The sequence below is a fragment of the Nannobrachium achirus genome, assembly GCF_963921795.1.
Source record: "Nannobrachium achirus genome assembly, chromosome: 10".
Lineage (NCBI taxonomy): Eukaryota > Metazoa > Chordata > Actinopteri > Myctophiformes > Myctophidae > Nannobrachium > Nannobrachium achirus.
Window position 1 is genome coordinate 63,150,165 of NC_137819.1, and position 60,718 is coordinate 63,210,882.

The 60,718-nt window shown below is 41.7% G+C and overlaps 1 protein-coding gene across 1 annotated transcript; it reads left to right on the forward strand.

Moving 5' to 3' along the window:
- Positions 1-14,026: 14,026 nt before the first annotated feature.
- Positions 14,027-42,685, forward strand: LOC308293214 (protein NLRC3-like; the record flags this gene model as incomplete). The annotated part of the gene is made up of 7 exons (XM_080735650.1): positions 14,027-15,699; positions 19,320-19,493; positions 21,382-21,463; positions 37,023-37,150; positions 38,301-38,453; positions 39,522-39,571; positions 42,135-42,685. Coding segments are annotated over 7 exons (2,811 nt in total), but the record flags the coding sequence as incomplete, so codon positions are not given.
- Positions 42,686-60,718: the final 18,033 nt, after the last annotated feature.

Below are 60,718 nucleotides of genomic sequence, written 5' to 3' on the forward strand. Positions count from 1 at the left end.
TAAAGTATAAATACTTTAGTTAGAGTATAAAAGTATCAATACTTTAGTTAGAGTATAACGTATAAATACTTTAGTTAGAATATAAAGTATAAATACTTTAGTTAGAGTATAAAAGTAAATACTTTAGTATTGATTCATGATAAAGATCACATTAAGCTCAGATCTATACTTCATGGTCTCACAGTGTCACAGCTTGTAGATCTGCTATTTTGGGTCCATGAAACCGTTATGCAACAGAGTGACCTGGAACGACCCTCCAGTCTCTTTCTCTCTCTCTCTCTCTACAGTTATGGGAAGTCACATGACTTCAGAAAAGTGGTGTTCTTAAAGGGACCCCCCCCCCCCCTTCTCTCTCTCTCTCTCTCTCTCTCTCTCTCTCTCTCTCTCTCTCTCTCTCTCTGCACAAACATCCCTCTCTGAGGAAAGAAGCAGGAAGATTTGAACCCACAATCTTTGGATCACGTTAGGGTCGTTTTTCAGGCAGCAGGGACCCCTTAGCTGAGAGAGAGATGAAGCAGGGACCCCTTAGCTGAGACAGAGATGAAGCAGGGACCCCTTAGCTGAGAGAGAGATGAGGCAGGGACCCCTTAGCTGAGAGAGAGATGAAGCAGGGACCCCTTAGCTGAGACAGAGATGAGGCAGGGACCCTTAGCTGAGAGAGAGATGAAGCAGGGACCCCTTAGCTGAGAGAGAGATGAAGCAGGGACCCCTTAGCTGAGAGAGAGAGAGAGAGAGAGAGAGAGAGAGAGAGAGAGAGAGAGAGAGAGAGAGAGAGATGAAGCAGGGACCCTCCCACTACATTATTGTATAACATTGTGTTTCAGATTTTCATAGATTTCATAGATTTGTCAAGCACAATCATCAGTGTTGTGTAAATTATTTGTATTTTAGTTTTCAGACATTTAAGGCTGATATAGTAGGCTACAGGGTGGGGTGATGAGCTATCATCGTGGTGTAGTTTTCTAGCTATCACCTAAAAAGGTTAAGAGCTATAACTTCACCTGCAGTGATAGGATCATGCACACTCCAGGTGAAGTGATAGTTCTTCACCTTTTTAGGTGATAAGCTGTCACCTGTTGTGATAGCTAGAAAACTACACAGCGGAGATAACTCATAACTAAAATGATTTTTTTTTCTATTTTTTTCTACTCACACAATGGAAACTTGAGGTCAATAATATCTTTTTGTATTTGTCGCATTCCTAAGACAAACTTTTGATTATAGTAAATGTACCCCCATTGATTCTGGATGGGGACCCAGTAAATTAGTAAGTAAGTAACATTTGTTGTAATCAAATTATTGTCTTAGGAATAAACCTAAAACTAAAAAGAATATCCATGAATTCAAGTCTCCATGGTGTGAGTAATCATTTTGGGGGTGAACTACTCCTTTAATCCTGACTCAGACTGTGGAGGAGGCGGGGCTACAGCATGTACACTTGTACAGTAGTCTATAACAGAAACACAGTAGAAACAGACAGCAACCATTTTGATCCTCACACAATAAGTGAACTGAACATCTGGACAACTTATTGGATTATAAAACAAACCAGAAGAACTTAAAGTTGATGTAAAGTAAGTGTTGTTTTATCACTAGGCTACTGCATCCATCGGTTTTACACAGAAATAGTGTAGGCCTATAGCCTACTTTATGTTTTCTTATAATAATAATAATAATAATAGGCTACCACTCCCTGTCTCTGCCTGTCTTTACTTGTTCTTGTGGTTATTATGTTTCATGACACCAGCAACACATGTCTCGACAGAGCAGAACATTTAAGAGCAGAGCATTGTGAATATGATGAAGTCTATTAGTTAACGCAATGAGTGACATAGATTTGGTGAAATTATGACGGTTTAAAACCCGCGTCAGTTTCCCACTCGGCTGAAACCTGCTTGGTTTCCATTGTGAGTTAACAGTGTGATCCGGTCTAGAGCCCGCCTACTGTATCCTGTCGTTTGCACTCACACATGCATACATGCAGTGTTTCCTTTCCAGACCGGATCTGCAACATGAAAAGAGACTTTATCCCCTCACCAGGCTTTCTAGGGGGAAATCCCCTCCTCACCAGTTTACTGTAAACCACGTGATCTAGAAAAAAACACCACTGTGCTAAAAAAAACAAAAAAAAGGTAAAACTTTGTAACTTTGCTAAAGAGAAAAACGTACTGAGAAAGCCATTCATTTGTCACTATTGTGCTCAAAATAAAAACTCTTACTAATTATCAGTTAAATTGTTATAGTTTGGATATGGCTTTGTGCGTATTATGCTGTGTGTATTATTGTAATGGATCGGTAGGGTGTAGGTACAGTATTGCTTTGCAGTTGAGCAGCAGCACTAAAGTTCATACGCACTTTATTGAGAGGGGCGCTTCCACAAGGCGGGTCTTAACTCAATCCTGGTGGGTTTAGGAAACACGCTGGTTTCCTTTGAGTATTTACTGTTTGTGAATGAAGTATACGCTATTTTACACTGTTTAAAACAATACAATCATGGGAAATATATATCTATTTTAAATATTTGAATAAAGCTGAACCAGTGGACATCTCACAGCTGCAATCCATAACTTAGTTTAGTGAATAAAACATTATTTTAACCATGGTAGAGGATGTTAATTAATAGTATTATTAACATGATATTCCAACGTCTACCTCAGAACAGCTGTTAGTTCTGTTGTTGCAACAGCTGTGTCTCTGTGGTCTAGTAGGACCCCTGCTGGTTGACAAGAGCTACTGCATGCATCTGCATCTACTGTAGTCTCAGCATTGTGTTGGTGATATTGTTGCCTCATAGCAGGTTCACAGTTTATTTTTGAATGTAATCACATATATTACATATACCTATATAGGCAGTGGTGTGATATGGATTTTAGAAGTGTGGGTCCTCTAAATTCATGACGTCATGCGCGCACACTGTTTTTATTGTTAATTAGTGTTTTTATTGTTAATCAATGCAGCAAGGGTTAAGGTTAGGGTTAACAGCAAAATAAGTGTGGCCCACGCGAGCCCATGGCATCTCACCCCTGTATATAGGTAATACAGCTCCTAGCAGCTTCGTGCTGTATGCAGACTGTGGACTGGTGATTCTATGGAGTGGAGGCTGGAGGGAGGAATGTGTTGCCTCGTTAACCAGCTTCCTCCGGAAATATACGTTTCATTTCAAATGAAATGTAGATTTCTGGAGGAGACTGGTTTACAAGGCTAAGCAAGGGGGATCGTTAGCAGTCCTTTTGTTATTCATTCTATTTCAATGTCCTAGTCCTATGCATGCATTTAAGAAAGAAATTGCTGTGAAATGTCTCATTTTTATCCAGACCTTTGTGCCTGGACAAGTGAATGGGAATTGTACTTGTCCAAAGGACAAGTGCCTCAAAAAGTTAATGTCAAGCCCTGTACAGAATGAGATAAAACATATACGGACACTGTTCTGATGTATTTTATTGACTGTAACCTTGACAGGTTTAACAAAGAGCAACATGGAGAGCAAGAAGGAGGAAGCTATGGCAGAACCTCTTAACTTCAGTGAACCTGGACCTCCACACACAAAGTATGTCAATCCTCCTATACAATATATAGATATAGAGCATTGCAGTTTAATCCCTGCCCGCCTCACTCCGGTGTCGGAAGCATTTTCCCCATGCATAGACATAAGTTTTACCCTTAATCGTTTTACTAATTAATCGTTGCATGCTAAAAATAGTGTTTATATTCATGATTCCTCACCAGCTGGGGTGGCTTTGTCAGAGGCTTAAAAGACCTTTAAATAAATACTGTATGAAATGTCTATGGATGAAATGCATGGGTAAAATGCTTCCGACACTGGAGTGAGGGCGGGCGGGGCTTAAACTGTGATGCTCTATAGTCTAATGCTATAGCATCACAAGTGATCTCATGCATGTGTAAACTACTACAAAGCAATACATGAATTACAGTGTGTCCTCCCTGTTCAATCTTTATCTACAGTATATTATCAGTTACTATGTGTGCAGTTTGTGAATGAATATGTACAAATCACAATGTGGTGTTCAGTGGTGAAGCTGCACTATACAGACTGACTGCTTGTGTACATGACCTAATGGATTACACTATGTAATATCTATATAACACTATGTCATATCTATGTAATATCTATCTATGTTATTACTGTTTCTATTGCTATTTTTTGCAGTGTTTCCTGTTGTTTGACATTGAAGAGCCAAAACCCCCCTAAAATCACTTTTCCATTCACATGATAAATGTATAAACATTTGTATGATTCCAGAAGTCACAGAGCAGAGTCTCCAACACCCAGCTGTGTGTCTATGAAGAGTGACCGGTCTAAAGGACGTCCTCCGGTCTTCAGTGAACCTGGACCTCCACAGTATGTCAATCCTCCTATACAATCTATAACATTATAACATGACAGTAATATGCTAAGTAGATGTGCAAATGACTATAAAACATGACATGTTCATATTCAATCATTAGCTAGTGTTTGTCTGTCTGCCTGCCTGCAGTTTCTTTCCAAATTTCTTCCTGATAAATGTCTTGTGCACACTGCCAATAGGCCAAGGAAGCCAATCCCTGCATTATGTTTATATTTTCATGGTGGCGCTATACCAGCCCACTTTACATTTTGGCATCTTGAACCATCAGTCAAAGCCTGAAACTGTAGCCAACCCGGCCTGGTGGAGATATGCTCTCTGTTCTACTTATTCTCATGTCATTTTGGACCCATGTCATTTACATGGGTCTGTTCCCAGTCTGGTTCTGTACAAACATTATGGACACAAGACATTAACTATCAGCATCCTTTATTGTAAACATTTCATCACATTTGCACTGAGCCTTTTCATACAGTACACACAACACCAAAACAATGTCACCACACAAAGGCAGATCTACAAGCTTCTTTTGGAACCTCTCCCTCCTCTGCTGAGATGAGGTTCCTCCCTGTCTTCAACCAGAATCTTCCCACTGGGTGGATGATCCGCCGTTAGCGATCACTTAGTACCTTTGGTGAACATTCTATCCAAAAAGTGAAGGTTTTCTGCTGATCTATAATCGTTTTACTTCTTTAACGTGGAAGAAAATCGAAGCAACAGGTTGAAATAAAGAGTTTATATCGCTGATTTTGTCAGCCGGTTCTGTGTTTTTCCCATTGACTAACTTCCGAGGCTCCAGTACTGCAGTCTATGGGGAAAACACAGAACCGGCTGACAAAATGAGCGATATAAACTCTTTATTTCAACACGTTGCTTCGATTTTCTTCCACGTTAAATAAGTGAAACCTTCACTTTTTGGATAGAATGTTCACCAAAGTGATCGCTAACGGTGGATCGTCCACCCAGCAGGGAGATTCTGGCATACGACGGGGAGGATCCTCATCTCGGAGCTGCAGAGCAGCGAAGTGAGAGGTTCAGAAAGGAGCTAATATATTGCTACGATCCACACATCCATCCTAAAAAATAAAATAAAATAAAATAAAATACAAAAATAAAAAGTGAATAATGGTCAGCCTCTCTCTGCAACAGTGTTGGAGTAACACTGTTACTGTAATCACTTTACCTTTTATAGTAACAGAGTAACATAACACGCAGTGTTGGGAAAGTTCACTTTCAAAATTAACTAGTTCAAGTTCAAAACTTCTAAAATGAACTAGTTCATTTCATAGTTCATAATTCTACATTTAGAACTAAAGTTCATGGTTCCCCAAAATGGACTAACATTGTTATTTTTAGTTATTTTTTTTAACCATACTATTTTAATACTGTTGGCTATTCAAATGTTTTTTTCTTTTTTTCTTCTTTTTTTTTACGTTGCTGCAAGCTATTATTTGTCAAAATTATTGACACAGCCCAAGCCCATATAGAACCACAGACAGCAATTATTTCATCCAACTTAAGATTGATGTGCCCACAATATTTAGGTGCTCACTAGTGCCCAGTCTTCCTGCAGCCTTATTGTGAAGGCAGAGGTTTCTAAACGTCGCGTACATCTAAGCATTGTTTAAAATAGCTGATCTACAAGCTCATGTTTTCTCATGATGCGACGTGTTGTGAGCTTGCAGATCAGCTATTTTTTAACACACGTCATACGGCGGAATATAGTCAGGCTTTACTTGCGAGACATAAGGCGGAGACTCACACAGAGCTTCATATGAAGAGATTAAGAGAAGCACCCAGGCCAGGAGGCAGGCAGGCACAGAGACAGCACCGCTCACATATCAACTTTCGCGAGGTCTGCAAGTCTGCAGCCGGCTGCTGCTCTTGGAGCATGTGAATGCAAAGAAAGATGCGAGGACAGACGACCACGGACCGCCGCACGAACGAGCCGACGAGCACCGTTCAAAATATGAACGCGTTTGTGAATGATCGTTCATTGAACGCGTTCGGGTACAACACTGATAACTCGTTAGTTTTGCTATAGAGTAATTGGTTACTTATTTTTCCTAAAACAAGGCCATTACTTAGTTACATTTAAGACCTATATTTCCATGTTGCTTCTGTTACCACAAGGGAAAAGGAAAACAGAAACAATTGGCTTTTCATTCTCATGATAATTGTAGAAACCTTTCTTTTATTTTTATCTTTCTATTTATTTTTTAATGAATCCAGAAGTCTTCGCCACAGAGCAGAGTCTCCAACACCCAGCTGTATGTCTGTGAAGAGTGACGCGTCTAAAGGAATGGTTCCTGACTTCAGTGAACCTGGACCTCCACACACACAGTATGTCAACCCTTCTAATATACAATATACACTACACTACTAGAATAACATAGTTATGCAATCATTTGGCCAATGTCATTATTTGGTTCACTAACCCATTTAGACCTGCTGCTACTGACATGTTGTTTTACATTTGAAGCCGGGTGCTACCTCTGTCTCACATTAGTATTTGCTATACATATACAGTAGCAACATCATTTATTTTAACATTTTTGAATAAGAATTTGAAGGTTTTCAGAAACCTTAGGTTAGGATTTAGAAGGTGTTTTTATAATCGTGTCTTAGGTCTAAATTAGTATAGTTATGGTTATTAAAATTGCCTGGTGTGCTCACTTATTTCTGGCCTGCCAAAGAAAACAACTGACAGATTAAAACTTGTTCAAAATGAAAACAACTGACAGATTACAACTTGTTCAAAATGAAAACAACTGACAGATTATAAACTTGTTCAAAATGAAAACAACTGACAGATTACAATTTGTTCAAAATGTGGTAGGTAGCAAGAATTTGGACTAAAACTAAGATGAGAGAACAGTATTACTCTCTCATAATACATACAAATACATGACTTTTTCATTCACATGATAAATGTATAAACATATATGATTCCAGAAGTCACAGAGCAGAGTCTCCAACACACACAGACATCTAGCGCGACCCCTTCAAATGATGTGTTCCCCCATGTTGAGAAATCTGTCAATCAACTATTCATTATTTACATTTATGTTTTTATTTGTGTATTGCTATTTTGTTGTGTTTTCTTGTTGCTGCTATGTTGCGAGGTGAAACACACAGATTTTACCCTTTTAGAAAACAGAAATCTGGGCCATATTTTAAAATGAGGCCATATAGTCCCAAATATGGAGATCTCACATCATACAGATGTAGATGTTTGATGTCATAAGACCAGTGGTTCTCAACCTGTGGGTCGGGACCCCCAGGGGGTCCACAAATTATTTGGGGGTCCCCAGATGATTAACTTAATGTGCAAAATTATTTTCTCACTCAACAGTAAACAAACCAACATAACGTTTAGAGGGATATGCCCATTTCTAAAATATGACAATTTAAGGACTTTTAATACCTCTAAAATGACAAATTAAACATTGGCCAAATTGTCAAATATTAGAGGCAGAAATTTTGAAAATAGGAGATCTAGATGATCACAACGCCTCGCGTTGTGAGCGTGGGGGGTCCCCAGTTAAAATATCATTATTTTGGGGGTCACTGTCTGGAAAGGTTGAGAACCACTGTCATAGACCACATAAGACTGATGTCCATATTTGGGCATTATGAGCTTAATAGTTATGCAATCATTTGACCAACGTCATGTGGTTCATTAATGGTTATTAAAGCTGATATACTGTAGGTATTGCTACGACCCACACATCCATCCTAAAATGGAAAATAAAATAAAATAAATTAAAATATTGTCCATCAGTGTTGGAGGTAACATGTTACAAGTAACACTGTTACTGTAATCACTTTACCTTTTTAGTAACAGAGTAACCTAAAACCTTAGTTTTACATTAGAGTAATTGGATAGTAAATTCTTCTATTTTTTTACATACTACAGTATATTTCCATGTTCCTTCTGTTGCCACAAGGGAAAAGGAAAACAGAACAATTGGCTTGTTCATTCTCATAAGTCATGATAATTGTAGAAAGCTTTTTTGTATGATTCCAGAAGTCTTCACCACAGAGCAGAGTCTCCAACAACCAGCTGTGTGTCTATGAAGAGTGATGCGTCTAAATATGAACCTCCTCTCTTCAGTGATCAACCTGGACCTCCACACACACAGTATGTAAATCCTCCTATGCAATATAAAACATTATACAATGTACACACTGTTAAAATAACATAGTTAATAACATGGGATGGTGTTTTCTGTAGGTGTTTCAGTCCGAGTGTATCAAAGGGTGCATTCGGAAATGCGCACTGGGTGTGTGCTCAGTGTAGTGAGTGCCTAAACCTAACCTTAACCTCAGTAAAACAATGCCTAAACCTAACCATAACCCCTAACCCTAACCACACCCGGTGCGCATTTCTGAACGCACCCTTGGATACACTCGGACTGAATCACCAGCAGTAAACACTCTCCCGGGTGTAATAACATAGGTAGCCAATCATTTGGCCACGGTAGTTATGTGGTTAATTAAAGGTTATTAAAGCTGAGATATAGTTACGTCCATCCCTAAATGGAAAATAAAATAATATGAATAATTGTCAGTCTCAGTCTGCAGCAGTGTTGGAGGTAACACATTACAAGTAACACTGTTACTGTAATAACTGTTAAGGTCCGTACATACCGCCGGCGAATTGGCGAATGGCGAATTAGCGTATAATTCGCCTTTTGTTTAAAACCTTATAAAGTCAATGGAAGCATCCACACCAAACGCGAATTAAAAAAAGCAAAAAGGCGTCTGTTTTTTATTCGCCCTTGTGTCGAATTTAGCGAACATTCGCTGGTGAACTCCTCTCTCTCTCTGTATTAAATCAAGCTCACTCCATCCTACTTAAAGAGAGAGAGAGAGCAAGGTCAAGGGACCTTCCCTTTGCATTGCTTTTCCGTGTCTCTCGTCTGTGTGGCTGCTTGGAAAAAGTACTCGAATGTCTACTGGTAAAAGCATGGTTTATGTATGTTTTATTGTTAATTTATATCTGCAAAAAGACTAATGTTTTAAAATAAATCGCTGGGTATTAAATACAATAGGATCCGAAATGTAGTGGAGTAGAAGGAAAGTACTGGGAATGGGACTCAAGTACAAATACCTAGAAGTACTGGCTACTCAAGTAAATGTACTTTTAATTACTTTACACCGCTGCTGCTGCTGCGAGCTGCCTGTGGGGGAACGGAGAGGAGGGGGAACGGTGAAAGCGTGTTGTCTCTTCTGTGATGTGATGGGTTGTGTGCGCCGGTGAAGAATTCTATTCTTTTTCTTTTTTATTATTTAATAGGCTAACAACCACGGCCAGGTCATCATCACTTGAGGATGTAGTTTCCATTGTTTTATTTGTTTCCCTGTCCGTTCTCCTCTCTCCTCTCTCTCCTTTCTTCTCCTTTCTCCTGTGGCTATACAGGCAGATATCACCCCCTCGTATTTAGGCGAATTAAGCAAATATTATACGCATATTCGTGTCGCTTTTTGGTGTGTATGGAAAAAGGCGAATCGCAAATTCTTCGCCTTTTTGGTTCGCGCCGGTCTGGACAGAGCTTTACTGTAATCACTGTTACTGTAATCACTTTAACTTTTTTAGCAACGGAGTAACATAATGTGTTAGTTTTGCAACAGAGTAATTGTTTAAATAGTTACTTTTTTTCCCCAAATCAATGGTGTTACTTAGTTACATCTATTCCATGTTCCTTATGTTGCCACAAGGGAAAAAGAAAACGGAAACAATTAGCTTTTTTCATTCTCATGATCATTTTAGAAACATTTTTTTGTATGATTCCAGAAGTCACAGAGCAGAGTCTCCAACACCCAGCTGTGTGTCTATGAAGAGTGACAGGTCTAAAGGATATCCTCCTAACTTCAGTGAACCTGGACCTCCACACACACAGTATGTTAATCCTTCTGTACAATACAACACCCTGGGCATGACCTGCGCTGTGCGTTGTCTCAGAAGTTGTGGCGGAAGTTACATCATGCGGTGCGGGTCTGTTTACGTCCCACAGCGGAAACAAAAATATATATATTGTAGCTCTTAACTCGCTCTTAAATAGGTGTAAAGTTGTCCAAATCCATGTTTTTGTTTGCATATTGTTTATTGCGAGTGCAACCGAGACGTAGAACAGACTTTTTTCCAGCAGGGAATACGTTTGCAGGAACACTGCACTGTGAAGAGAAAAATATATAATAATAATTCAGCTCCACCTCCTAGAACTCTCTCTGTCTCATATCACACCCAGACTTTTCTCTTCACAGATGAGTAAGCCTGGCTACGCGAGGTTATATACAATATATAACACTATAACATGACAAAGTGATCTCATGCATGTGCACTGGAAACTATTACCAAACAATACATTTTGCAGTTTATCCTCATGTTGCTTCGACACTGAAGAGCCAAAACAACAACAAAAAAAACGTTTTCATTCACATGATATATGTATAAACATTTGTATGATTCCAGAAGTCACAGAGCAGAGTCTCCAACACCCAGCTGTGTGTCTATGAAGAGTGACTGGTCTAAACAACATCCTCCCAACTTCAATGAACCTGGACCTCCACACACACAGTATGTCAATCCTCCTGTACAATATACACAACACTACTAGAATACCATAGTTATGCAATCATTTGTCCAACATCATTATTTGATTAATTAATGGTTATTAAGGCTGATATATTGCTACGACCCACACATCCATCCTATAATGGAAAAGAAAAGAAAAGAAAAGAAAAGAAAAGAAAAGAAAAGAAGAGAAGAAAGTCTGCAGCAGTGTTGGGAGTAACGCTGTTACTGGAATCTCTTTACCTTTTTTAGTAACAGAGTAGTCTCGCGTAGCCAGACAACTATTTCACAATCTCTGAATGCTATATGGAGTCTGGAACGGCAGCTCCCGAACTGCGAGTATCGGAAGTAGCCAGTGCTGCACCGAACTGTTAGTCCCATTGGAAACATAACAGAAACACAATAGCTCAGACAAAGTCATTCGAGCGGCCTATTCTTGTTATGGCTGTATAGTTTAAGAAAACATTTGAAAACATCATGGAGGTAACACCAACACCAGAGAAAGACGAAATAACGCCCCCAGAAATATTGAAAGGAGACATAGCGCTTCCAGTAGGACATGTTATTGCTACTGCACCAAGGGATCAGTTATGTCACATCCGCTTTATCTCCCACTCATCGTTTCTATTTCCGTTTGCCAGACTGTATGCCGGGAGCATTTGCCCAAATCGCGGAGGCAACAGTCTGGCCTCGCGAGACTAGTAACAGAGTAACATAACACTTAAGTTTTGCAATAGAGTAATTGGATATAAAAGTTACCTTTTTCCTAAAGCAATGGCATCCAATGCCATTGCTGTAATTGCATGTAATTAAGTAATACTTAATTACATTGAAGAACTACAGTATATGTCCGTGTTCCTTCTGTTGTCACAAGGGAAAAGGAAAACAGAAACAATTGGCTTTTTCATTCTCATGATAATTGTAGATTTTCTTTTCTCTTTTTCTTTTCTTTTTATGATTCCAGAAGTGTTCACCACAGAGCAGAGTCTCCAACACCCAGCTGTGTGTCTATGAAGAGTGATCAGTCTATGGATTTCACTATGAACTTCAGTAATGAACCTGGACCTTCAAACACAAAGTAAGATCACTGAACTCTGTGAACTCTAACTGGAAAGACAACAAGAATTAACTTGACTCCGCCAAATGGTGGCAGTAGTGCGTATACTGCATATACCGCCCTACTTTTACCATCTGGAATTGCTTGGCAGACCCGATGTAAGGGGTGAGCCATTTTTTCAAATTCTTTAGCAGGTGATTGGATGGGGCCGTCTGTCTATCACAGTCTGGGATTGCCAACTCCAACCACTCATATTGGCCTGTCTGCATGACGTTACACCCAGAATCCGCCTCCTGGGTTTCCACGTGGTCTGCAATCAGACTCTATTGGCTCAGAGCCGCTCAGAGCCCGCCCGTAGCTGCCGCTGATTCGTCCGGGCTGGGACTATACGTGTGTTATCAACTCTCCCCGAGCGGTCTCAGATGGTAAAGTAGGGGGGTACGCACTCAGGTTAAACAAGAATGAATCCACATAGAAATAACAAAATATATAAACTAGCTTTACATTGGTTGTACTAATAAACAGGACAAAAGAAGGAAACACAAACTTTAAAATTGTGGACATGAAATATGCATTAAAATGATAATTGACAGTTGTTGTGTCAAAGATCTTTGAAAGCTGATCAACGACCCTGTCACCTTTGCCCTTTAAAAGAGTTGGGTGACTCATAGTTGTCAGTTATATGGGGTATCTGGTGATTACCTTTGCTGTCTGCAACTTGTGGCGACGTTCTGATGGTTCTGACAGGGAAAAGTGTAATATCCATTATCTCGCGCATTCTTGTGAAATCCAAACTTTGCGTTTCTCTGTCACAGGGGCATTCACAGGAGAACATCAGCGCAGTATGAATGAGTCTGATTAACGGTGGTATTTATTATATTTCATAGGAGCTACGTACAGGTCTGCGCCCTTGGAGACCTGGCGCTCTAGGAAAGGCCTGTTTGGCCTCTCCCAATGGGCGGCAAAAAAGAATACATCCACAAAGAAATAATTAAAAATATAAACTAGTTTTTCTTTGGTTCTAGAAAACAAGAACTATAACATTGTGGAGATAAAATATGCAGTCATTTGACAGATGACAGGGGTTTTGTCAAAATGGCTCACCTGTCAGTAAGGACAACAATGGATATGGCCTAACGCCCTAACCAGTCAAAACAATTGACAAATGCACAAATTATATCTTTGTGATTTCTGAATGAAAGATCAATGAATATACGATAGTTCCATGACAGAGTGCAGATTATTATTATCAATGATGTTATATTTCATATTATATTATACTATATTATATTATATGTACATATTAAATACTATTATACAGTAATATAATGTCTTAATGTCTCCACAGAGAGAGGGAGAGGAGTGGTCGTGTTGTGACAGAGCAGGCGTCCAAGGGATCCAGAACCACACCTGGACTGAAGACACCCAGTCACACCAGCAGTGGACACAGTAAGACTGGACACAATGTACATTAATTAACCCAGTTAATAATTTAAATGTTTGAAATGACAGAAGACATTGTCAGACTAAATGTCCACAATGTGTCATCAGTATCCATGTTTAAATAATGATGCTAAACATGTATCAACTCTGTATGAAAACCAGTGATCCACTGTTGTTTCTTTTGCCTGTTTTTATTAACCACTTAAACCCCTTATGTTGTTTAGTGGAGACCCTCAGGGCTCTATACTAGTGTATTTTCTTTTTGCACTCAACATGAAATATCTTTGATGAAACTAGCAGATCTACAAGCGTACAGATCAGCTTGTAAGCTTGTAGATCTGCTATTTTCTATCAAAGTTTTCCCCATAATACAGAAGCTGGGGTTTAAGTGGTTAAATTAATGGTGTGCATACACAGCTGTAAGGATGTAAAGTTATACATTCAACTGAATGTTTAAAATGTCTTCATTGTCTTCTCATAGCAGGTGTCAGTCCGCAGGAGGTTCTAAAGGTTTATAAGGTCGGTTTGAACCGTCTTGATCGTGTGACATACGTCACTGAAGTGCCCTCCCTCAGCAGCATCTACACAGAGCTCTACATCTCAGCGGGAGAGAGTGAAGGGGTTAATACCCAACATGAGGTCTGGCAGCTTGAGAAATCTTCCAAGAAGACCTTCCATGACCAACCAATCAAATGCTGTGACATCTTTAAGCCCCTCCTCCTTGGCAGAAATACACCAATCAGAAGAGTTCTGACCAAGGGCATCGCTGGCATTGGAAAAACCTTCTCTGTGCGTAAGTTCACTCTGGACTGGGCAAAGGGTTTGGAAAATCAAGATGTCATTCTCCTGGTTCCTTTCTCATTCCGGGAGCTGAACTTGGTCAGAGATGAGCAGCACAGTCTTCTCTCACTGATCCATCGTTTCCATCCAGAATTAAAGAAGGTCACAGCAGAGCAGCTCGCTGTCTGGAAGGTTGGCTTCATCTTTGATGGTCTGGATGAAAGCAGGTTTCCGCTCAAATTCGAGAACATTTGCTTTGGATCTCAGGTCTTCCAAGAGAAGGACATTGTTTCTGATGTCACAGTGACATCTTCAGTGGACTTGCTGTTGACAAACCTCATCGAGGGAAATCTGCTCCCCTCAGCCCTCCTCTGGATAACTACCAGACCTGCAGCAGCCAATCAGATCCCTCCTGATCGTGTTGACATGGAGACAGAAGTACGAGGGTTCACAGACCCCCAGAAGGAGGAGTTCTTCAGGAAGAGATTCAGTGATGAGAAGCTGGCCAGCAAAATCATCTCACACATGAAGACATCAAGGAGCCTCCACATCATGTGTCACATCCCAGTCTTCTGTTCGATCACCGCTACTGTTCTGGAGGACATGTTGAAGACAGACGAGACAGAACAGCTGCCCACGACCCAGACTCAGATGTACAGCCACTTCCTGTCGGTCCAGACAAAGAGGAAGTGGAAGAAGTATGATGACAGTCATGATGTGAATCAACAGCAGCTCATGGAGAAGGACAGGGAGGTTCTTCTGAAGCTGGGCAAGCTGGCGTTTGAACATCTGGAGAAAGGCAGTGTCATGTTCTACCAAGAAGACCTGGAAGAGTGTGGTCTTGATGTGAAAGAAGCCTCGCTGTACTCAGGAGTGTGCACAGAGATCTTCAAAGAAGAGACTGTTCAATCTGAGAGAAAGGTCTACAGCTTTGTTCATCTGAGCATCCAGGAGTTTATGGCTGCAGTCTACGTGTTCCACTGTTTCACACAGAACATGAAGGTACTGGAGACATTCCTGGGAGTTACTCTGGAAGACTTCCTTAAGAGAGTCATGGTAAAATCCCAGGAGAGTAAAAATGGCCACCTGGACCTCTTTGTCCGCTTCCTTCATGGCCTCTTACTGGAGTCCAACCAGAGTATGTTAGGAGGCCTGCTGGGTCAGACAAACAGTCCAGAGACCATCCAGAGAGTCATTAACAACCTGAAGAAGATGACCACTGAAGATCACTCTCCTGAAAGAATGATCAACATCTTCCACTGTTTGATGGAGATGAACGACCACTCAGTACCTCAGGAGATCCAACAGTACCTGAAGTCAGGGAACAGTCTGTCTCCATCGCAGTGTTCAGCTCTGGCCGCCATGCTGCTGATGTCAGTGGAGGTTCTGGATCAGTTTGACCTGGACAAATACAACACATCAGAGGAGGGGCGACAGAGACTGATCCCAGCTGTGAGGAACTGCAGAAAGGCTCGGTTAGTAGTCATGTGAATAGAAACATCCTAGAGTCAATCTGCCATTACAGTTAACACTATAATTAGAAACTATGGTTGTTAAAAACATAATAATAATACTGTCTATGCAATGACATTGGTGGGAAAGTTCACTTTCTACACTAGTTAAAATTCAAGTTCACAACTTCAAAAATTAACTAGTTAATCTTTTTAGACGTTGTTGGGAGCTATTATGTGTGACACAGCCCATATAGAAGAACCACACACAGCAATTATTTCATCCAATTTAACATTGAGCTGCCCACAATGTTTAGGTTCCCACTCTTCCTGCACTCTTATTGTGAAGGTAGAATGTTCTTACTGTCGCATATCCTGCATGTTTCCACTTGTTTCCGAATGGTTAAAATAGCAAGCTGACAACGTCTCATGGATGCGACGCGTTGTGAGCTTGCAGATCAGCTATTTTAGGCAGGCAACACACGTCAAAAGACAAAGTATAAGTCAGGCTTTATAGTCCAGTCGTTATATGAAAAAACCTAAAACAAATTGCAATAGTAGCAAACTCAACTGATTCTGTATCCTCATTATGTCCTTAGTGAGGGAAAAAAAGTCCCAAGGAATCCCACCGGGGCAAAGTTTTGAAAACTACCTACCTACCTTCACTTACTATACACTACACTATAAAGGAAAATATGACTCCCAAAAAATCTCCTTTAAGTGGTATGTGAGGGGTCAAACTAGGGGTTTTTAATTATTCTGAATCCATTGCAAACATTTGTTTTGCATGAAAAACATTCCTTGGGCTAAAAACGGACCCCAAAAGACTGTGAAAATCACTAAACCATCGTTTTGATGGGCCATTTCTTGTCCAAGGAATGTTTTTCATGCTAAACAAATGCTTGCAATGGATTCAGAATAATTAAAAACCCCAAGTTTGACCCCTCACAACCCACTTAAAGCAGTTTTTTTGGGAGTCATTTTTTCCTTTATAGTGTAGTGTATAGTAAGTGAAGGTAGGTAGGTCGTTTTCAAAACTTTCCCCTGATGGGATTCCTTGGGACTTTTTTTCCCTCACTAAGGACATATTGAGGATACAAAATCAGTTGAGTTTGCTACTATTGCAATTTGTTTTAGGTTTAGCCTAATTTTGGCCTAAAATTACTGGACTATTACTTGGGAGACATATGAGGCGATGCACACACAGTGCTTCAACTGTGAATGCAAAGAAAGACCAGATGACGGGTGACTACGGTCGCCCACGCGAACGAGCCGACGAGCGCCGTTCACAGATGTCAGAATGAACGCATTCGACAATAACGTTCATCCAGAGGAAATAAAGAATGTTAATTTCACATTCGCCCAAAATAGGAACGGAAGAGTGCGGTGGCGCATCGGTATTGCTGTCGCCTCACAGCTAGAAGGTCCTGGGTTCGATTCCCGCCGGGGGACGCTCTGGGCGTGTTCCCTCCTTCGTGTCATCATCAGCGCCCACACCCTAGGTGGGGTTGGCGATAGGGCCGTTCTGTGTGGAGTTTGCATGTTCTCCCTGTGTCTCCTAGGGTAGATACCCTCACAAAAACATGCAGTAATCCTGTTCTCTATACTGCCTCCCCCTGGCCAGCCAGGGCGCCTGATGGAGGGGAAAGGAACTGGTTGGAATAACGTGTTCCTTCCATGCAGGTCCAACCGGGGAACCTCCCCCCTGTCAGGTGAAAAGAAGCGGCTTGCTCACTCCTCATGCACTGAAGGAAGCATGAGCTCAGTTCGGGGCCCTCCCCTCCCCAGGCGTGACAGTGGGAGAGCAGAGCCCATTAGGCAATTGGCACTGTGTGAAAAATTGGGCTACAAAATCGTGGGATAAAAATTATAAAAAATAAAATTAAAATTAGGAACGAGGACATAAACGATCGTTCATTGAACACGTTCAGGCACATCACTGATGACTGGTGGTATTTTGTGACCATACCTGAAGAAGACCCACTAGGGTCGAAACGTTGTTCTCTTAAATAAAGTTGTCGCTGGAGCTTACAAACAGTGGTGGTATTTTGTGTCCACAATAAAGCAGGGTAAATAATAGAAAGACGCAATTCAGGGAAATAGCAAATTGCCGTTACGCGAGTCACAAGGAATCCACTGGGAAATTAATTCTGTCTTACCATTTCTATTAGATACTGTGATGTCATTTCTATTAGATACTGTGATGTCATTTATATTAGATACTGTGATGTCATTTATATTAGATACTGTGATGTCATTTCTATTAGATACTGTGATGTCATTTATATTAGATACTGTGATGTCATTTCTATTAGATACTGTGATGTCATTTCTATTAGATACTGTGATGTCATTTATATTAGATACTGTGATGTCATTTCTATTAGATACTGTGATGTCATTTATATTAGATACTGTGATGTCATTTATATTAGATACTGTGATGTCATTTCTATTAGATACTGTGATGTCATTTATATTAGATACTGTGATGTCATTTATATTAGATACTGTGATGTCATTTATATTAGATACTGTGATGTCATTTATATTAGATACTGTGATGTCATTTATATTAGATACTGTGATGTCATTTATATTAGATTCTGTGATGTCACTTATATTAGATACTGTGATGTCATTTATATTAGATACTGTGATGTCATTTATATTAGATACTGTGATGTCATTTATATTAGATACTGTGATGTCAAGTGAAGCATGACCAAAAGCTTCACCTTTCTGTTGTTCAGTCGTCCAACCTGGATAACATTACTCAGAAAGTTTATAAAACACAGCTTCACTTTGCTGGGAAAACATTCTCTGAGTGAATACAATAGTGTGTTGCTATAGCAACCACACTAACTAAACTAAGAGTGTAAAATCCCTGCTGGTTCAACCCACCAGACCAGTGGTTTGAACCCACTGACACTCAGTAGTGGAACCTAAAATAAAAATCACACCCAGTGTGAAGTGAGTGGTGCCCTTTATGAGTTCATTACAATGTCCGGACAGATGGACGGACGGACATACACACAAAGCCAAATGTAGGAGTGGTTAGCACCGCTCAAAAAGGACCAGATCATTATTATTTTCAGTGGGTCTCTTTTACTCAGCTCTTTACATTTCTGCTATATTCTTTACTATAGGTTTGCTTCTAAATAAAGAGCCACGTCTGATTCATGATAGGCTGTGTAAAGCCATGATTTGTGCATCTCAGGTTCATCAGATGATGAATTCCACCAAATCAAATGTGCCTTCATGTGTTCATCATTTGCATTGTTCCCTGTTTAACGCCATAAAGGACAACCGGAATATCCAACGTTAAACCAGCTTCACTGTGGTGAAAGCACTCTGAAGTACAAGTTCAAAGGCATCAGATCTATAAGCTTACAATGCTTTGCATCGCAACACCTTGACATCTTGTAAATCAGCTTTATTTGGAAAGCAAGTCCCTTATGCGATGTCTTGTAAACAACAATAAGCATTGTCAGTACAGTCATTCTGTGATGTCAAGTGGTGTCATCTATTCCACACTCCAATCGGCTAAATACTGTTTATGTCTGGATAACTAGATAGGAAGTCTTTTATTTAACTCCCATGACAGTGAACTATGTATACTTTGTTTTAATCTGCATTTACAGACTTGTTGGCTGTAACCTCGGACAGACAGAGGTTGAAGTTGTGGCTTCAGCTCTCAGCTCTAATCCTTCCCATTTGAGAGAATTGGACCTCAGTGAAAACAACCTGGAAGACTCAGGACTGGAGCTGCTCCGTGAAGGACTGAAGAGTCTGCACTGTAGACTGGAGATTCTACGGTAAGATAAATGTACCCGCTTTAATTTGATCACTTCTGTTTTATTATGTACTGAGTACATAATAGCCTGAGTAGATGTTAAAATAGGCTACTTCGTCATACAACGGGATTGTGCAAGAGAATAGCTGATCTATAAGCTCATAATGCGCCAAGGACGCAACACTTGAGAGCTTGTAGATCGGCTATTTTCGATGTGCAACCCGTTGCAGCTACGACACAGTTATCAAGCTTTACCGAGGTACGCAACAGATCAACATAATGTATAATCCAGGGGTCTTCAACTGGGGGTCCGGGACCCCTAGGGGGTCCTCAGAGTTACTACAGGGGGTCCTCCAAATCTTTGTGTGATAGAAACTTTTTTCCCTCCTCTTTAATATTAACCACTTGAACCCTAGCGTCTATATTCTGAAAGCTTTAGCCAAAAAAAGCAAATCTACAAGCTCACAACGCCTCGCGCTGCGAGGCGTTGTGAGCTTATAGGTCGACTATTTTTGGCAAATAGCTTTGGTGTAGGGGTGGAAAAGAGCTGACTAAGTACAGAGTGAAAGGTAAAGTTTATTAAGTATTGACGGTTCAAGAATCCAAAAATACACTGATGATTGTGCTGTCAAAACATGAAACTATATGGAATCTATGAACAGGTTGTGGGGGTCCCTGCTTCATCTATTTCTCAACTAACGAGTCCTCGGCCTGAAAACGTTGAAGACAACTGGTATAATCAATAGCCTGCATCTACCTACTGTACCAATCAACTATGGTTCTATTAGTCTAGGCATGAGGTTCCCAAACTGAGGGTCGGGACCCTAAGCGGGGTCTAATCCAGATGATTATCTTAATGTGCATTGTTTTCTTACTCAACAGTAAACTAACAAACAGTATACAGGTAAGTTTATAAAGGGCACATTTATAATGGTACATTTTAATAACTTTTAAGACCTTTTTAAAACCAGATTGGAAATTGCCAAATATTACAGAAGGAAGAGGCAAGCATTGTGAAAATAGCCGATCTTCAAGCTCACTGCAAGGCGTTGTGAGCTTGAAGTTTGGCTATTTTCACAAGTCGAGTCAAACTAAAAACCACATGTTTGTCCAGTTGAGCTTCTTTACTCTGTTAAAGGGACATAAAAACAAGAACCATATGTTAACATTTACATACATACATTTACAGAACAATAATATAAGATACTTCTTATATCTGTGCATATCTTACTGCAATTTTTGGAGCGGATGTTTTCCTTTTTCTTGGGTTGAAAAAAAAATAGCACCTCATTGAATATTTGCTACAGTATCTCTGTACCGTTGGAATGATATTACGTAGGCAGACTATATTTAATATTCCCAAAACTTATGGATGAGGAGTGGTTTCATCATTCTTATAACTCAACTCTCCAGCTGGTGGGAGCATCACTTGCATTTCCTGGTTCTGTCTCTTGTCTCTTCACATAACCTCCATAGTGTAGCTTATGAAATGTTATAATATTGGGGGAAATGAAAACTAACGTTGTGTCGGTGCTCCGCCTCGAAGCGAGATCAAAGCCTGCAGCCGTGGCCCAGCTTGAGGAGACAGGGATGAGAAATAGAGAGACTGAATGCTGGTCTCTAGCAGCTTGTTTGGAAAGCTTTTACACAGTTTAGGCAGTAAATATACAATGTAGTTCAGTCTTCATTTCACACCTTTAACTGCTGGTTGAAAGCTTTAATATAAAAGGTTTTATCTTCCTCCGTACAGTCATTCTGTGCTGTCAAGTGGTGTAGTTTATTCCACACTCTGCTCCGCTAAATACTGTTCATGTCTGGATAACTAGATAGGAGATCTTTTATTTAAATCCCATGACAGTGAACAGTGTATAATTTGTTTTGATAATCTCTTATTTAATATGCATTTACAGACTTGTTGGCTGTAACCTCAGACAGACAGAGGTTGAAGTTGTGGCTTCAGCTCTCAGCTCTAATCCTTCCCATTTGAGAGAATTGGACATCAGTGAAAACGACCTGAACGACTCAGGACTAGTGGAGCTGCTCTGTGAAGGACTGAAGAGTATGCACTGTAAGCTGGAGATTCTACGGTAAGATTCATTTACCTGATTTATATTGATCACTTCTGTAATAGGCCTATGTACTGTATTATGTGAATGTAATATGAATGATGTGCAGAGTTGGGTGTAACGCGTTACAAAGTAACGCGTTACTGTAATAATACTACTTTTTTCGGTAACGAGTAGTGTAACGGTACTACTCCTCCGAAATAATAATAACACTACAAATACTGCCTGGTCGCGTTACTCGCTACTCGCTACTTTCGTGCCTGCAGTTTCTGCTTCTGCCTTCAGCAGGAACCGATTGTAAACATCATCACTTGTCTTTTAAAACATTGGAACTGCCATTTATCTAAAATAACTAACCAAAGAAGAGGTAATCAAACACATTTGATAACACATTTGATTGTCAGCGCAGCAGCAGGTCACGGTGACACTGTGGCAATCAAGCCGCAGCCAGCAGCCACCCGACATTTGATAACCATCGCATATAGATTAATACAAGGGACTAAAAACAGCAAACCCCCCAAATACGGATATTTATAATATCAAGCAAAGAAATGAGTTACCTTTTGCCCATGAGAGAAAGGGAGAGAGAGAGAGAAAAGAGAAAAAAAGAGTGGCACGGCAGCGCATCACGAGGTGCGCAAAGCCGACGTTTGAATCACAGCCTAGATTAATATCCTACACGTGACAAGATACATTAAAACCCCCAAATAGTGAGTATTAAATATCCAGCGAGCCACAAGAATGAATTAGCCTACTGGAAATGTACGGTAGGCTGAGAGAGAGAGGGAAAAAGAGCACCTCACCTTTGCTCTGAGACTCTGACATGAGCTGATGATGACGGACAATTAATAATTCCTTATGCAAAACCATCGCTGCATGTTGCTTTTTTAAGCAAATGGGAAGTTTTCCGCTGCTAGAATTAGTTTGACATTGTTTTAGTGCTTCTGCTGCACACGGAGTCATCTCATTGTAGTTCCATCACTTTCGCCTGCTACAGTAGGGTAGAGTGGGGGAATAGGCCCCCCCTGGGGTAATAAGCCCCCCAGCTGTATTTGACTACAGAACTACCTACTTACTAATACAAATTATAATAATTACTATATGACCTGCTGCGCTCTGTGGGGGGAGAATCTCCGCCAGGTCATGTCCACCCCTGGACTGGAAAATTCATAGGAGCCAAATGGAATGAAATCTGCTTAAACTGACTGACATATGGATACAGAACTATAGGCTATAATGTCAGGTGGAAACCATGTATGTCCATAAATAAATGAATAAACTCATATGTGAGCTAAATAAGGCCACAGGGGCTCAGAAATAATTTAATTATTATAATTTTGATTAATTATTATAACTTTGTATTATTAATATTATTATTATTATTAGACTCATTCAAATGACCACCAGTGAGCCCTGCTCACTTCATTGAACAACATAACTGTATTGTATTAGATATTATAATAATATATAATAAATATTTAATACATCTAATATATGTTGGCAATGCATCTCAGGCTTTTTTATGGAGTAGCCTAACGCAAAAGTAGTGTAACGAGTAGTGTAACGAGTTACTTTCTCCAGGAAGTAATGAAGTAGTGTAAGGCACTACTTTTTTCAGAGGTAATATGTAATATGTAGTGCACTACTTTTTGGAGTAACGGATCCCAACTCTGATGATGTGGTGAGAATGTATTAATAAGCTTGATATCATGATAACCCAAGCCTATGTGCCCGAGTAGACGTTAAAATGACCCCAACCATGTTTGAAAGTGTAATATCCCTTCAAGGCAAATGTATACGCTACTTCTTCATACAACAGGATTGCGCATAAAAATAACTGATCTACAAGCTCACAACGTGTCGAGGACACAAAGTGTATATTTGCTATTTTGAACGTGTGACCCCAAGAGGGTCCCAAAACTATCCCACCGAGCATTTATAGGTCTATTAGCCGTCTATTAGCCGTCTATATGTCACCTAGACAACGCGTCTAGAAATGGGTTAAAAAATGGTCTAGAAATGAAAATTTATTAGACGACTATATTTAGACGAGACCACTATTAGACTGCTAAAAGTCGGCTACATTTCGCCGTTAGCGGCCGTCGAAAGTAGTGAAAAGAAGGGCGACGGTAGGATTCGATCCAGTGATCTCTGGCATTCAAGTCGGCGACGCTATCCAATGGGCCATCAATGCTGATATGATGGTCTAGACTTTCTGGCGGTATTAAAAGGTGACATTGCCCACCTGTGTTCATTTTAGGGTAGTGCGCATTGTTGAGGAAACTAAATGTATTGGGCGCCTAATAAGCCTATAGCGATTACAATTATATTGTTTAATCAATACGTATTGAATGATGTGGCGGCGGGGGCGGCGCTGCGGCTGTGTTTGACTGTGTGCGTTGCTGTCAGAAATGTAATTCAGAGTAGACTGCTGTCTGGACGATTCCACTTTACAGTGAGTGACTACACACAATCACGGTAATAATTAACACTCTACCGGCTTACCGCGCCTTAGTACCAAGGATAACTTTATTTAATACATGGTCTAAAGATAGTCGTTGAAATGCTGTATTTAAAACGACTACACCCAGACCGTCCAGACGTATAGTGATGACTGATGAATGGCTATTAAAATAATTTTACACCAATATTTGGCTATCAGTTCTGCAACGTACAGTTGTTTTTTAAATAAATATGTATTAAAACAGGGATTAACTTCAATTGTCTAAATTCGGTGTAAATATAAACGTTCGGCTAAATCTCGGCTAGATCTAAACTATACTTAATAATGATCAACGGATGTTATAATTATGTTAGTCCAATATTAGGAGATCAGTTAAGCACCTTACTGTTGTTTTTTTAATAAATAGTTATCGAATTATGGAATAATTTGCAAAGTATATTTTCGGTGTGAATATAACCGGATTCTAGCTGGTTGAAATGATGGCTAAAAAATAACTAGTCGTCTAATATCCGACTATTGCTCAGTGGGATTTTTGGGCGTCCCCAGCTTAATGTGCAACACACAGTATAAGTGTATACATACATGGTATCTGCACATTTATAAAGGTACAATTTATTGACTTTAAAACCAAATTGACCAAATTGTCAAATATTCTGGAAGGAAGCGGCAAACATTCTGAAATAGCCGATCTACAAGCTCACTGCGAGGCATTGTTCCATGTGCTTGTCAGGGTGGGGGTCCCCAGTTCAAATATGATTATCATTCAATCAATCTGGTGTTTCATTCTTCATTCAGACTGGCTCACTGCAACTTGTCAGAGAGATGCTGTGAACTTCTGGTCTCAGCTGTAAGCTCTCATCCCTCCCTAAGAGAGCTGGACCTGAGCTCCAACATGATGGTGAATGTTCCAGTCCTGGAGAACTGCAAGTGAGTAGACTTGAGCTGTGTCCATGTTAGTGCACTGAATGTGCAGTGTTTCCCTCATGTGTCTCTGAACAGAGTATTCACTCTGACACAAAGTCACAAATAGATGTGTACATATTTGTGTATTTAGTAAGGCTGTCAAAGTTAACTCGATAATAACAAGTTAGCGGCCATTCCTTTTAACGTGTGATTAGCGCACTGTGGTGTATGAAACATGGTCCACTCCAAGCGCCGTGGTCCACTCCAAACGTGTTTGGTTAAACATAACATAAGGTAAACGTGTTGTAATTTGATTAAAAATAACATGCCACGAAAACAAACTCGTAGCTTATTATCTCCAAAGTAAAGCCTGACTAAAGGGCTGTCCATGCTGTCTCCGACCACCAAACTTTTTGCAGCTTTCCCAACTCAGTCGGTGACAGTATGGACAGGCCTTTAGACTTTGTCGTAAGACGTGTTGTATGCCAAAACTAGCTGATCTGCAAGCATGCACGGTGTGATTTTGCAGATTGGATATTTCCACTTGCGGAAACTTGCAGGATGTGAGACGTTCAGAAACAGTTGCCTTCACAATAAAAGCCTAATTGTTAGTAATCATTACTGCAATGTTACAGTTAGTAAATCAATATGTCCATCTGTTGGGCTTGAGCTCTGATCCTTAGTGTTAGAAGGAGTTCTCCTTAACTCACTAAGGAAAGTAGGCTTTCAATCTCAGATCCGACTTTGTTTTTTGTGAGTAGCTAAAGTCTTTTTTTTTAAAGACTACATTATGAGAGGCTGAGCAGGCTGGGCTACCATGGCTGTGAGTGCAAGGGCTCATCGGTGACATAGCGTTAAGGATATCACCTTCTAACACTATGGACCAGAGTTAGAACATGTAGAAATGTGTCCCTGCCATTATTTACACCCTGCAAAGTGTAAATAATAACTTAACTAGACTGCAGAGAGAATAGTTTAGTGCCTCAAAGAAACTAGTAGTGTATTTGTGGTTGAGAAATAACAAGACATATCCTATCCAAGATATATCTGCATAGTAAAGTTGCATCAAGAAGGGATAAAAGGAGAGTTCTCTAGAGGTTAACACCACATCTGGTGCCCACGAAGTGCCAACACGCCAAACTATTTGATGTCTCTGTGTGCCCATGACGTATTCGACGTGTTGTACAGTAAACTGAATTAATCTTTAGCTACTGTACCAGGCTACCACGGTGAAGAAAAACACTCCATTTCCCAAAATGCAGTGTGAGATCATGTGACCGGGAAGTCACATGTCCCTCATCCACAGCACCGTTACGCTGCTGCACAAATGTGCATTTATCTCCAGATCTAACTTTTAAATCATGTTCATGTTTAAAACGCGTCCTTGTCTACCGGCCGTTACAAAAGCAATGAGGTCCCGTGGTTGTCAATATTCTGTCCTGAGTGAAAGAAAATACTATTGTGAAAATAAACAGGACATACTCGGATTACATTTACTCAGATTACTTTTACTCTGAGCCTCCGAATATAGGTAAAATTCATTACATTTTGGGCACTTAGGGATTTTTGTTTCGTCTTTGGCACTCATTATTAAGGTGGAGTCTGAGGAGGAGATGAGATCCAAACTGGGCAGCAGTGAGTACTGTATGTCTGGATGGGCTGCAGGACCAAGATAATGATAGGAGAAACACTGTAGTGTCAGCTAGTGGAGACGTTATGTTAGACACTGAGACATTCATGCATTGTTGTTCTACTTGCTGCAGAGTGAAACATGGAGGAGAAGATTGGCTTAATCCTCAACTCATTACCAGATGTGAGTATCTGTCACACCCACCAGTTCACCAGGTTTTCACCTTAGAACCACCCACCACCCACAAGTGTACCAGGTTTTCACCTTAGCACCACCCAACTGAACCAGTCCCTCCACCTCCTACAACAAGACCTGTCCTAATCCCTCCTCATTCTCATGACAGTACTGCCCATGGCTCTTCCCAGTTGATTACTAAATGCTCTACAGTGATTGTAAACCTGGGGTCTGGGGACCCCCAGGGGTCCTTGAGGGAGTTCCAAACGGTCCTCAGCATAATTTGTTTAGTGTCAAAGTCAGTGTAACCAGTTGAAACCTATATACAGATTGGCTATTTGAAAATAACAGATTGTAGATCTGCTATTTTCAAATGCATAATTGGATTAATCGGGTTACACTGATTTAGCTATTCTCTGTTTTCAATTCATCTTGGGGATTCTTCACCCTTTTCCTTACAACTCTACATTTTAATTTGGTTTTAGTTTACATGAAAAGGTTTAGAGTTTAGAGTTAGAGTTTAGGCATTTAGCAGACACTTTTAATCCAAAGCGACTCCAAAAGCGGTTTAAGAACGGTTTAAGAACAAGGTTTGATATATGGCACTCAATCAACACCTACAACTTGTAGCCTATGGGATATAGGCTTTAAAAACTGTGCTCTCATTTTGTACATTCATTGGAGCCATCTCCACCATTCTATTTCCTCAAAATTATATTTATTTTCACCTACGAGTACTTCATGTCCAGCTGATAAGTGTTGCGTGTATAGGCAATTCAAAAACACTGGCTCTAGCCAGAGAGAGACGAAGCAGGGACCCCCACAACCTTGTCATAGATTCCATATAGTTTCCATAAGTGTATTTTGGATTTGTGTAAATTTGAGTTTTCAGATATTTAATCACTTGAACTGTCAATACTTAATACACTTGACCTTTGACCTACTTGTGTGTGTGTGTGTGTGTGTGTGTGTGTGTGTGTGTGTGTGTGTGTGTGTGTGTGTGTGTGTGTGTGTGTGTGTGTGTGTGTGTGTGTGTGTGTGTGTGTGTGTGTGTGTGTGTGCGCGCGCGTGTCTGTGAATGCATGAGTGTGTTTTGTATTTAATGTTTCTGTGTTGTTTTCTCATCAGATTTCCAGAGTTTAACAGGGAGGAACATGAAGGTCCTGGAGACATTCCTGGGAGATAGGCCTACTATAAATTCCCTCTCTGACTTCCCAAAAGCTGCTATGAAGAAATCCATGGAGAGTAAAAATGTCCACTTGGACCTCTTTGTCCGCTTCCTTCATGGCCTCTCTCTGGAGTCAACCCGGAGTCTGTTGAGAAGCCTATTGGAACAGACAAAGAGCAGTCCATGGGAGATCCAGAAAACCACCAACAACCTGAGGGAGTTGTTAAAAAATGTCTCTCTTGACAGATGTAACAACATCATCGACATCTTCCGCTGTTTGATGGAGATGAATGACCACTCATTACATCAGGAGATCCAACAGTACCTGAAGTCAGAGAACAGAACAGAGAAACTGTCTGAGACCCTGTGTTCAGCTCTGGCCGTCATACTGCAGACATCAGAGGAGGTTCTGGATGAGTTGGACCTGGACAAATACAACACATCAGAGGAGAGGCGAAGGAGACTGATCCCAGCTGTGAGGAACTGCAGGAAGGCTCGGTTAGTAGTCATGTAGTCTCACGTGGCCAGACTGTTGACTCCCACGATTTGCAAATGCTCCGTCATACAGTCTGGGGCAAAGGAGGTCTTTGGATGAGTGGAAGTGAAGCCTCCTCCAAACTTTCGCAAATCACAACCTCCACCCCTCATTTCTCACATGCCCCTCTTCTAGCGCCACCATGAGGTTGCCAACCTGGCGATCGCTTATCTCCCGATTAGAGTCTTTCTGGTTTTATATAGTGTATATGTTACAGTATGTTCAAGAAACCAGGAAAAGTTGTCATGGAGCACTCGTTTTGACGTTCACCACACACTAATCACCACCAGATGGCGACGTCAGCCACTGGATAAGAGAGTTACGTCACGCTTTGAACTCGCCGCAGACCGGAAGTGTTTACTCTTTATTTACTAGCCTAGCCTAGCCTAGCCTAGCCTAGCCTAGCCTAGCCTAGCCTAGCCTAGCCTAGCCTAGCCATTAGCTCCATTGTAGTCACTTGGACAGGGCGTTTAACGTGCGCTTGCCCAGGCCTTACGGCCTGGGCATAAATATAACGATTGCATTCACCACGGCTTCGTAACTCGCGCGGCGCTCCGCCGGCCGCGCGGCCCTGGCCCGCTCTTCGCGGCCACTCGCGCCTGCGGCGCTCGGGGGCGAAGAGCAGGACCAAGGTCCGCTGGCCTTCGCGCCGCTTGGGGCTTCGTGGACCCAGGGGGGCCTCGTAACTCGTTTGGGCTTCGTGGATACAGGGGGGCTTCGGTAGCCGCTCGCAGTGTCGTGGACAATAGAGCGGCGCACCGCCTGGAATACGTTGTTGTGGCGACCGCTTGCTCCGCCCCGTGCCGCATCACGAGTGCTCCGCGTCTCGAATGTGCTGGTTCTCTTATATCCGGTGACATATATATAAAACGATTTGTCAACGACTCGCATACATTTAACAAAATGGTCACTTTAACAAGGTATTATAATTATATTCTCCACACTTGTAGACTATTCTTATCAGCTTGACAGAATGGTATATTCCCAGGTTCTGCAGGTCAGCTGCACAGGAGCAATACATTATTTAATTGTGGCACGTTTACTAACATGCTAAGTTTAGCTGCACTTGAACAACCATTCCAGGCTGCCATATCCAGCCCAAGAATCCGTAGAAACCTGTGTAAAAAACTGACAAAACTCGTTTTTTCTTTCTTTCTTTTTTCTTTTTGCTGCGAGGCGTTGTAAGCATGTAGATCTGCTATTTTCACAATAGAACCGTGTTATACAAAATGTAAGGCCTCTTTTCCATGACGACTCCGATCTTTGCCATACCTTAGCTTTTGCTGAACTGATGCCACTGGTCATAGTTTTAGTCATCATATCTTAGTTTTTATTTAGTTTTGTCAGTGAGAAAAGGTAGTTGTCAGTTTTATTTTTATTTGTTTATTTGTGGTGTTAAAAAAGAAAAAAAGAAAAAACTATTTGCACCTCATTGGATATTTGCTATCTCTGTACCTGTGATGCTCTGTGTGGGAGCGTCACTGGTATTTCGTGGTTCTGTCTCTTGTCTCTTCACATAACCTCCATATTGTAGCTTATGAAATGTTATAATATTGGGGGAAATGAAAACTAACGTTGTGTCGGTGCTCCGCCTCGAAGCCAGATCAAGCCTGCAGCTGTGGCCCAGCTTGAGGAGACAGGGATGAGAAATAGAGAGACTGAATGCTGGTCTCTAGCAGCTTGTTTGTAAAGCTTTTACACAGTTTAGGCAGTAATATATACAATGTAGTTCAGTCTTCATTTCACACCTTTAACTGCTGGTTGAAAGCTTTAATATAAAATGTTTTATCTTCTTCCGTACAGTCATTCTGTGCTGTCAAGTGGTGTTGTCTATTCCACACTCTGCTCCACTAAACACTGTTCATGACTGGATAACTAGATAGGAGATCTTTTATTTAACTCCCATGACAGTAGCAGTGTATAATTTGTTTTGATAATCTCTTATTTAATCTGCATTTACAGACTTGTTGGCTGTAACCTCAGACAGACAGAGGTTGAAGTTGTGGCTTCAGCTCTCAGCTCTAATCCTTCCCATTTGAGAGAATTGGACCTCAGTGAAAACGACCTGAACGACTCAGGACTAGTGGAGCTGCTCTGTCAAGGACTGAAGAGTCTGCACTGTAGGCTGGAGATTCTACGGTAAGATTCATTTACCCGATTTATATTGATCACTTCTGTAATAGGCCTATGTACTGTTTTATGTGAATATAATATGAATGCTGTGGTGAGAATGTATTAATAAGCTTGATATCATGATAACCCAAGCCTATGTGCCTGAGTAGACGTTAAAATGACCCCAACCATGTTTGAAAGTGTAATATCCCTTTAAGGCAAATGTAGACGCTACTTCTTCATACAACAGGATTGCGCATAAAAATAACTGATCTACAAGCTCACAACGTGTCGAGGACACAAAGCTCATGTGAGCTTGTATATTTGCTATTTTGAAAGTGTGACCCAAGGGGGTCCCAAAACTATTGTTGGGCGTCCCCAGCTTAATGTGCAACACACAGTATAAGTGTATACAGGGTATCTGCACATTTATAAAGGTACACTTTATTGACTTTAAAACCAAATTGACCAAATTGTCAAATATTCTGGAAGGAAGCGGCAAACATTCTGAAATAGCCGATCTACAAGCTCAATGCAAGGTATTGTTCCAAGTGCTAGTCAGGGTGGGGTCCTCAGTTCAAATATGATTATCAATCAATCAATCTGGTGTTTCATTCTTCATTCAGACTGGCTCACTGCAACTTGTCAGAGAGATGCTGTGAACTTCTGGTCTCGGCTGTAAGCTCTCATCCCTCCCTAAGAGAGCTGGACCTGAGCTCCAACATGATGGTGAATGTTCCAGTCCTGGAGAACTGCAAGTGAGTAGACTTGAGCTGTGTCCATGTTAGTGCACTGAATGTGCAGTGTTTCCCTCATGTGTCTCTGAACAGAGTATTCACTCTGACACAAAGTCACAAATAGATGTGTACATATTTGTGTATTTAGTAGGGCTGTCAAAGTTAACTCGATAATAACGAGTTAGCGCCCATTCCTTTTAACGTGTGATTAGCGCACTGTGGTGTTTGAAACATGGTCCACTCCAAGCGCCGTGGTCCACTCCAAACCTGTTTGGTTAAACATAACATGAGGTAAACGTGTTGTAATTTGATTAAAAATAACATGCCACGAAAACAAACTCGTAGCGTATTATCTCCAAAGTAAAGCCTGACTAAAGGGCTGTCCATGCTGTCTCCGACCACCAAACTTTTTGCAGCTTTCCCAACTCAGTCGGTGACAGTATGGACAGGCCTTTAGACTTTGTCGTAAGACGTGTTGTATGCCAAAACTAGCTGATCTGCAAGCATGCAAGGTGTGATTTTGCAGATTGGATATTTCCAATTGCGGAAACTTGCAGGATGTGAGACGTTCAGAAACATTTGCCTTCACAATAAAAGCCTAATTGTTAGTAATCATCTATCTATAAATGCGACAAATCTCTGCGTGTATCCCGACGCGCGGTTTTCCCGAACCGGCGCGAAACGTTCGTAATCTCCTTATTTGATTGTTGGTTTATTTGGTTGATTGTTGACATCAGGCTGTTCCGGAGGAAATCGGCGAAAGCTCTGACTCATTGTGACATCACTTCATAAAAGGCTCTGACATCACGTACGCCACATGAGTCAACAAAAAATCTCTGTGAGTGTGTATGTATGTATGTAATCCGCGTATCTCGAGAACCGTTCGTCCCACGGGCACGCGCGTTCTCCATATATGGGCATAAAATGAATGCCCCCATATATGGGCATAAAATGGATTGCAGACAGACAGATACAGATATCTCCATATATGGACATAAATGGACAGAGGCAAACAGATGGTCAAAGATCTCCATATATGGGCATAAAATGGACGCAGACAGACAGATACAGATATCTCCATATATGGGCATAAATGGACACAGGCAAACAGATGTTCAAAACGGGTCCTATGACAACAGGTATAATGAGGTTTGCATTAAAGGGGGAACCGGCACTGTGTCTGCAACACAGTTGGAGGCACAGACAGATACTCCATATATGGGCATAAAATGGACGCAGATAGACAGATATCTCCATATATGGGCATAAAATGGACCCAGAACTATAACTGCAGTGATCTCCATATATGGACATAAAATGGACAGCGACATACAGACAGACAGATACAGATAACTCCATATATGGGCATAAATGGACACAGGCAGACAGATGGTCAAAACGGGTCCTATGAAAACAGGTATAATGGGGTTTGCATTAAAGGGCGGGGCATTCATTCCCTATTTACATTGTTCCGAGTTGGCCAGGTCGCCGACTAGACGCTGGGCCGCCCGAAGGGCGGCCCAGCTTCTAGTTACTGCAATGTTACAGTTAGTAAATCAATATGAACTCTGGTCCTTAGTGTTAGAAGGAGTTCTCCTTAACTCACTAAGGAAAGTAGGCTTTCAACCTCAGATCCGTCTTTGTTTTTTGTTTTGTGAGATTTTTTAAAGACTACATATGAGAGGCTGAGCTGGCTGGGCTACCGTGGCTGTGAGTGCAAGGGCTCATCGGTGACATAGCGTTAAGGATAACACCTTCTAACGCTATGGACCAGAGTTAGAACATGTATAAATGTGTCCCTGCCATTATTTACACCCTGCAAAGTGTAAATAATAACTTAACTAGACTGCAGAGAGAACAGTTTAGTGACTCAAAGAAACTAGTACTTGTGGTTGAGAAATAACAAGACATAGCCTATCCAAGATATATCTGCATAGTAAAGTTGCATCAAGAAGGGATAAAAGGAGAGTGGAGTTCTCTAGAGGTTAAGGTGGAGTCTGAGGAGGAGATGAGATCCAAACTGGGCAGCAGTGAGTACTGTATGTCTGGATGGGCTGCAGGACCAAGATAATGATAGGAGAAACACTGTAGTGTCAGCTAGTGGAGACGTTGTGTTAGACACTGAGACATTGATGCATTGTTGTTCTTCCTGCAGAGTGAAACATGGAGAAGAAGACTGGCTTAATCCTCAACTCATTACCAGATGTGAGTATCTGTCACACCCACCAGTTCACCAGGTTTTCACCTTAGAACCACCCACCACCCACAAGTGTACCAGGTTTTCACCTTAGCACCACCCACCTGAACCAGTCCCTCCTCCTCCTACAACAAGACCACCCACCTGTCCTAATCCCTCCTCATTCTCATGACATTCCTGCCCATGGCTCTTCCCAGTTGTTTACTAAATGCTCTAGAACAGTGATTGTAAACCTGGGGTCTGGGGACCCCCAGGGGTCCTTGAGGGAGTTCCAAAGGGTCCACAGCTAAATTAGTTTAGTGTCAAAGTCAGTGTAACCAGTTGAAACCTATATACAGATTGGCTATTTGAAAATAGCAGATCTACAAGCTCATGTGACATGATTGTAGATCTGCTGTTTTCAAATGCATAATTGGATTAATCTGGTTACACTGATTTAGCTATTCTCTGTTTTCAATTCATCTTGGGGATTCTTACCCCTTTTCCTTACAACTCTACATTTTCATTTGGTTGTAGTTTTCATGAAATGGTTTAAGAACAAGGTTTGATATATGGCACTCAATCAACACCTACAACTTGTAGCCTATGGGATATAGGCTTTAAAAACTGTGCTCTCATTTTGTACATTCATTGGAGCCATCTCCACCATTCTATTTCCTCAAAATTATATTTATTTTCACCTAGGAGTACTTCATGTCCATAGCTGATAAGTGTTGTGTGTATAGGCAATTCAAAAACACGTCAACTGGCTCTAGCCTCTATCTATGCCCAAACAGTGTAACTCGAGTGGGTCCCGTCCGGTCGGCAATGTCCAATTTTCTTATTCTTATGAAAAATGTAGCAAATCCCAAGTTTACTTGTGTTGGGCTAAGATAGTGAAGCAGTGATCATCGAACACACGAAGGGGGAAAGGGCTGAGGGAATCAACCTGTCTTTATAAACACAATTAAACCATTGATCTCATTTGTCAGTGTCAACTGGTAAAGTGTGAAATGTTTGATAGCTGTCAGCAGCATCTGGGCACAGAGCATAGAGCAACCTGGCGTTTCTCTGCCCACAAAGGTTGTACTAATATAATGAAATGATGAAGAGGGGAGGTGCGTGGGTGGGTTTGATTATATTACGTTAGTTAATTGCTCTTTTTGGATTGGCACTTTTTACCCCCAAGGTTTCAACCTCCAGGAGGAAACCCAAATACAAAGGGAATACATAATTGCTCATAGCAACCACACCAGGGGGTCTAATGAAATACTGTCAACCTCCTAGTCACATGAAAACCAGAAAAAGTAGAAAACTATGGCACTGCCTCTTTAACATTTCATAAGCTATTGCAGGGATCTTCAACATTTTCAGGCCAAGGACCCCTTAGTTGAGAGAGAGACGAAGCAGGGACCCCCACAACCTTGCCATAGATTCCATATAGCTTCCATAAGTGTATTTTGGATTTGTGTAAATTTGAGTTTTCAGATATTTAATCACTTGAACTGTCAATACTTAATAAACTTGACCTTTGACCTGCTTTGTGTGTGTGTGTGTGTGTGTGTGTGTGTGTGTGTGTGTGTGTGTTGTTTTCTCATCAGATTTCCAGCGTTTAACAGGGAGGAACATGAAGGTCCTGGAGACATTCCTGGGAGATACTGTATATTCCCTCTCTGACTTCCCAAAAGCTGCTATGAATAAATCCATGGAGAGTAAAAATGTCCACTTGGACCTCTTTGTCCGCTTCCTTCATGGCCTCTCTCTGGAGTCAAACCGGAGTCTGTTGAGAAGCCTATTAGAACAGACAAAGAGCAGTCCATGGGAGATCCAGAAAGCCACCAACAACCTGAGGGAGTTGTTAAAAGATGTCTCTCCTGATGGATGTGTCAACATCTTCCGCTGTTTGATGGAGATGAACGACCACTCATTACATCAGGAGATCCAACAGTACCTGAAGTCAGAGAACAGAACAGACACACTGTCTGAGACCCTGTGTTCAGCACTGGCCGTCATACTGCAGACATCAGAGGAGGTTCTGGATGAGTTGGACCTGGACAAATACAACACATCAAAGGAGGGGCGAAGGAGACTGGTCCCAGCTGTGAGGAACTGCAGGAAGGCTCGGTTAGTAGTCATGTAGTCTCACGTGGCCAGACTGTTGACTCCCACGATTTGCAAATGCTCCCGTCATACAGTTTGGGGCAAAGGAGGTCTTTGGATGAGTGGAAGTGAAGCCTCCTCCACACTTTCACAAATCACAACCTCCACCCCTCATTTCTCACATGCCCCTCTTCTAGCGCCACCATGAGGTTGCCGACCTGGCGATCGCTTATCTCCCGATTAGAGAGTCTTACTGGTTTTATATAGTGTATATATAAAACAATTCGTCAACGACTCGCATTAAACCCATTAGTTCTACTGGATCTCTTAGCCCCTCCCTAACATTTTTGTTGAGGAAATAGTAAGTATATTTAGTCATAGTCAGGGGCGTCAATTGGGTATGGCAGGGGTATGCAGCTGCCATACCCTGGTTCCAGGGGGGAAAATAATTTACTTTTAAATATAAATCCATGAATGTCTCTTTGTCTATCTGCGCAGTAAAATAACTACAAATGCAAAATTTAACAAAATGGTCACTTTAACAAGGTATTATAATTATATTCTCCACACTTGTAGACTATTCTTGTCAGCTTGACAGAAAGGTATATTCCCAGGTTCCGCAGGTCAGCTGCACAGGAGCAATACATTATTTAATTGTGGCACGTTTACTAACATGCTAAGTTTAGCTGCACTTGAACAACCATTCCAGGCTGCCATATCCAGCCCAAGAATCCGTAGAAACCTGTGTAAAAAAACTGACAAAACTATTTTTTTCTTTCTTTTTTTTTTTTTTTTTTTGCTGCGGCGTTGTAAGCGGTGTTGTAAGCATGTAGATCTGCTATTTTCACAATAGAACCGTGTTATACAAAATGTAAGGCCTCTTTTCCATGACGACTCCCATCTTTGCCATACCCTAGGTTTTGCTGAACTGATGCCACTGGTCATAGTTTTAGTCCTCATATCTTAGTTTTTATTTAGTTTTGTCAGTGAGAAAAGGTAGTTGTCAGTTTTATTTTTATTTGTTTATTTATGGTGTTAAAAAAAGAAAAAAAGAAAAAAAAACTATTGGATATTTGCTATCTCTGTACCTTTGATGCTCTGTGTGGGAGCATCACTGGTATTTCCTGGTTCTGTCTCTTGTCTTCATAACCTCCATATTGTTCTGTCTCTTGTCTTCATAACCTCCATATTGTAGCTTATGAAATGTTATAATATTGGGGGAAATGCAAACTAACGTTGTGTCGGTGCTCCGCCTCGAAGCCAGATAGCCTGCAGCTGTGGCCCAGCTTGAGGAGACAGGGATGAGAAATAGAGAGACTGAATGCTCTGCTAAATACTTTTTATGTCTGGATAACTAGATAGGAAATCTTTAACTTCCATGAGAGTGAACTATGTATAATTTGTTTTGATAATCTCTTTTTTAATCCGCATTTACAGACTTGTTGGCTGTAACCTCAGACAGACAGAGGTTGAAGTTGTGGCTTCAGCTCTCAGCTCTAATCCTTCCCATTTGAGAGAATTGGACCTCAGTGAAAACGACCTGAACGACTCAGGACTACTGGAGCTGCTCTGTGAAGGACTGAAGAGTCTGCACTGTAGGCTGGAGATTCTACGGTAAGATACATTACCCAAATTATTTGTATCACTTCTGTTTTATTATGTACTTTATATAACATGAACAATGTTCTGATAATGTATTACTATGCTTGATATCATGGTAACCCAAGCCTATATGCCTGAGTAGTTAAAATGACCCCATACATGTTTGAAAGTGAAATATCCCTTTAAGGCAAAAGTAAAGGCTACTTCGTCACCAAAAATAGCTGATCTACAAGCTCACAACGTGGCGAGGACGTACCGCTTGTGAGCTTGTAGATCGGCTAGTTTAGACCTGCGAACCGTTGTAGCTACGCCACAGTTATCGAGCTTTACCGAGGTATGCAACAGATCAATGGATAATCAATAGCTTGCATCTACCTACTGCACCAATCAATTATTGTTCTATTAGCCTAGGCCTTGTAAATATACCAAGACTCCCTAATCACGTTGCATACACAAACTTTAGAAGGCAATCGTAGCCAATCAGGAGGGAATATGGGAAATGGGACAGATCCATGTTGATGACATGACTTTAGAGATACTTTGTATCACTTTGTGTGATTTTAGGCCAAAATCTGTAGGAGCAGTGTCCAAAAATGTGTTTAGCAAATATCGTGTGTGTGTGTGTGAAGTTTGGCATGGTGTGACGTGACGGACAGAGGGACTGATGGACTGACTAACTGACGTAGGGACAGCCAGTGGAGGTTTTGATAGTAACTGCGACCTGAAGGTCGCAATAATGTAGTTCAGTCTTCATTTCACACCTTCAACTGCTGGGTGAAATCTTTGATATCAGAATTGTTATCTTCCTCCATACAGTCATTCTGTGCTGTCAAGTGTGCATTTCAATGTGTTGAGCTGAGCTTGTCGTAGCAAATACTGTATGTATCCAGGAATAATTACATTCATTGTATCAAATATCCCACCGTTGCCTTTACTGGTATATATTATTAATTTACTTTTGTAATTTGTTTTCCCTAATAACATTGTTTCTCTCTCTCTCTCTCTCTCTCTCTCTCTCTCTCTCTCTCTCTCTCTCTCTCTCTCTCTCTCTCTCTCTGTCTCTCTCTCTCTCTCTCTCTCTCTCTCTCTCTCTCACACGCTGTGCATACTGCGCGCGTGCATGTGTCTAAATAATACATTGTATGTATTCTTATTCATTCAGACTGAAGAACTGCTGGTTGTCAGAGAGATGCTGTGAAGTTCTGGCCTCAGCTCTTAGATCTAATCTCCATCTCAAAGAAGTGGACGTGCGTTTCAACATCCTGAATGAATCAGACCTGAAGACTCTAATCTCTGCTGGACAGCAGCCTGTCAGGTGAGCAGACCTGGATGTGTCCATGTTGGATAGAGCACTGTTTCTACCATACTGTGTTCAAACCTGGATGGTTCGAGCATTGTGATTAAATACAAAGTGAATACAAAAGCGAGACGATGCGCGTCCGGGCGGGGCGCGAATGATCCGAACGGGGCGACGGGAATGGCACGAACGGTCGCCTCTGTATATTCGCCCCAGTTGGAAAAATCCAAGTGAAGCAACCTTCGCTTCACCCATCGTGTCCTGACAGCCAATCAGCGTTGATTTTGTCCGGAGACAAGGAAATGTTTTGGGTGTTTGGTTTTTGGGAGGTGTTTTGTCTTGATTCTGACGCGACATGTTTTTTTTTTTTTTCAACACTGACCTGCGCAACCAAAGTGAAGCCATTGAAGCGACTAGAATAGAATAAATAGCTTCAGGTTTGAAGGCAGCTTCAGACTGTGTTCACACTAGTGTCTTAAATAGTGCAATGTGTTAGCAGTGGGATCAGTGGGGTGATAGACCCATACCCACTGGGTCTATGGGCCTATCACCCCACTGGGTCTATGGGTCTATCACCCCACTGGGATGATGGGCCCTTGTGTAGTTGCGTGGTGCTGCCGTGCGCACCGAAAATATCTGATCTACAAGCTCAGAGCTTGGAGATGGTCTGTGTGTCCGACTTCGGAGACCAACGCGCATGAAGCCAGAACAGGACATTCAGAGAGAGACATTGTCATGCAGTTGATTTCATTAATCAGTTTATTTCAGCTGATAAATATTTTCAATATCCTGTAATGAATCATAGTCTGACATTCTTATATCCAAACAGAGCTCTGAGAGCACATTGATGCCATGAATATGTTATTCTTCATCACAACTCATTCTCAATACTTGTGATTCAGAGTTTCCTGTAATCTGCTAAGAGATTAGATAATGATAGGAGAAACACTGTAGTGTCAGCTTGATAATGATAGGAGAAACCCTTTAGTGTCAGCTTGATAATGATAGGAGAAACACTGTAGTGTCAGCTAGTGGAGACGTGTTAGACACTGAGACATTGATTCATTGTTGTTCTACTTCCTACAGAGTGAAACATGGAGGAGAAGATTGGATTAATCCTGAACTCCTTAAAAGATGTGAGTATGTCTTATCAATATCACACATTAACATATTGTACACTGTTGTATAATCTGTTGGCTCCTCCCATGTTTTATACTCCCTGAATTCTAAACGTAAAACCTTTTTCCTGGGACTATTTTAATAAAAGTATTATACAACATGTTGCCACTAGATTGTGAGGATGTTTTTAAATAGCCGATCTACAAGCTCACAACACCTCCCATTATGATGCGCTGTAAGCTTGTAGATTGGCTATATTTCAAAAACAGCTGATCTACAAGCTAATGGACCTTGATGGTATCATAATGGCTGATTTTACACTTTGCTGCATGCTGAAAATAGCAGATCCACAAACTCACAATGTGCCACAGCGTGACACGTTGTGAGCTTGTAGATCTGCTATTTTCATCAACATTTATTTTATTTCTACTGCATCTCTTCTCCACTAGTCCCTCCCTGACATTTTAGTCTAGTTTTATTTGTTGACAAAAGTGTCAATATATTTAGTTTTAGTCAAAGTTTAGATTTCGTCAGTGAAAAAAACGAGTCGACGAACATTTTTCGTCATAGTTTTAGTCGACAAAATCAACACTAGAAGAAAGGTTACTAATATGTGTGTGCGAGTGCATATGTGGAAAAATAGCAGATCAACAAGCTTGCCGTGCTGCGAGCTTGTAGATCTGCTATTTTTGAAAAATGGTGAACGTTTGTGCAGGTCTTTGAATATTTTTGACCCGATTCCATTCTAAACCGTTCTTCTAAATCAGTGGTCCTCGAACGTTTTCATGTCAAGGACCCCCAAAATTACACGGATTTGGCCGCGGACCCCATCTCAAATGTGTTGTTCCAGGAACCCCGGAAGCAGAGTTGGCTTTCAAAAATATACCATTAAAAGGTTTGCACAAATGTTCATGCTTTTTCAAAAATAGCAGATCTACAAGCTCACAGCCCGTCATTTGGTCACCAGAGTAGTGGACGGCGACATGCACCCGTCCGGGGACCCCATAGGGGTCCTTGGAGGCTTACCAGGGGGTCCCCAGTAAACTAGTTCACGCCACATTTTATGCATTTCAACCATATTGCTCTCTATTGGCTATTCAAAAATACAGATATACAAGCCTATAGGGCGTCATTTGGTCATTTGGTGCCAGAGTAGTTGGCGGGAATCCCCCCCACGTCCATGGACCCCCAGGGGTCACGGATTGTGCACCAGGGGGTCCCCAGTAAACTAGTTCGTGCCACATTTGATACTTTGAGCATTGTTCTCTATTGGCTATTATAAAAATAGCAGATCTACAAGCTCACAGCGTGTCATTTTGCCACTGGGTGCCAGACTAGTGGGCCGTGACTTCCACCCATCCGGAGACCCCACAGGGGTCCTTGGGGGCTTACCAGGGGGTCCCCAGTAAACTAGTTCACGCCACATTTTACACACTAACCATATTGTTCTCTATTGGCTATACAGAAATACAGATCTACAAGCTCATAGGGCTTCATTGGGTGTCAGAGTAGTTGGCAGGAATCCTTCCTGCAGCCGCGGACCCCTAAGGGTCACATACTGTAAGCCAGGGGGTCCCCAGTAAACTAGTTTGTGCCACCTTTTATACTTATAGCATGTATTTGCTATTCTAAAAAATAGCAGATATACAAACTCATAGCGCGTCATTTGGTCACTGTGGTGCCAGACTAGTGGGCGGCAACTGCCACCCGTCCGGGGACCCCACAGGGGTCCTTGGAGGCTAACCAGGGGGGTCCCCAGTAAAATAGTTCACGCCACATTTTATGCACTTTAAATATATTGCTCTCAATTGACTATTCAAAAATACAGATATACAAGCTAATAGGGCATCATTTGGTCATTTGGTGCCAGAGTAGTTGGCGGGAATCCCCCCTGCGTCCCCGGACCCCCAGGGGTCACGGACCGTGCACCAGGTGGTCCCCAGTAAACTTGTTCGTGCCACATTTTATACTTAGAGTGTTGTTCTCTATTGGCTATTCAGAAAATAGCAGATCTACAAGCTCATAGCGCGTGATTTGGTCACTGGGTGCCAGACTAGTGGGCGTCGACCTCCACCCGTCCGGGGACCCCACAGGGGTCCTTGAGGGCTTACCAGGGGGTCCCCAGTAAACTAGTTCACACCACATTTTATGCACTTTAACCATACTGCTCTCTTTTGGCTATGCTAAAATAGCAGATCTACAAGCTCATAGTGCGAAATTTAGTCGTTTGGTGCCAGAGTAGTTGGCGGGAATCCCCCACGCGTCCACGGACCCCCAGGGGTCACAGACTGTTCACCAGGGGGTCCCCAGTAAACTAGTTTGTGCCGCATGTTATACTTTGAGCATTGTTCTCTATTGGCTATTCTAAAAATAGCAGATCTACAAGCTCATAGCGTGTCATTTGGTCACTGGGTGTCAGACTAGGGTGCGCTTCACCCACAGGGGTGTGTGTGTGTGTGTGTGTGTGTGTGTGTGTGTGTGTGTGTGTGTGTGTGTGTGTGTGTGTGTGTGTGTGTGTGTGTGTTGTGTGTCAGTCAGTAAATGATGTATTTAATGTTTACTGTGTTGTTTTCTCATCAGATTTCCAGCGTCTCACTCTGGACACAAACACAGCACACAGAAAACTCTCTCTGTCTGAGAACAACAGGAAGGTGACATGGATACGGGGACAGGATCAATCATATCCTGAACATCCTGACAGGTTTGATGTATGGCAGCAGGTTCTGTGTACAGAGCGTCTAACTGGACGCTGTTACTGGGAGGTAGAGTGCAGTGAAAGGGTTGAGATAGCAGTGACTTATAGAGGAATCAGCAGGAAAGGAAGTGGTGATGACTGTAGGCCTGGATACAATAACATGTCCTGGAGTCTGGGCTGTGATGGTCTTAGTGGTACCAGTTACAGTGTCAGACACAATAATAAGCAGACTGTCCTCCCTGTCAGGGCCTCTAGGGGGGGCTCCAACAGAGTAGCAGTGTTTGTGGACTGTCTTGCTGGGACGCTGTCCTTCTACACAGTGTCTTCTGACTCACTGGCACACCTCTATACCTTTCACAACACATTCACTGAACCTCTCTATGCTGGGTTCAGCTTATGGGTCTCCTCCTCAGTGTGTCTGTGTGAGCAGAGATAGAGTCTCTATGTGAGGGTGACATCAGGTCGCCATGGTTACTCAGCATGTTTGAGTGAGTGCAGGTTGTCATGGTGACTCATGGACTCCATATTCGGCATGAGTGACTCACGGTGACATCATCATGATGATGTAATCAGCAGCACAGTGACATCACACATAGATTCAGTGTTTCTCTGACGTTGTCATGACAACACCCCCATGTGTCTGACCTTTGACCCTGGATCCCCATAAGACAACATTTGTGTCGTTAAAAATGTTACAAATTATATAAAAGAAACACAAATATTTCCCCTAAAATAGCAGATCTACAAGCTTGCAGCGCGGCACCAAGTGCCGTGCTGCCAGCTTGTAGATCTGCTATTTTTGATAAATCGTGAACATTTGTGCAGGTCTTTGAATATTTTTTACCTGCTTCTATTCTAATCCGTTCTTCTAAATCAGAGGTCCTAAAACTTTCTCATGACAAGGACCCCCAAAATTACATGTAATTGGTCACAGACCCCCATCTCAAAATGTGTTGTTCCAGGGACCCCCGGAATCAAAGTTTGCTTTGAAAATTATACATTCAAAGGTTTGCACAAATGTTCATGGTTTTTCAAAAATAGCAGATCTACATTTCATAGTGCGTATTTTGGTCGTTTTGTACCAGAGTGGTGTTTGGTGACCTCCATGTGTCTGGGGACCCCACAAGGGTCATGCACTGTGTCCCAGGGGGTCCCCAGTAAAAACAACTTTTTAACAACTTTAATATTATCGTTCGGGGATGGGTGGGGCCTGGAGGCTGGCTATTAAAAAATACAGATCTACAAGCTCATAGCGTGTCATTTGGTCTTTTCGTGCCAGAGTGGTGTTCGGTGACCTCGGGGACCCCACAATCACAATCATTTGAACCACTTGAAATGTTCAAATGGGGGTCCCTGGTACAAATATGTTCAAATGGGGGTCCCTGGTACAAATATGTTCAAATGGGGGTCCCTGGTACAAATGGGGGTCCCTGGTACAAATATGTTCAAATGGGGGTCCCTGGTAAAAATCCATATTAATGTCAAACTCTATTGTATAAAATGAGTCATCACCACAGGGAGCTTTAGATCTTAGATTAGATCAGATAGAAGTGCACAAACCTCCACTCCACACATTTATAAATATGTATCATAAATACTGTCCATCAATGATGATGATGTAAATATCAGTGTCATACTTGTGTCTCTTATGTAGATACAAACTCATATTTTATGTATATTTAATTTTGATATGTTCACACAATAGTCAGAGATAAAGTGTATATTTGATCATGTAATTGTCACAGTATCAATATTGTTTCTTGTATATAAACCTTTATACTGAACCACTTGAACCCCATATACTTTATTGACTGGGGTTCCCCAGGGTTCTGTGATTGGTCCCCTGCTTTTCCCCCCACCTCTACACCAGATCTCTTGGGTGAAAATAGCAGATCTACAAGCTGTCTAATAGCTAAGTTCTACATCACAAAGTGACACATTGTGAGCAGTGTTCATTTTGACAGCAGATTATGGTCATATTTTAGTCATTCTGTTTTGTTTTTTTTAGTTGACTAAATGTCATAACATTTTAGTTGACTAAATCTACAGTTTATTTAGTCGACTAAAATGTATTCTTGGAGGGCTGTGATGGTGTTTGTAATGCCTGATTTATACTGAGCTCTGTGCCAAAATAAAATAAATGAATAAAAATGCTGATCTACAAGCTCACAGCATGTCTGTGACATGCTGTTAAGTTGTAGATCGGCTGTTTTCAGAGAGAGCTACACCCGAGCTCAACCAAACATAAAATGACTTGTCTTTTAGTTCTACTGGATCTCTTCTCCACCAGTCCCTCCCTGACATTTTAGTCTAGTTTTTATTTGTTGATGAAATTGTAAATATATTTTGTCAGAATGTTGTCAATCACTCTGGATTCAAACATCTACTGAATGTGTTGTTAATGAACTCAAATCAATCATTGTTTATTCATTGATTCATTATCAGATCATTATTTCCTCACTCGTTCCATTATTTTGCTTTCATTGAATATTAATGTGATGCTGTTCTCATTGTTCACATGTTATTGTATGATTATGTGTAGAAGTAATAATTGTTTAATAAATTGATTTTTGACAGTCTGTCGTTGTTCCTGTGTATTAATATTCATAGTGTTGTCATGACAACATGGCCACAGCTCATTGGTCATGTATAATAACTAGGTTGGATCCGTTGGAAAAATGCCTTTTTGTTTGTTTGTTGTTTTGGAAACTTTAGTTACCGCAGTTACATTGGAATTTGAGTATCATTACAAAACCTCTTCACTTTCAACACTTTATAAACATTGGCTATTTGAAAATAGCAGATCTACAAGCTCACCCCACTTGTAGATCTGCTATTTAGTTCACCACTTTTCAACCTGTCTTCATATAATAGGTCCTCACTAATGTTCATGATAAAATATCACAATTTTTTTCTACTCAGTCCAAGTCTCCTAGGAGAGCTGTTTGAAGTTCAGAATCCATAGTCTTGTGACATCATCATTTTCCAAAAAAAAAATGTAATCAAAATTTTTGAAAAAAATATTTAGATTTTTAATATCGCGAGAACAATGGCTTCCACTTTAAAATTGCAACTTTTCAGGAATAGAAAGCCTGCAGTTTCTATAAGCTGGATTGGTAATCGATGATGTCACAAGACTATGGGTTTCTGACCAGCCGACAGCCCTCCTCTGAGAAAAAAAGAAAAAAAAAAAGAAAAGCTATTTTTGAGTGAGGACCAATTATATGAACATAGGTTGAAAAGTGGTGGAGTGCCCCTTTAAGGATAATTATTAGGTATCCGTCATTTCCTATCTTACTCCTGTAACTGAAGATCTCAAGATGGAGGGGGTGGGAGGAGTTCTTCAAGATGGAGTCTAGCTTCTTAGCCGTTCGCAGTCTGGCTACTTCCTCCACCCCCTGCAAAGAGGACCCAGCGACAGAGCCCGCTTTCTTCACCAGTCTGTTTAGGTTAAAGGTGTCACCTGCTCTGTTGTTGTCACCCCAGGTTATTCCAAAAAAGAGGACACTTGACATGACAGACTGGTAGAACATCTGTAGCATCCTATTGCACACGCCAAACAATCTCAGTCTTCTCAGGAAGAACAGCCTGCTTTTCACCTGTGTGTGTGCGTGTGTGTGCGTGCGTGTGTGTGTGTGTGCGTGCGTGCGTGTGTGTAAAAGTAACTCAGTAACAGTAAAAAGACACAACTTGCAACTGTAGATTATTTTTCACATGTTGAATCAAGAGTTGCAACAGCAACCATTGCCAGCCCATGCATGTGTAGCACTGGCCCTTTAAGGGTAGTGCATATGAGGGACAGCCATGTTTGAGGCCTCCTGTTTGGCCAGAAGCCTGATTTGAGTGTTTGTTGGAGCTGGAGGTGAGCAGCCTAGGCAGAGCCGCCGCTCCCTATACGCACACTACGCAGTCTGTAAGGCCCCGCCGCTCCCTATACGCACACTACGCAGTCTGCGTAAGGCCCCACCGCTCCCTATTCGCACACTACGCAGTCTGCGTAAGGCCCTGCCGCTCCCTATACGCACACTACGCAGTCTGCGTAAGGCCTCACCGCTCCCTATACGCACACTACGCAGTCTGCGTAAGGCCCCTCCGCTCCCTATACGCACACTACGCTGTCTGCGTAAGGCCCCACCGCTCCCTATACGCACACTACGCAGTCTGCTTAAGGCCCCACCGCTCCCTATACGCACACTACGCTGTCTGCGTAAGGCCCCACCGCTCCCTATACGCACACTACGCAGTCTGCGTAAGGCCCCTCCGCTCCCTATACGCACACTACGCAGTCTGCTTAAGGCCCCACCGCTCCCTATACGCACACTACGCTGTCTGCGTAAGGCCCCACCGCTCCCTATACGCACACTACGCAGTCTGCGTAAGGCCCCACCGACCAAAGAGGCCCCCACCGCCCCCCTCCTCTCTGCAGAAAAGAACAAACCGACCTGACTTTTCACACCAGCGCTGCTGCCATCTTAGCCTGAATGAGACATCTCTGATTAACGCCGCGTAGCCAGGCTTAATCATGTCCCTGATTGGCTGTCACGGCTCTATGCTATCGTCCCATTGGCCAAAAAAGAAAAAGGAACCAACTTTTCTTGACTCGTGTTGTGCACTCTTTGGGAGTTTAAGCCCCGCCCCCCTTTCAGAGAGTGTTTGTTTACTTTCAGTTTGACAATGGAGCACGTTTATCTTCTGGACATGAGACTGCGGCAACAGCAATCAGGTAAATAAACATTCAACTTGCACTGTCAAGTGTAACTTGTGTTGTGTTGTGCGATGGAGCCACGTTGGTGCGTGCTGCTTTAGCGGCGATATGCAAGGGATGGCCCGGGCTTTGAGTTGTGTGTTAGCCTTACACATTAAGACATCTCCTAGTGAGACTTCTGCATTTGTTACCTTTACCACAATGTGGAGGTCTCTCTAGGAGATGTCTTAATGTAAGGCTAAGCTGCGTGTCACGGCTGGACACTTCTACTGCTGCTGTTTTGTAATCTCTCATCACTCGCTGTCTGTGGCTGTAGTCTTCAGTGCTCTCTTTCTCTGTGACCGTTGTCTGTGATTTGTTTCTGCTGTTGTCTGGTTTCGGTTGGGTTTGTTTGTTGTTGGTGCTGTGGGTTCTTGACTTGTGAGGTGTGTGCAGTGGTATAAAGTAACTAGGTACATTTACTGATACTGATACTGATGCTGACCTTCAAAGCAGCCAAAGGTATGGCTCCTCCATACCTCCAAAACCTGATCAACCCCTACAACCCCACCCGCTCACTTAGATCAGCCAACACAGGGATGCTGACAGAACCCTCGCTAAAAACTCCAGGGCAAAAATCCACTCGTCCGAGACAGTTTGCCCTCCTGGCCCCCAAGTTGTGGAATAAACTCCCTGTCGCACTTAGAACAACGGACTCACTCGCTAGCTTTCGCCGTGGACTGAAGACTCACCTTTTCAGACTCCACCTAAACCCTTAGCACTACAGAAAAGTCAGTGACCATACATGAAGCTAGTTAGCATTAGTTTTTTGTCTTTAGGCTTTTAGAACTTTGATTATACTGTGTTTTTTTCTAGATAGATATCCATTTGCATTTGTTATATTGTTGATGTTCTGACATATTATCTTGTTTATTATTGTGATGTTATCTGCTTATTGTAAGTCGCTTTGGATTAAAAGCGTCTGCTAAATGCCTAAACTGTAAACTGTAAACTGTACTTAAAAGTACTCTACTTTAGTAAAATTGTTGAGTTATTTGTTTTACTGCTACTTTACATCTTGGCTCCAAATATTGTAGGCTACTTTTACTCCACTAGTTATAGTTACTAGTTACTTTGCAGATATTCATTATGATATTGTAAAACATAAACCACTCTTTAGCCCATTTTATGGGAAAATAGTCGATCTACAAGCTCGTAGATCTGCTATTTTACATTTTGATGCAACCATATTGTAGCCTATAGGCTTATGTTTACCTTGTTGTCACTAGACTAACTACAGAGCCATAAGGTGCTTGTATTCTTCTTATTGTGTTTAATAGTTGTGTTAATATTCACATATTTTAAGATTACATTCCATACATTATATTCAATAAATAATGTTTAGTTTACATCTCATTCTGTTCTGTATGTCTATTTATTCTGAAGATGGAGCAAACTGTTTTAAATGCACTGTCAAGATAACATTAGGCTTGGCTTTCATGCAGTGATGCAGTATTAGTCAGTAGGATTTGCATTTTGCTTAAGCCATTTAGGCCTAGAATTATCGAATACTTTAACCATTGAAAAATAGCAGATCAACAAGCTCACAGCGCGGCACCGAGTGCTGCGCTGCGAGCTTGTGGATCTGCTATTTTTGAACATTTGTAACTCAAATGTTTGCTTCTGGGGGGTCCCTGGAACAACATATTTTGAGATGGGGGTCTGCGGTCCAAATACCTGTAATTTTGGGGGTCCTTGACATGAAAAAGTTTGAGAACAGCTGATTTATAGGAAGGTTTTAGAAGTCGGGTCAAAGATCTGGTCAAAGATATTCAAAGACTTGCACACATTCTACTTTAAGTAGCTCAACTCTAGCTTTGAAATGAGCTCAGTGCGGTGCTTCTCAAACTGGGGTCCAGGGACCCCCAGGGTTCCTCCAGTGGGTTCTAAATGGACCCTTACAGGTCCATGTGTTTCCATTTATTCATTCTCCAGAACCAACCGTCTCAGTTCAGTCAGTGTGTTGGTGTTAGCATGACTTTCATCATTGACTGATTATTGTTGTGGTAACTGAAGTGCAGTTACCCAATGTGACCACAGGGTGGCATCTCAGTGCAGCATCATGTGGTAAAAAAACAGACAGTTATTGTAGAAGAGACATATTTATCATCATTAGTAGTCATAACAGAACAGTACATGTATGTGTTTTACTAAAAAATGTATGATCACTTTAGCATTGTTTTAATTGTTATTGATGCTATATTGTTATTATATTTATGACACATTATAATATGTTATTAGATTTAGTGTGTCTGTTTGTTTCAAACGTCTGCTGCGCAATTATGTGAGGACCTAATTGTGAGCAAGGCTGAGCGCATCCTCAGTGACCCTGCTCATCCCTTACATTGCAAATTCGAACGCAGTCGCCGGGGCAATGGAAGGATGCTGCAAAGGAACATTACCACATCTAGGTTTGGTAATTCCTTTGTTCCCTCTGCAATCAGACTTCTAAATAAAAAAGTCAGCAGATAGATAGCGGTTATAGCCTGTAGGAACATGTTTTAAGCACTTTTAAGTACAGCAGATTGTATTGTCAGTATTTAATGTTGGATGTTGTCTGTTTTTATGTTTTTATGTTTTTTGTACTCGCACCCTTGGACCAAATGAATTTCCCTGAACGGGATAATAAAGTTTGCTTGACCTTGACCTTGACCTTGTTTGTGCATGTTTTCTTTTTTTTCAAAATCTTTCAAAAATAGCAGATTTACAAGCTTGTGATGTGCTGTGAGCTTGTACATCTGCTATTTGTGAATAGCCAAAGAAGTATACAATAGGTTAAAATGATTGTGGTGTTGTATATGGCATAACATGATGTTCTAAACCATTGGTTCTCAAAGTGTCCTTGAGGGGGTTCCAGGGGGTCCCCAGGAAAAGTAGTTAACATAGCCTCTCAATCATTTGAACCACTTTATCCATTTGTATGTTGGCTATTACAAAATAGCAGATCTACATGCTCACAGCTTATACATGTTTGAAAGGGTTAGGAAAAATATCGAAAATGTTTAGAATATATAACACAAATTCTATCTTCTGGAGGTCCCTGTTCACAATCATGTTCAGATGGGGGTCCTCGGCCAAGTGTACATTTGGGGGTCCTTGGCATAAAGGTTAGAGAACCAAGGCTTAAAGGACATACCCTCATCTTACAGGATGTCATTTGTATATCGATGTGAGCAGACTTTATTTAACAGACTAAACATTTATTTTATTTTATTATGCCAGTGTGCCAGTGATCAGTGATCAGCCTCCCTGTGCCCAAGTGGGAGAGTGTTTTTTGCAGGTCGTTCAGTCCGAGGGTATCAAAGGGTGCGTTCGGAAATGCGCACCAGGTGTGTGCTCACTGCTCAGTGTAGTGAGTGCAGTAACCTCAGTAAAACTATGCCTAAACCTAACCCCTAAACCTAACCTTAACCCTACCCTCAGTAAAACTATGCCTAAACCTAACCCCTAAACCTAACCTTAACCCTAACCTCAGTAAAACAATGCCTAAACCTAACCTTAACCCTAACCTCAGTAAAACAATGCCTAAATCTAACCTTAACCCTAACCTCAGTAAAACTATGCCTAAACCTAACCTTAACCCTAACCTCAGTAAAACTATGCCTAAACCTAACCCTAACCTCAGTAACCTCCCCCCTCTCTCTCTCTCACGGCTCTTTAGCCTTTGTAAAGTGTCTTGAGATAACTTGTTATGATTTGACACTTTAATAAAATTGAATTGAATTGAAATTGAATTTAATTGTACCCCCTTCCCCTGAATACAGCATTTAGAAGAAAAAAAATCCAGTTTCAACTTAAAACAGCATAATGGCAAATAAACATTGCTTTCTATTCAATAAAAGTTGTACTATTCAAATATTGATGTCATTTGGTTTAACAATTTACAGATGAGCAGGTTCACACAAAGTCCATCAATGTTTTATTATTGACCAATGACCATAACACTAAAATACATATTCCCTTTTCTTTTTTCTCACTTATCCCCTGCAGTACCCTCTCGTACCCCTAGGGTACACGTAACCCCTTTTAGAGAAACACTGCCTACGGGACGTCTCTTGCTCCAGGTAAAGGGAGCAGTGCATATTACATAGTTTGTTTTTGTTTATTTCTATGCATCTGCCGTCTGTTCAGTTGACAGGGCAGGCACAGAGAGTGCGTGCTGGCTGCTGGCATGCATGTGTGTGTGTGTGTGTGTGTGTGTGTGTGTGTGTGTGTGTGTGTGTGTGTGTGTGTGTGTGTGTGTGTGTGTGTGTGTGTGTGTGTGTGTGTGTGTGTGTGTGTGTGTGTGTGTGTGTGTGCGTGTGTGTTTGTTTTTTGCTCGTGGGTGGGGCTGGCGGGCACATTGGTGTGAGTGTTTATGTGCTGGTTGACGTGTGAGAGAGGAGAGAGAGAGGGAAATGCCCTCCTAAAAAAGAAAACACATTATTCTTAAAACAGAGGGAAGAAGCCGCTGCTCAGGTCGTCCGCGTCCAAAAAAACATCTAAAGCCTGTGGAGATGTGTTCAGAGTGAGAATACGAGAGTGTTCTGCAGCTGTGTGTTCAGAGTGAGAATACAGAGTGTTCTATAGCTGTGTGTTCAGAGTCAGAATACAGAGTGTTCTATAGCTGTGTGTTCAGTCAGAATACAGAGTGTTCTATAGCTGTGTGTTCAGTCAGAATACAGAGTGTTCTATAGCTGTGTGTTCAGTCAGAATACAGAGTGTTCTATAGCTGTGTGTTCAGAGTCAGAATACAGAGTGTTCTATAGCTGTGTGTTCAGAGTCAGAATACATAGTGTTCTATAGCTGTGTGTTCAGAGTTAGAATACAGAGTGTTCTATAGCTGTGTGTTCAGAGTCAGAATACAGAGTGTTCTATAGCTGTGTGTTCAGAGTCAGAATACAGAGTGTTCTATAGCTGTGTGTTCAGTCAGAATACAGAGTGTTCTATAGCTGTGTGTTCACAGTCAGAATACAGAGTGTTCTATAGCTGTGTGTTCAGAGTCAGAATACAGAGTGTTCTATAGCTGTGTGTTCAGTCAGAATACAGAGTGTTCTATAGCTGTGTGTTCAGAGTCAGAATACAGAGTGTTCTATAGCTGTGTGTTCAGAGTCAGAATACAGAGTGTTCTATAGCTGTGTGTTCAGTCAGAATACAGAGTGTTCTATAGCTGTGTGTTCAGTCAGAATACAGAGTGTTCTATAGCTGTGTGTTCAGTCAGAATACAGAGTGTTCTATAGCTGTGTGTTCAGAGTCAGAATACAGAGTGTTCTATAGCTGTGTGTTCAGAGTCAGAATACATAGTGTTCTATAGCTGTGTGTTCAGAGTTAGAATACAGAGTGTTCTATAGCTGTGTGTTCAGAGTCAGAATACAGAGTGTTCTATAGCTGTGTGTTCAGAGTCAGAATACAGAGTGTTCTATAGCTGTGTGTTCAGTCAGAATACAGAGTGTTCTATAGCTGTGTGTTCACAGTCAGAATACAGAGTGTTCTATAGCTGTGTGTTCAGAGTCAGAATACAGAGTGTTCTATAGCTGTGTGTTCAGTCAGAATACAGAGTGTTCTATAGCTGTGTGTTCAGAGTCAGAATACAGAGTGTTCTATAGCTGTGTGTTCAGAAACATAATACAGAATATTCTACAGCTTGTGTTGGAGGGTTAGGAGAACCGTGGGGCGGCATAGCTCAGGGGTAGAGAAACCGTTATTAGAGCACGAAGGGTTCCCGAAGGGTTCCCAGTTCGAATCCGGGCTCCCCCTAAGTTAATGTCGAAGGGTCCTTAGGCAAGACTCTGAACCCCACATTGCTCCCGGTGAATAGGTTGGTGCCTTGCATGGTTTCCTCCGCCACCGGTGTATGAATGTGTGCGGGAATGGGTGAATGTAATACACAATCTCTGTAAAGCGCTTTGGATAAAAGCGCTATATAAATGCACCATTTACCATTTTTTTACCATTTAGAAGAACTCCCTCTAATGTCAGAGGGAGTTTTCAATCTCTCATGGAGGAGAAAACAACCTATACAAAATAACACAAAATAAATGTGTCTAACATTTCTCTACAGAAAATAAGTTGCTGCATGTGAGGTTATACGTTTAGTATGATGCAGCATTGACTTAGTGCAGTCAAGCTGAACAGTGATTCAAATACTGCAAAGAAAACCTGAGGCAAAGATGATAAGAGCCAATGAATTAATTATCAAACTATCCAGTGACACCCTGGACTGGCATCAGGGCACCCTGGGGTGCCACAGCACCCACTGTGACAAACCCTGGCCTCGGTCAGTGGTTCTCAACTCTGAGACTGACAGCAAATGGGGAGATGGACTGTGTGCGTGTGTGCGTGCGTGCGTGCGTGCGTGCGTGCGTGCGTGCGTGCGTGCGTGCGCAATGAATGTGCAGTATGTGTGTCTCAACTCACACCCACTGCAGCAGTGCATGACATCACAGTATTGATCCAAGACTTTCTCATCAACATAGAAAAACTATTTTACCCTTTAATGGAAGAGGGAAAATAAAATATAACTTGATATTCTCTCATCCTCAAGGGGCATCGATGGTTTGTTTTAACTGAAAGGTTCCTGGTTCGATTCCCTAGACCGACCGGCAGAAAAGGTCACCACTCACCCCTACCAAACCTGAAGCACCAATAAATAGTTAATGTAAGTGGATTTATATAATGGATTCTAAAACATCCATCAAGTCTGCTCTTTCTTTCTTTCTTTCTTTCTTTCTTTCTTTCTTTCTTTCTTTCTTTCTGATAATGGGGGGTTAAAATGATAATGGCATGTGTCCCTATAGGATGGGGGTTAAAATGATAATGGCATGTGTCCCTATAGGACGGGGGTTAAAATGATAATGGCATGTGTCCCTATAGGACGGGGTTAAAATGATAATGGCATGTGTCCCTATAGGACGGGGTTAAAATGATAATGGCATGTGTCCCTATAGGACGGGGTTAAAATGATAATGGCATGTGTCCCTATAGGACGGGGGTTAAAATGATAATGGCATGTGTCCCTATAGGACGGGGTTTAACATGTGTCCCTATAGGACGGGGGTTAACATGTGTCCCTATAGGACGGGGGTTAACGTGTCCCTATAGGACGGGGTTTAACATGTGTCCCTATAGGACGGGGGTTAACATGTGTCCCTATAGGACGGGGGTTAACGTGTCCCTATAGGACGGGGTTAAAATGATAATGGCATGTGTCCCTATAGGACGGGGGTTAAAATGATAATGGCATGTGTCCCTATAGGGGGGTTAAAATGATAATGGCATGTGTCCCTATAGGACGGGGGTTAACATGTGTCCCTATAGGACGGGGGTTAACATGTGTCCCTATAGGACGGGGGTTAACATGTGTCCCTATAGGACGGGGTTAAAATGATAATGGCATGTGTCCCTATAGGACGGGGGTTAAAATGATAATGGCATGTGTCCCTATAGGGGGGTTAAAATGATAATGGCATGTGTCCCTATAGGACGGGGGTTAAAATGATAATGGCATGTGTCCCTATAGGACGGGGGTTAAAATGATAATGGCATGTGTCCCTATAGGACTATAGGACGGGGGTTAAAATGATAATGGCATGTGTCCCTATAGGACGGGGGTTAAAATGATAATGGCATGTGTCCCTATAGGACGGGGGTTAAAATGATAATGGCATGTGTCCCTATAGGACGGGGGTTAAAATGATAATGGCATGTGTCCCTATAGGACTATAGGACGGGGGTTAAAATGATAATGGCATGTGTCCCTATAGGACTATAGGACGGGGGTTAAAATGATAATGGCATGTGTCCCTATAGGACGGGGGTTAAAATGATAATGGCATGTGTCCCTATAGGGGGGTTAAAATGATAATGGCATGTGTCCCTATAGGGGGGTTAAAATGATAATGACATGTGTCCCTATAGGACAGGGTTAAAATGATAATGGCATGTGTCCCTATAGGACGGGTTAAAATGATAATGGCATGTGTCCCTATAGGACGGGGGTTAAAATGATAATGGCATGTGTCCCTATAGGACGGGGTTAAAATGATAATAACATGTGTCCCTATAGGACGGGGGTTAAAATGATAATGGCATGTGTCCCTATAGGACTATAGGACGGGGGTTAAAATGATAATAGCATGTGTCCCTATAGGACGGGGGTTAAATGATAATGGCATGTGTCCCTATAGGACGGGGGTTAAATGATAATGGCATGTGTTCCTATAGGACGGGGGTTAAAATGATAATAGCATGTGTCCCTATAGGACGGGGTTAAAATGATAATGGCATGTGTCCCTATAGGACGGGGGTTAAAATGATAATGGCATGTGTCCCTATAGGACGGGGGTTAAAATGATAATGGCATGTGTCCCTATAGGACGAGGGTTGGCAACCTTTCTGACTTGAAGTGCCATGTTTTCATTATCTTGATAGACATCACTGATCGCCATGGTAACCATCTGTCTGCATGCTACTCTTACGTCATACTCTGATGTCATAGTACTGACATCACAGACTGGCCTGGACACCAAACACCATGTATGGGCATAAAGATCTGCCCAAAGGGCACTCCAACATGGAACACCACATATGGGCATAAAGATCTGCCCAATGGGCACTCCAACATGGAACACCATATATGGGCATAACGATCTGCCCAAAGGGCACTCCAACATGGAACACAATATATGGGTATAAAGATCTGCCCAAAGGGCACTCCAACATGGAACGCCATATATGGGCATAAAGATCTGCCCAAAGGGCACTCCAACATGGAACACCTATATGGGCATAAAGATCTGCCCAAAGGGCACTCCAACATGGAACACCATGTATGGGTATAAAGATCTGCCCAAAGGGCACTCCAACATGGAACCCCATATACGGGCATAAAGATCTGCCCAAAGGACACTCCAACATGGAACACCATATATGGGCATAAAGATCTGCCCAAAGGGCACTCCAACATTACTCCTGAGACTCCTACATTCAATCTGTTAGATACTGTGCACACGTACACTACACACCCCCGAGCACAGGACTAGTTAGGTTAAATTATGACACCACATCAACATGTCCAACTGATTTTGATTGTCCATAGGCTTTATTATATAAAAACAATTTTTTAGAATTATTTTCTTTCACATGCAGGATAAAATGAGCAATAACCCAACTATCTTAGAATTATGTGCAGGATGTAATTTGTGTATAGATGTGAGAGGACTTCATTTAACTGACTAAACCTTTTTTTTAACATTACATTTTAAGTAAAAACACATCTCTCACACTTATGCCAGTGTGCCAGTGATCACCCTCTCCTGTGCCAATGTTGGCCCTGTGCCTAAGGTTGCCTACCCCTGAACTAAACAATCTTTTCCTTATCAGAACGAATGAAATATCCCTTTAAAGGAGTAGTTCACCTGCAAAATGACTTTTTTTCTATTGATTACTCATGCCATGGAGAGTATAGTTCGATTAGTTTTTTGTCACATTCCTAAGAAAAAAAATGTATGCGAGTCAATTTACCCCCATTGATTCCGGATGGGGACCCGTTTCGAAACGGGTCCCCATCCGGAATCAATGGGGGTAAATTTATTGTTATCACATTTTTGTCTTGGGAATGTGACAAAAAACTAAACATATTATTGAACTCTAGTCTCCATGGCATGAGTAATCAATAGGAAAAAAATCATTTTGGGGGTGAACTACTCCTTTAAGGTGAACTAAGGTGAACAAGTTGATGAGGAAGGCTTTGGACATTGTTGTGATTCCATGTGCAGGTGTGTTGTAAGGTGTGCTAAACCTGACTGTCAAAACAGATACGTGATGATTGAATAATTGAAGTCATTAAGATTACTTGAGGACAAGAAGGGATCGAGTTAAACCAGTTCTAGTTTACTGGCAAGGTATCTTTAATAGTTGTGGTTTCCATGAAAAACAAAGCCTTTAAATGTTGTCGCGTTTCTATAAGTAGCTGTGAAGTAAGGTGTGCATGCTAAGGGAATGATGGAGGAATAGATAAAGAGGACTAGAAACAAATAATAAATAACATACTTTCACTTTATAGTCCATGAGCCATTAAATGATATGATAGCAATGTCAAAATATTAGCTGATTACTTGTTTTCGGCCCTTATATCTGATAAAAGTGAGTATAGTGAATGACCCAGCAACTGATGAGTCGATTTGAATGATTCTGCTATCAAAGTATGTTTTCTGGGCTGCTGAATTAATATATGAGGTGAAGCAATTCAAGTTCTGTGTCATACTTCATGTTCAATGTCACTTTGGATCCAAAATGTTCATATCTTGGCCATTGTTATTGTTATGCTGCTGATAGGGTTGCCAACCTTTCCGTATCAGCCGGCCTGTATTTTGTCCAAAGGGAGGCATCCTGTACGGGACGTCACTTGCTCCAGGTAAAGGGAGCAGTGCATATTACATAGTTAGTTATTGTTTATTTCTATGCATCTGCCAGTCTGTTCAGTTGACAGGGCAGGCACAGAGAGTGTGTGCTGGCTGCTGGCATGTGTGTGTGTGTGTGTGTGTGTGTGTGTGTGTGTGTGTGTGTGTGTGTGTGTGTGTGTGTGTGTGTGTGTGTGTGTGTGTGTGTGTGTGTGTGTGTGTGTGTGTGTGTGTGTGTGTGTGTGTGTGTGTGTGTGTGTGTGTGTGTGATTTGCTCAGGTGGGTGGGGCTGGCGGGCACATTGGTGTGTGTGTAAAACGTGCTGGTTGACGAGAGAGAGAGAGAGAAATGCCTTCCTACAAAAGAAAACTCATTGTTCTTTAAAAAAACAGAGAGAAGAAGCCGCTGCTCGGGTCGTCCGCGTCCGAAATAACGTCTAAAGTCTGTGGAGATGTGTTCAGAGTCAGAATACAGAGTGTTCTATAGCTGTGTGTTCAGTCAGAATACAGAGTGTTCTATAGCTGTGTGTTCAGAGTCAGAATACAGAGTGTTCTATAGCTGTGTGTTCAGAGTCAGAATACAGAGTGTTCTATAGCTGTGTGTTCAGAGTCAGAATACAGAGTGTTCTATAGCTGTGTGTTCAGTCAGAATACAGAGTGTTCTATAGCTGTGTGTTCAGTCAGAATACAGAGTGTTCTATAGCTGTGTGTTCAGTCAGAATACAGAGTGTTCTATAGCTGTGTGTTCAGAGTCAGAATACAGAGTGTTCTATAGCTGTGTGTTCAGAGTCAGAATACAGAGTGTTCTATAGCTGTGTGTTCAGAGTCAGAATACAGAGTGTTCTATAGCTGTGTGTTCAGAGTCAGAATACAGAGTGTTCTATAGCTGTGTGTTCAGTCAGAATACAGAGTGTTCTATAGCTGAGTGTTCAGAGTCAGAATACAGAGTGTTCTATAGCTGTGTGTTCAGAGTTAGAATACAGAGTGTTCTATAGCTGTGTGTTCAGTCAGAATACAGAGTGTTCTATAGCTGTGTGTTCAGAGTCAGAATACAGAGTGTTCTATAGCTGTGTGTTCAGAGTCAGAATACAGAGTGTTCTATAGCTGTGTGTTCAGAGTCAGAATACAGAGTGTTCTATAGCTGTGTGTTCAGAGTTAGAATACAGAGTGTTCTATAGCTGTGTGTTCAGAGTCAGAATACAGAGTGTTCTATAGCTGTGTGTTCAGAGTTAGAATACAGAGTGTTCTATAGCTGTGTGTTCAGAGTTAGAATACAGAGTGTTCTATAGCTGTGTGTTCAGAGTTAGAATACAGAGTGTTCTATAGCTGTGTGTTCAGAGTCAGAATACAGAGTGTTCTATAGCTGTGTGTTCAGAGTCAGAATACAGAGTGTTCTATAGCTGTGTGTTCAGAGTTAGAATACAGAGGGTTCTATAGCTGTGTGTTCAGAGTCAGAATACAGAGTGTTCTATAGCTGTGTGTTCAGTCAGAATACAGAGTGTTCTATAGCTGTGTGTTCAGTCAGAATACAGAGTGTTCTGTAGCTGTGTGTTCAGTCAGAATACAGAGTGTTCTGTAGCTGTGTGTTCAGTCAGAATACAGAGTGTTCTATAGCTGTGTGTTCAGTCAGAATACAGAGTGTTCTATAGCTGTGTGTTCAGTCAGAATACAGAGTGTTCTGTAGCTGTGTGTTCAGTCAGAATACAGAGTGTTCTATAGCTGTGTGTTCAGTCAGAATACAGAGTGTTCTGTAGCTGTGTGTTCAGTCAGAATACAGAGTGTTCTGTAGCTGTGTGTTCAGAGTCAGAATACAGAGTGTTCTGTAGCTGTGTGTTCAGAGTTAGAATACACAGTGTTCTACAGAGTGTTCTACAGCTTGTGTTGGAGGGTTAGCGTTAGAAGAACTCCCTCTAATGTCAGAGGGAGTTTTAAATCGGTCATGGAGGAGAAAAAAACCTAAAACATGCTGGCACAGACATGCTCAAGTGGGCCACACAAAATAAATGTGCGTCTAACATTTCTCTACAGAAAATAATAAAATAAGTTTGCGTGTTCTCCCCGGGTCTCCTTGGGTATATGCCCTCACAAAAACATGCAGTAGTCCTGGTTTCTATACTACCTCCCCCTAGCCAGCCAGGCACTCAACTCCACCCAACTCCACTGGCGCGGCAGGGGGAGAGCGAGGGAACCAGGACTACAGGTTAGGTAGTTGGCACCGGGTGAGAAAAATGGGTTGCAAAAACCGTGGGCTAAAACTACAGTATTTTCTGGACTATAAGGCGCACCTGACAATGAATGGTCTATTTTCAAACTGTTTTCATATATAAGGCGCACCTGACTATAAGGCGCACATAATAGACGCTACCGTTGCGTTATGCATCCAACAGATGGAGCTGTGCTAAAGGGAATGTCAATGTCAATGAATGATCCATATATAAGGCGCACTGGACTATAAGGCGCACTGTAGTTTTTTGAGAAAATTAAAGGCTTTTAAGTGCGCCTTATAGTCCGGAAAATACGGTATATATAAAAATAAAAATAAAGTTGCTGCATGTGAGGTTATACGTTTAGTATGATGCAGCATTGACTTAGTGGAGTCAAACTGAACAGTGAAATGTTTAATGATTCGAACCTGAGGCAGAGATCATAACAGCCAATGAATTCATTATCAAACTATCCAGTGACACCCTGGACTGGCATCAGGGCACCCTGGACTGGCATCAGGGCACCCTGGGGTGCCACGGCACCCACCGTGACAAACCCTGGCCTAGTTCAGTGGTTCTCAACTCAACCTGAGGTCTAGGGACCACCCAGGGCCATTGAGGGGACTCCAGGGGGTCCCCAGAAAATTGATAATTAAATGTGTCAGAAGTTTTATTTTGGGGCTTTTATGCCTTTATTGCAAGGACAGTAGACATCAAATGGGGAGAGAGATGGAGATTGAGTGTGCGTAATGAATGTGCTGTAGGTGTGTCTCAACTCACACCTACTGCTGCAGTGCATGACATCACAGTATTGTTCCAAGACTTTCTCATCAACATAGAAAAACTATTTTACCATTTAATGGAAGAGGGGAAAATAAAATATAACTTGATATTCTCTTATCCTCAAGGGGCAGCGGTGGTTCGTTTACAACTGAAAGGCTCCTGGTTCGATTCCCTAGACCGGCAGAAAAGTAAGTAAGTGTATTTATACTGTCAATTCATCCATCTTGTCTGCTGTTGTATTCCTCTTTCTTTGTTCTTAAAACAAACAGAGGGAGGAAAAAAACGTCTAAAGCCTGTGAGTAGAGATGTGTTCAGAGACAGAATACAGTCTTCTGCAGCTTGTGTCGCTCATGGAGGAGA